The sequence below is a fragment of the Rhinatrema bivittatum genome, chromosome 9, assembly GCF_901001135.1.
Source record: "Rhinatrema bivittatum chromosome 9, aRhiBiv1.1, whole genome shotgun sequence".
In the NCBI taxonomy this organism is placed as follows: domain Eukaryota; kingdom Metazoa; phylum Chordata; class Amphibia; order Gymnophiona; family Rhinatrematidae; genus Rhinatrema; species Rhinatrema bivittatum.
This window is the reverse complement of record NC_042623.1, coordinates 130503835-130575923: the sequence shown is the minus strand read 5'-3', so window position 1 is coordinate 130575923 and position 72089 is coordinate 130503835. Positions and strand designations below refer to the sequence as shown.

General features: G+C 44.8%; 1 protein-coding gene across 1 annotated transcript; it reads left to right on the top strand.

Annotated features, from left to right (window-relative positions):
* Nucleotides 1-19175: 19175 nt before the first annotated feature.
* On the top strand, nt 19176-70090 carry LOC115099571 (alpha-1,4-N-acetylglucosaminyltransferase-like). Its single transcript, XM_029617304.1, has 2 exons — nt 19176-19606; nt 69521-70090. Exons 1-2 carry the CDS (start codon nt 19202-19204, stop codon nt 70088-70090), a joined length of 975 nt encoding a protein of 324 aa, XP_029473164.1. The 5' UTR covers nt 19176-19201.
* Nucleotides 70091-72089: the final 1999 nt, after the last annotated feature.

The window sequence follows — 72089 nt, the reverse complement described above, 5'->3', positions numbered from 1 at the left end:
ACCCACCCCCCCGGCCCTGTCTAAACCCCCCCTACCTTTGTTGGGGGATTTATGCCTCCCGGAGGGAGAAGTAAATCCCCGCGCGCCAGCGGGCCGCTGGCGCGCCTAGACGCAACCCGGGGGTGGTTCTGGAGGGCGCGGCCATGCCCCCGGACCGCCCCTGGCCGAAACCACGCCCCCGGGCCCACCCCCGAAACGCCACGTCCCGCCCCAAAAATGGCGCACCGCTCGGCCCCGCCCCGACACGCCCCCGACACGCCCCCCTCGGAAAACCCCAGGACTTACGCGAGTCCTGGGGCTCTGCGCGCGCCGGTAGGCCTATTGAACATAGGCACACTGGCGCGCAAGGCCCTGCTCGCGTAAATCCGGGCGGATTTACGCGAGCAGGGCTCTTAAAATCCGCCCCATTATGACTGCCAGCATGGAATGTATGTCGGCGCCACTTGCTTTGCAAACATCGCTGAGCCCTGGAGAACCGATAACTCCCTCCCCCCCCCCCCCCCCCCCCAATTTGGTGACCAACCCTCGGATTAGATTGACCAGTGGAATGCTTGGGAACAATTCACTTACCTCTGGAAGTCACTGGGGCGAATCCCTCAGTTCAAATCAAGACACCCGAAGTAAGTGAAAATCTTACCATTTCACCTCAGTCATTGGGTCAAGATACTTCATTGTGGGTATCAGAACTCCGTGATTTGCCTGTTACGGTGTCAATTCCCACTGGGGAAGAAGGATCTGCTAGTGGCCACGGTAGTGTGGTAAATCCTAGTGGCTTAGTTATGGTTGGCTCTATTCTCAAAGTTACCTTGGCTAAACCCTCTGTTATCACATTAGACTCAGTGTGGTCTGCAATATTGATTTTTGAAAAGTCTATTTCTACTTTATTTATATCCACTGTTAAAGAAATTAATCAAATACAAACCTCAGAACATCTGGTTGCTTCACATGCCACTAAGTTGGAGGATATGGAGCAGAAAGTGACTCAAATTCAGAAGGTTCAATCTGGATTAATACAGGAAGATATTGCTCACTCAAAGAGGCTTGAGAAAATTGAAAATGATATGAGATACTTGAACTTAAGAGTTTTGAATTTTCCTCAGGTTTTACATGTCTCCCCTCAGGATCAATTTAAAAAATACCTCCAAGAAATTTTGAAAATTTCATCTAATGCATTGCCACCTTTTACAAAAATCTATTTCATATCTTTTGATAAAGGAGATGATATATCCTCTCAATCACTGGATTCGGTACCTCCCATTGCTGATTTATCTGCTTTCTTGGAATCTTCGCAAGAAGAACAAGTTGAAAAGCATGGGACGTTATTGATCAAGTTTATTTTTCTATCTGATAGAGATTTGGTTCTCTATTTCTACGTAATAGACAAGTTCCATATTATGGACAGTAATGGTGGATTTTCCCAGATATAGTAAAATCTACTCAGCAGAGGAGGAAGGAATTTCTAGCTCTTTGTCATCAAGCTAGATAAATAGGAGCCCAGATTACAATTCAATATCCTTGTAAATGCATTATGAAAATTAATAATGTCAAATATATATATTTTGAACCCACTCAATTGAAGTCCTTTTTAGACTCTTATGCTTTATTAGGAAATATAGCCAACTAAATAGTTATCACAATGTCGAAATGCCGAGGCTATCTCTCCTTAATTTCCTAAATTTGCTTTGTTGAATAGATACGTTCTTTAGAACCTAGGCTCACCTATTGCATGGTACCTAGGATATTATACTGATTTATTTCCTAAATACTTCCTTTGTATTCTGTATCTATACTAATGTCCTTATCTATTAACATGTTTGTTTTTAATTATTATTATAATCAATAAAGAGCAAATTATTAAAAAAAAACAAAAAACCTCTTACCCCAGAATTTTCTTACTTCTCTTTTAAATCACTGGTTTAGAATATGACTGAAACATCTGCATGACTACCAAGCAAATGCCAGCAGTGGTATTTAAAAATAAACCAACCAATAATGCGCTTTTATTTCATGTTTAATGCTGATTGTTACTTGCAAAATGTCAGTCATAACGATCACCAATCAAAGAAATAATACAAGACAAACTTGTCATTCATAGAAAGATAATTCAGAAAAGTAATCAAACCCTTGTTGCGATTCGGCTCATGGCCAGAGCCATGGGCCGCCTATCTTCTTCAGCCAGCCAGCCTGACCCCCGATGTCATCTTGCTGGCACAGCAGGAGCTGTGCCAGGATCCCCTATCGGGGCAGAAGGCTGCCGGTCTTTCCTCCATGGCCCGGAGGCTGCCATCCTCCTGCAGGCCTGGAGGCCTGTTCTTCAGCGGTATGAGCCGCCTGCCGTGCTCCGTTGCGGAAGGAGGCCACTGACACCATCTTCTGTGGCATAGAGCCGCCGCCCATGCCATCCTGGACAGGCCTGAGGCCTGCTCCGCAGTGGCAGGGATGCCGCTTTGCTCTGCCTCCCACATCGGGGTCTGCACGGCCCAGCTCCAGCTCCTCCCTGCTTCAGCATCTGCATTGGCACGTGTAGGTCCAGCGGAGGGCTGATCCTGCCTTGTTCCTGTTCCGAAGTTCCTTGCCTTAGTTCTAGTCCTTCCTTGTTCCTGTTCCGCCCGTGCTTGCATGCTCTCACCTCCCACGGTGTGCCTTGGGGCTCCTCCCTGAATCATGCCGTGGTTCAGGGGCTCACGCTCTCCCATGAGCTAGCAACCATGCCTCCATGCTCTCAACACCAGCCATAGGCCATGCCCACAACAGGATACGAAGGTCCCGCGTTCACAACAGTATCCAGTAAAGTAAAAGAATATGAGGGATATGGGATTTTAGAACTGCTTATGAATACTGTGTTGCTTGTGTTTGTGCTCAATAAAACTCTAAACAGGTTACCTCCCTAATGATTCGTGTAGGCTGTTGTATAGCTAAGAGTAGGATTCTCGATTCTGAGACACAGCCCATTTGAGAACAATGTTGTATGTGTGCTTGTGTCCTGCTGTGCCTTCTTTGCACCAATTATGGCATAGCAGATCAATTGCTAATAGAGGGGACTGGACTTGCAGCCTTACACTCTTCTATATGCATGGTTCCCTAGGATCAAGTTCATATGGAGTATGGGACAGGCTTCAGAAGGAGGCTCCACCAAATTCTCTTTCCATATACCTCCAGATTTAAAGTTGACCTCCCTGGCTTCTTTGTGAAGGTCAGTGGTATATATGTTTGTGTGTGTGTGTGTGTGTGTGTGTTATAGCAGCCCCTGAGATAATATTCAATGAGGGAGTTACATGCTACTATGCATACAAAGAAAAGGCAACACAATTGAATGTTTCGAAATTTAAAAACTTGTTTTTCATTTGTTACTAAGAAATTTCTTAAATAGCCATTTAAAACTGGGGATGAGGTAGGGAAAGAAAAATTAAGGATTACAAATGGGATGGAAGAAAAGGAACCAGGAAGCAGAGGAAGAGAGATCTTTCAGGGCAGGGTGCTGCAGTGCATGCCACAGGGCTACAAGTTCAAGATTGGCTGCTAACTGCTCATTGCTGTTAGCCATATAGCCAACCTCAGCAACCAGAAACCTCACCCACAGACCCATGTGAGCTGAGTTCTGCAAGAGGAGCAGGAGCTTCTTCCAGAGCCCACTTCAGAAGTTGGGGTGGCTCTGCAGTATGTTTTCCAAATAGTAGTACAGAATCCAGGCTTCCCTCCTCCTCCAAATGGCATTGACTATCAGAATCTTTGTCCTCAGGTCCTGGGGAAAAGGGAGGGTGGCCTCTAGAGGGTAACTAATGAGGAAAGAAGGGGCTCAAATCCGGGGGGGGGGGGGGGCAGTGGATTCAGAGCCAGGTAGGGATAGCAGTAGTGGTGTAAAGGGCCTGTAGATGTATTGGAGAAATTGGCACAACTGGTGGCAGGGCAGTCTCTACCTCCTCCTCCTCTTCATCCTTTGAGGAGCTGCTGGGTCTCTGTGAACAGACAAAGATGTGGTGATTAAGTGATGCACATTAAGCCTATATTCAGAACCACAGGATGATTAAGTGATGCGCATTGAGCCTATATTCAGCACTATGAGCAGTTTTTAGCCAAAGTGTGTGGAGCAAGTAGTCTAAAATCTGTGGTAAGGGGCAGAAAAGAAAACAGTAGAATGATCCGTACTTACTCCAGGCCTTCACATGAGTAGTACAGGTGCTTGAGGCAAGAATAAGGCAGGCATTAGCAGCAATGTTGTGAGTAAAGAAGCACTTAATACCAGCCAACTCAGAGAAAAATCTTTATTAGTAAGATTTCTTAGCAGAAATGCAGGAGATCACCATAGCAAAATAAAGCAAATGCAGAACTAGGAGATCTTGAGATTTTATAATTGGTTATACATTACTTACATTTTCAACTGGTTAGTACTATGTCTTATCTAAAATATAATAAATACCAAATTCTTGAAAGCTGATCCCTGCAGCAGAGATGGAATGCAAGCACTGACCGTTGATACTTTGATATTTTATAGAATAACATGATAACTATAGTTCTGATCAGTTCCAATTTTTGTTACGCTTCACTGCCACAACAGGCCTGTCTCCACAAAGATCCCTCGAGGCAGTTTCACAGCATGGTGCCAGCACTGGGAAAGGCAAATGGTGAATGGGCATGTGGAATGGACATTTTGGGAAGCTGACTCTGAATCCTTAGTGACTAAGGCATTTCGTATTCAGAACATGTAGGAGTGGAAAAAAGTGTTTAAAAGCAGAGTATGTTTGCTGCATAAGCTGACCATGGCAGGCCTGCGGCCAGGCCCTCTTACCCCCATTCGCCTGTCCCATCACCTGGCTCCGCTTCTCTTGTGGCCATGGGCCGCCGCCTCCAACTCTGGGCTGCCCCTTGTGCTCCTGACTCTGCAACGGACGTCTCTGCTCCATGACGGGCCTCCCCGCACGGTCCGCAGGGAGACGCCGCTGTCCTGCGCCGCGCCCCTCACTCGGCGTGCACGCACGCATCTCTTCTTCCTTTAAAGGGGCCGCGGCGGGAATCCAACCCAGGGTCCCAGATGATGATGTCACTGGGTCCCGGTATATAAGGCCAGGCCCAGCCAGAGTTTCTTTGTCTTTGCAACAGGTCTTCACGCTGGACATGTGCTTAGTTGCTTCCTCTGGTGATCCCTTCATGTTCCTGGTTCCTGTTTCATCTGAGTTCCTGTTCCTGATCCTGGTATTCATTCCTGCTCCTGAGTCTTGTAAATACCCTGCTTGTTCCTACTGACTGACTCCTGGACCTGACCACCACTTTGCCTGACCACGCTACTGATTATCTCCTGGACCTGACCACTGCTTTGCCTGTCACGCTACTGATTATCTCCTGGACCCGACCATAGCTTCGTCTGACAACAAACCTGCTTGACTCCTGGTTTGACCTTTGCCTTGCCCAACTCCTGGTTTTGACCTACGCCTATCTTTCCATTCTTCCTTGCTTCCACCTGCCCCAACTTCAGCCTGATCAAAGATGCTTTTCTTGAACTCATCCTGGACTTGGCCTCTCAGGCTTCGGCCTGTTCTTACTTGGGCACCCCCTGACTGCCTCTTGTTCTCCTTGGAGCCCGAGTCCCTGGGATTCCACCTCGTCAAGATCCGACTACCAACTTCTACCACTGCTGACTCCTGTCTGACCTCTGCTTCATCCCTAAGTAGACCTCGGACGGTGGCCCACCTAACTCCAGCCAGCCCTGGTACCCAAGGGCTCAACCTCCGGGGAACGAGGGCTGGTATTAGTGAAGCTCCAGCCAGCCTCTGTCAGTCAGCCATCTCCGCTTACCGACGTTGGGGACCCATAGGGCTCGCCCTGTGGGTAGCGTCAACCCCACCTCGGCCCAAGAGTCCACCTCCTGCGCACTAGAAAAAGGAAAACTTATAACAGCTAATACAGTGCATATAGGTGCCGGAGTGCATTATTTGGACCCAAACCATTGACATCTATTTAATCTATGACTTATATTAGAATTGTGCATGGAAAAAGTTTCTGATTTGGTTCTTTAGTTCATTTTGTATGCCTCAATTGTTGTGGTTATGGACACTTATGCCGAGGGAGAGATGGTGGTACCTGCAGGGAGGAGTCACACTGGACCCCATCATTGGCAGGCAAAGCTGGCAGAAGCAGAGGCCCAACTGGATCTTCGCCAATACCAGCCTGCATTCCCCTTAGTTGAGCCCTCGGGTGCTGGGAGCGGCTGGTCTTAGGTGTGGTCCTCTGTGGAGGTGAAGATCTGCCCAGATGAAGAATTTGCAAGCCAGCAAGAAGGAAGTGGCATCAGGGCAAGCAGCAGTCAGGACAGGCAGCAGTCAACAGGGTCAGGGTCAGGCTGTGGTCAAAGATAGGCAGTGTTCTTGCAGAGTCATGGTTCAGGCAGTGGTCTAGGCAGGCACTGTTCGGTCAGAAGAGGAAGCAGGCAGTGGTCTGGGGCAGGTGGGGTCAAGCTGTGTCGAGGTCCAATCCGAGGTCAACCCAGAAGTCCAATGCAAATCAATGCCAGAAGTCCAGTCCGAGGTCAAGCCAGTAGTCCAATCTGAAGAGATGAGGAGAGAAAAGGAGAATAGGGGATCATTGGGGCAAGACGAGATGCTGAAGAAAGATGAAGGAAGACTGACCACAAGAACATGAACTCAGGAGATAATCAGACTGCCAAGGAACCAAGAAGAGGACACTGGAGCACAGGAAAAAAAAACCCAGTGGAAACCAGGAACACAGGCAAAGCACTCTTACAGGAGGAGTCGACTTGCTGCCGAGGCAAGGAAGACCTCTTAAAGGCCTCTGCCGAGACATAATTTTTGTGTGCCTTTGGTGTTTTCCCACCATGGGCCCTTTAAGAGAGAATTGGAATCGGCACGCATACACTCCTAGGAGGGGCCTGAAGCAGGAGCAGCATTGGCAGCAAAGCTAGTGAAGGGGCCTGCTGCACGATCAGTGGAACTAAGCCCGGTGGCGGGGAGAGCAGCAGAGAAGGCAGGCTCAGTGCAGTGTTGTGCCATGCACCCATGAAGAGGCCTCCCCTGGCAATGGAGGTGGGTATCTAGTGTCTAGGGCTGGAGGTAAGAGCAGTGGTTCATGGGACAGGCCCACGGACTGCTAGTCACAACATCAATAATTCATTTCATTTGTTTCAAACACAAATTTTGTCCATTTATTTGTGTCATTTATTCATTCATTTCCCTTTAAAATCAATGGGGGATAAAGTGCATCCTATTTTGGGCTCCAAAATTGGAGTTTTCTATTCAGTTTTAGTAGAACCTGCAGGCATGCTTCAGCAGCAGAGGAAAGAGCAATTCATGACTACATTAAAGTAGCACTATGAATAACCCAAGGAATACCTTGGCACCAACAGTAACAAAATACCTCAATGCACCAAAAGAAGAGCAAATCAGCACTAATAGTGAAATAAATATTCTCCAAGGATACAGGAGAGATGCAGCAGACATGTAAAGCATTGGATTGGTATGTAAAGTCAAATAGAATCCATAAGGATATCTAAAAAGAAATTTGAAGACAGCCAGAGCAGAGGCAGGAACACCCATGTCCCAAAAATACCAACAAAGGCTCAGGAATAGCAGGAGTATTGGCATTTAAAACCTCAAACCAAAACTTTATGTGCATAAAAAGGAAGAACAAGGGTCAGTTAGGGGGTCAACATAGCCCAAACAGGGACATAAATACCTCAACGCACCAAAAGAAGAGCAAATAGCACAAACAACAATGGCATGAACATCACAAATCATCATAAGAGAAGCAAAATGCACCAACAATAGTGACATAACCACAAGGGTGCTACAGAGGAGCAAAAGGTACCAACAATAATGGTATTAAGTTAACACCATAAGACACGTAAAGAGGAACAAAGCAGCAGCAACAGGGGCATAAACACCCTGAGACTTACAGTGAGAGGTATGGCAAATAACACAGTGGCATCAAAGCACTCAAGATGTAGAGTGTGGAGAATGCAAAACAGTATAGTGGTATCAAATTCCCAAAGGCTTGGCCAGTTTTGTTTGTCATCCTTTTTTATTAAGTTTTAAGCCTTGAACAAGTTAACATTAACCTCTTAACATGTGAGTAAATGCTACTGCAAGTACCCAAAGACATACATACATTTATGCTTACATGTACATTTATCAATCAAGGTACAATCTCTATGACCAAATCCCTCCCTATCCCTCCCTTCCCCACCCACAAAGGAAACCTAAGTTCGTTCAATTAGTCACAAAAGCGAAAAGTCAATACAGAGAATACCCCAAGTAATTATGCAGGCACTGAGCATTTCAAGTCACTAAGAGATAGCTGTTATGGTGGAAGGGGGCAACATTTTAAGAAATGGGTTCCATATTGCCGCAAATTGTAGCTGTGTCTTGGAGGAGGTAGATAAGGACTTTCTTTCTAAAAGATAAAGTTCCAACATAGCGTCTGTCCACTCCCGCAAAGCTGGGGATGTTGAGGATATCCAATGACGAAGAATCATACGCAGGGCCACCAATCGGCTCTTGTGTAGTAATAATAGAATCCAAGCCTTAATATGATGACTCATAGTAGATGGAATTCCCAAAATACAAAATCGAGCACTCCAGAAGCTCCCATCAATTAAGTGGTATGGATACTGTTGAAGAATTAGCTGCCAGAAGGATTGAATGGGTTCACATTCCCACAGGCAGTGAATGAAAGTTGCATTTGGATGAGAGCACTTAAGACAGTCCCCCGTGGGTATAATACCAGCAAGGAGAGCCCGTCTAGGCCAGATAATTAATCTGTGAGTAATCCTGAACTGCAATTCTCTCATAGTCATGCTCAAGGTTACTTTTGGAAGCAGCTGTGTACTTGTACGAAGAGCGCGGGCAGTTACAACCAGCGTCAAGTCCAAGGCCCATGCTGACGAGCAAGCATTGTAGAGTGTGTATCGGGAGATATCATGTAAAAACTTATAGTACATAGACAATTTCACCAGTGTAGTCGAACTGAGATGTAGGAATCGTTGAAAAGGGCCATTAGTTACTTCTCTTGTGCACTGAAGCAGCCTGGATTGAACATAACTGTGAATTTGTAAATACGTAAGATAGTCTGAGGAGAGAAGATGAAGATGTTGACAGCAATATTCAAAGGAGTGCATACAAATGTTCTGTAAGTCCATAAAAGGAAGCAAATTAGTAATTCCCTTCTCTTGAAGTCACAATAAGGTCTTGGTAGGTATGCCCGGATTGTTCAATAGCGGTAAGCAAAAGGAAGTCTTCCACTCCAAATGCAACAATTGTCTGAGATATTTCCAGCAACTGCGCATGCTTCCAGCCATGAAACTGTGAGAGATGTGCAAAGGGAGTGTACCAGTTGAGGAATGCAGGAGAAATGCTAAATGGCAAGGAGCGTAAGCTTCTCGCTCCAGCTGTAATACATTAGTACTCATACCATAACCCAGCCATTCCCGAAGCGTGGGAAGCAGACAAGCAATGTTATAGTACCGTAAATTGGCAACTCCCAGGCCACCCTCCGCTTTTGGCACCATCAATTTAGCAAAACTCAACCGAGCTTTTTTGGGACTCCAGAAAAATTTACCAAATATCCTATAAAACGCTCGTATATCAACAGATTTCAAGTAAAATGGGGCCATTTGTAAGATGTACAGTAATTTAGGGAGTAAAATCATATTAACTAAAGCTATCCTGCCCGAGATAGACAAAGGCAGAGAGCTCCAACTAGTAGTTTTGGCCTGAAACTGTTTTAATAGGGGAGATATATTATACTGATACCAAAGTTGGGGGTCTTTGTGTATTCTGATCCCTAGATATTTGATGGTGTCGGAGGCCCACAGAAGCGGGAAATCCAGCCAAGCAGGCTTCAGGTGACCCAGAACGTCCAAGGCTTCCGATTTAGTTAAATTGAGCTTCAAACCTGAAAAAGTACCAAATAATTGGATAATATCTAATAAGTTAGGTAATGTTTTACGAGCGTTGGTGATTGGCATCAACATATCGTCTGCAAATAGCATCATCTTTTGTTCTATAGAACCAGTCCAAATACCAGGAATGGAGGAGGATTGTCTAATTTTCTGTGTCAATGGCTCTAAGGACAATATATAGAGAAGGGGCGACAGGGAGCAACTCTGCCTAGTTCCCCTTCCTAACGTAAATAATGGAGAAGTAGAGCCATTTATATAGATGAAGGCTTTGGGATCCTTATATAATAATTTTATAGCGGTTAAAAATGAACCTGAGAACCCAAAACAATGTAAAGCATCAAACAGGTATGGCCAGGCCACCCTGTCAAACGCCTTCTCAGCGTCAAAACTTACCAACAGGGGGTCCTTTACTTCCGTTCGACGACAACTTTCCAAGGCCACCAATAGCCGACGTATATTAGAAACTGGTCGCCTGCCCTGTACAAACCCTGTTTGTTCCATAGAAATGAGATCCGGGAGTATAAATTGTAACCTATTGGCCAGGATTTTTGCGTAGATTTTGACATCTTGATTAAGAAGAGAAATTGGGCGATATGATCCTGGATCTGCAGGGTCCCTACCCAGTATGGGTAAAATAGTAATGGCAGCTACTTTCATTGTTTCAGGTAATGTCTCCTGGGAGATCATGTGATTGAAAAGTGCTGCCAACGAGGGGACAATGCGTGTGCTCAGAGATTTATAAAATAATGAGGTTAAGCCATCCGGCCCTGGAGATTTATGCAATTTAAGCTCAGAGATTACCTTCGCAACCTCCATGGCCCCTATATGTCTATTGAGACCTTCTCTTTGGGAGGTAGTTAGAGTAGGCAGCTGTAAATTGGCAAAAAAGGATTGTTGGTTCATGACATTCGAGGGATCAGCGGCATAAAGATGTTCATAAAAATTTTGAAAAACATGCCCAATTTCGGCTGTGGAAACAGCACGGGAGCCATCCGGTTTATTAATATGAGTGATAAATTTAGAAGGTGATTCCGCCTTTGACAAACGGGCCAAAAGCCTGCCCGGTTTGTTGCCATAAAGGAATAGCTTATGTTTAAAAGAAAACATATTTCCCGTGGCTTTGCGATGTAGGGTTTCATTCAACACAAGCTGCGTCTGGCGAAACCGAAGCTGCCAGGCCTCAGAATTATGCCTGTTCCACTGGGATTTGTAATATTTCAACTTATTTTCTAAGCGTAGAATTTGGGCATTCTGCTGTTTCTTATTCTGAATTGTATACTTGAGAATGTCGCCTCTTATGACTGCCTTGGCAGCTTCCCAATAAAGAATTGGGTTGTCTTGATGCTGGCTATTAAACTCTTCATATTGCTGCCATTTTTGTTCTAGAAACTGTCTAAAGTCTGGATCCATGGCAAGCCATTCAGGCATTCGCCATTGAAATAGAGAAGGTAATCTCAGAGTCTCCCCTAACGCACAATGTATAGGACAATGGTCGGAGATAACCAAAGCACCAATCTCTGCTGTTTCCACTATGGAGAAAAGGGATTCAGAAATTAGAAAATAGTCAATTCTAGATTTGGCTGGGTGGGCTCTCGCGTAATGAGTATATTCCTTTTCTGAAGGGTGAAGAATCCTCCACACATCTAATAATTGCAAACTGTTACAAAGGAAGGAGATGCCTTTGTCCTTTCCTAAAGATGGAGTATGTACACTAGAGCATTTATCAAGAATGGGATCCGCCAGACAGTTAAAGTCTCCAGCCAATATGACAGATGGTGAGCCCGCTGCTGAAATTTGGGCAACTAGCTTGGAAAAGAATACGTGATTGTATTTATTGGGGCCATATATGGACGCCAATAGTATAGGTTGGCCGTACAAAAGCCTTTAATAACAATACTCCTCCCCTCGTTATCAGACCACTGGGATTCCAGTTGAAATGGAACAGACTGTTGTATTAAAATAGCAACCCCGAAGCGTTTACTAGTACCAGAGGAGAAGAAAACTTGATTGTACCCTCGTTTATGTTTCAATTTAAGGTGTTCAGTATTTTTCATATGCGTCTCTTGCAAGAATACAATCTCTCCTTTGGACTTACGATAATGTGCCAGTACCTTCTCCCGTTTTACAGGTGTACCTAATCCTGCAACATTCCAGCTCATGTAATTCACTTTAGGCGGCATAATATATAGGTTTACACAGGAACCTAAACAAACAAACCCTGATATAATAGGTTAGAAAAAATACCTTCACCATCCCCCTCCTTGAAAATGTCATCCACATAATATGTAGTGACCACCAAATTATACACAGCTCAAACTCAGGTGCCATCGACCAATCCTGTGGGTCATGCCCCCCCTTCCCTCACTCCCTTCCCCCCTCCCCCTCCCCCCTGAAAATTCCCCCAACACATCCATTCATCATCTCTTGAATCCTCTCTATGAAGAGAGCTGGAGTCAATTGGTGAGGTCAGGTGTTAGTACCCAGATAAGAAAGAAAAACAAGCTGTAACAGGAATCACACAGCATCCATATACAAAATTACATGTGCATCCAAAGTACTTTGTCCAAGTAAAAGAACTCCAAAAATCACAGTCCTTATGTAGTCTGGTTGATATAACAAAGCTTTCCATTCCGCTTGCGAATGGCAGCAGTCGAAAAACAAACAAACAAGTTGGGCAGGCGTGAAGCTTACCATCCGGGGCTATAATGAACCCCTGTGCCTACTGTCCCATATTGTCGCCTGCTCGTTTCAGTCCCCTGATACTGGAATCGCGGACTGGAGATATTTTTGAGCCTCGGTTACGGTGTCAAATGCCTGGGATTGTCCATTGAGCCAGACACGCAATTTAGCGGGATATTGCAACGTGAAACGCACCTGTTTAGCGGCGAGTTGGGAGCAGACAGGCCCAAACTCCTTTCTCTTCGCTGCAACACGAGCGGAGAAATCCTGAAATATTTGCACTTGATCATTCTGGTATTTAAGGGTCGACGTTTTTCGAGAGGCAATCCAGATGCGCTGGCGGTCCGCGTAATCGAGTATGCGTGCAATAACCACACGCGCTCTCTGGTTTGGGCCTGTTCTGGCACCCAGACGGTGGGCCCGCTCGATTTTTAGAGCACTGAGTTGATCCGGTATACCCAAGGCCGTCGGGAGCCATTGCAAAAGCTGAGCTGGTAAGTCTTGATCCGGAATGGATTCGGGTAGCCCAATGAATCTCAAATTGTTCCGTCGAGATCTATTTTCCATATCTTCGATGCGATCCTCCTGGGCCTGCAATAATTTTTCCAACTTATGAAGTTTGCCTTCTGTCGCCAAGGCCTTGTCTTCCGCCGCCGAGACGCGTAATTCCAACGCATCGATTCGCGGGGGCAATTCAGCAAATGCAGTCTGCAGATTAGTAAGCTGATCAGAAATCTTATCTAATTTGGTCGACAATGCTGCAGTAACTGCTGTTGTAAGCGCCGCTATCGCCGTCTCATCAGGCAGAGTAAGAGCTGCTTTGTCCTGTGCGGCCGCCATTTTGTCATCGCTCGGTTTAGTTTTTTCTTTTTCTTTTCTTGTCAATTTAGCAGGCATAACAACCGGCGATTTACTCATATAGCGATCGATATTCATAAGCATTACTCACAAGCTCCTTTTTGATAAATGAACACAGACAGATGCCCGAGATTAAGAACAATTCTGGGACCAACACCCAGAGCTGGGTCAGACACATCTATCCCAGATCACCACATCACGTGACTCCAGGCTTTGCCAGTTTAAACCAAGATTGTGATATAACTTCCATGAACACAGGTATAGAAACATAGAATCCCCAAGAACAATAGCATATCATCCCTAAAAAGGCTAATTCTAAATTCACACCACTTAACTGAGATGTCATAGAATTTGGACAAAGCATGAAGGCTAATTTCCAATGGTTCTAAAAACAACAAAAAAAAATATTGGCAACTTATATTTGTGTCATGATGTAAACCAATGTGATATTCACTTGGAATGACGGTATATAAAATGGCCAAATAATTAAATAAATAAATAAATAAATAAATAAATAAACAAATAAATAAGGGGCAACCCTATCTAGTATCCCTATGCAGTGGGAAATACTCGTAAGGACCACTGTTAACTAATATCTGGGCACTGGGGCCATCTAGAAAGCCATCAAACCATGCAGAAAGAAATCACAGCATTCATAATTAGCTAACACCCAAAACAAATATAACCAGTCCATGCCTTCTCTACATATAGGCTCAAAGAAAGTCTCAGACTACCTGGATCCAATGCAGAAAACAATTGTCACATTATCAACCATGTATTTGTTGTGGAGAAAGCCAATTTAATCAGAGGCATCTAACAACAAAATGACATAACTCATCCCAGCTGCCAATATATTGGCAAAAATATTAATGGCTGAATTGAGAAGTGATATTGACCAGAATGACTCAGGCTGTTCTGGAGCTTTCTTCTTTTTAAGGAAGATAGTAAACAGAGTTCAGAAGAGAAACCCCTTTTTTCTGCAAAGCTCCCTCAAAAATACTACATTCAACATTGATGATAAAAGCTGCTCCAAGAGCTTGTAAAACTAATTTCCTAGTCCATCAGGTTCTGGTAATTTAGGGAGTTTCATAGCCAGGGTCAGCGGAAGCATTAGGCGAGATAGGCAATAGCCTAGGGCGCTGGAAGTGGACAGGCTAGCAGAGTATCCTTTAAAGGGGCAGTTTTGAAAGAATGGATGAGATGAGAAGTGGCACAAGTGAGGCACGGAGCTAGATGGACTTTTCCCTTTTTGACTATGTATTTGTTTGAGGAGTTGGGGTCATTTGTCATGTGCGATTTGAGAGAGAGAGATCACGTGATGACATCACCACCTAGGGTGGCTCGACACCCATCAGCACTGTTCACAGCTTTCACTTAAGCAAATATCTCCAACTCATATATCAGTTAATTCAGGTAAGATATCTTATTTGGAGATAATTATGGAAGTGTCAACATATGAAAGAAAGAGCAAAGAGACTGCTGTGAACATGTCTACGTAAAGTATAAAGACTTTAAAAAATCAATATCTTAGATATTTCTTCTAGCCTATGTATTCTCTGACCCGTAGAATTCTTAATGGTTGTTATTAAATATTTACTTTTTCCTCATGAGTCAACTGGGCCTATAAGTGGCCTGCCTTATTACCAAATCTGTAGAAATAATTAAAAAAAAAAATAGAATGATTATTTGCTCTCTGAGACAAAAGAGTATTAAAATATCACTTTGCTTCTTGCAACTTTGTATCTGAGTCTTGTAGGGAATATATATCCTGCTGTTTAACTTTCTGAAAATCCTCAGTCAAATTTAAGGTACACTCATCACATTCCCTTTGCTTACACATTACATATTATATGATCTGTCCTTGAAGAACAGCTTTTCCGACTTCCCAGAAAATTAGTTAATGACTCCTGAGTCCATATTATCCTTATAATAATTAGACCAAGCCATAGACAAAAACTCCATAAACTTCACATTATATAACAGATTTGCATTCATTCTCCAGGGACATAGTGGATCACTCTTTCCCCTAGTCAATGACAGAAAAATAACAAAGAGCTCTGAAAGAATATTGTCAAGAATATATGTTTCTTAGATCTTCCCAAAGAGGTCAGTAGAAATAAGAAAAGAGTCTAGTTAATAAACCTTATCCGGAGCCAAATAGAACATAAAGTCCCTCTTGTCAGGGTTCAGTATGTAGAATTTGTAGTGAATGTGTTCTTATGTTCGTTAACACTTAACCTTTTGAAAACCACTGTTGGGTTATCCTTTTTGTTAGTGTATACCGTATTTAATTTTAATCTGAATCTTTTAATTTTACATTATTTTTTTCATTTTTTCTTTTTTCTTTAAAAATCTTCTAAGTTATATGTCATCCAGGCTCGGACTGGACTCAAAATAAAGCAGTAAAAATGAAATGGGAAGGACCAAGGTCCATAGTAAAAATGGAGCTAAGTAATTTGCTATATAAGCAAAGTAAATTGAGTGGGTTGGGCAAACTGAAAAGGAAAGCCTGTATGACATATAGCTTAGAAGATTTTTAAAGAAAAATGAAAAAATGAAAAAAATATAAAAGATTCAGATTAAAACATGTCATGAAAACCACTGTTGGGATATCCTTTTTGTTGGTGCATACCATATTTAATTTTAATCTGAATCTTTTATATTTTTTTCATTTTTTCATTTTTCTTTAAAAGAGACTCAAAATCACCGTCCGATGCCAATACTCAAAATGGCGCCGATCGCCGTCATAGTGAGGGCAAAGGCGATCGGCACCATTTTGAGTATTGGGATCAGCCGGCCGGCGTGAAAGGAGGTCGCTCCCGGACCCCCGCTGGACTTTTGGCAAGTCTTGTGGGGGTCAGGAGGCCCCCCCAAGCTGGCCAAAAGTCCCTGTGGGTCCAACGGGGGTCCCGGAGCGACCTGCCGTCCGACGCCAGGACTCAAAATGGCGCCAATAGCCTTTGCCCATACTATGTCACAGGGGCTACCGGTGCCATTGGTCAGCCCCTGTCACATGGTAGGAGCACAAGATGGCACCGGTGACCATGTGATAGGGACTGACCAATGGCACCGGTAGCCCCTGTGACACAGGCTATCGGCGCCATGATAAAACCGGCAAACGAGTGCAGCGATGGCTTCCTGACTCCCCGCTGGATCACCAGGGAGTTTTGGTAAGTCTTGGGGGGGTCAGGAGGGTGGGGGGGGGGGTTACATTTTTATTTAGGAGGCCAATAAAACAGAAATCTGTTAAATACGTGGGGAGTCGCGATGCGTTTCGCCTCCCCACGTATTTAACAGATAGCAAAAAATAAGTTGCGGATTACAAATACATGGAAAACGGATGCACACCTCTACACCTCATAACCTGAGCTAAACAATAGCACACCAACCACTTAAACACAACTCCAAGCCCCTGGTTTTCTCAAGGCAACTCTCCATCACATCCCAGCAGCATGCTGCCTTCAGCTCACCAATACTTCAGTCATCCTTCCAGTGGTCTTCACTACTAATCCAGTCTTTTCTGTCTCACCCCAACAAGAGAGCACAAGAATTCCGATTGCTGACCTCACATACTGCTCACTGCATCATGTAGCTGGCCCCCAGCTACACATGTCCATTGTGCTATGCATGCATAATTTATTTATTTATTTCAGTGCTTTTATATACCGAGGTATAGCAGTTAGCCTTCACCCCGGTTTACAGTAGAACAACTTGTTACATCGAACCAGGACATGGAAAAATAGAGTGGCAGAGAATACATCGAACTGGTAACATAGAATCATAGAATAAAACTTAAACGTTTGAACAGGGTCGCGGCGTGTTTAACTGAAACTTTGCACGGCATCGAAAGAACTGGGAAATGGGTTCACAAAAGAAACAAAGAGAAAGAGACAAGACTCTAGCGTAGCTTATAGAGTTCATCTTGTAAGGGACGTGCTAGTGGAGGGGTTATGACATTTAGCCCACGCCATCTCTGAAAGTTTGGCTAAATAACCAGGTTTTCAGTTCTTTTTTGAAGGATTTGCAGTCGATTATCGATCTTAGGTATTGAGGTAGGATGTTCCATAAGTTTGGGCCTGCAATTGAGAAGGCTCTGTTTCTCGTACTCGTGAGCTTCGCTGTTGGAAGTGATGGTATGTTGAGAAATTGTTTGCTTGCAGTTCTGGTGTGACATTGAGGTTTGTGTTGATGGATCATGTTGCTGAGTGTGGTGTTCTCCGTTTTGTATAATGCATTGTGCACTATAGTAAGGGTCTTGAATTCGATTTTTTGTTGGATTGGGAGCCAGTGAACACTTTTTAGCACAGGGGTGATGTGTTCCGATTTGTTTTTGCCTGTTAGGACTCTGGCTGCGGCATTTTGTAGTAGCTGGAGAGGTTTTAGTGTAGATTTGGGAAGACCTAATAAAAGCGAGTTGCAGTAGTCAATGCTGTTGAAAATTAATGATTGAAGAACTGTGCGGAATTCCTGATGGTGGAGAAGTGGCTTTAGATTTTTCAGGACGTGCAGTTTATAGAATCCTTCTTTGGTTTTGGTTGCGATGATCTTTTTTAGGTTGAGATCTTTGTCAATCCATATGCCGAGGTTCTTTGTATCATTTTTTATCGGGATGTTAATGTCGATTATTAGGGAGTGTGTATTGATGGTTAGTTCTGAGAGATTTCTTCCTATGAGGATGCATTCCGTTTTAGTCATGTTCAGGCATAGTTTCAGTTTGTTTAGCATGTTGTTAATTGAGGTTAGGTGGTTTGCTGCTGTGGAGAGTGCCTCTTCTAGTGTGTTGTAGATTGGGATGATGAACTGGATGTCATCAGCATATATATAGTAAGAAATTCCGAGGCTTGAGATGAGGTGGCATAGTGGGAGAAGATATATGTTGAAGAGGGTTGCCGATAGGGCGGACCCTTGCGGTACGCTGGTTTCGAGAGGAAAGGGGTTAAATGATTTGTTGTTCATGGAGACCTTGAAGAATCTGTTCTGTAGGTAAGAGGAGAACCAGTTGAGGGTACTTCCTGTGAGGCCAATGTTAGAACCAAAGGTAACCAGATCAAAGGTTTAACATAACTTAGCCTTGGGTTTACTGCTAAACTGCGATGATAGAACAACCAATACAATTGAACTTGTATACACAAAAGGGGAGGGAGAGTGGAGGAAACTTCAAAGCTACAGGGTAAATGAATGAGAAGAACAACAGTTATACACCTGAAATCTATCACCCCTCCTCCTGCTGACATCCCTGCAGGTAAAGTCCAATCCTAACCCTGGAAGTCCATTATTAAAAACACAAATCCCATGAGTACCCGGGCCTACCCATGAAGGAAAAAAAAGGGGGTAGGGGGTCGACCAACCACATGGTCTGCTCCTGCCTCAGAATGTCTGCCCTGTTATCGTGTTAATGGCAGAAGGGTGAAACTTCACTCCCTCTGGCCTTAAACTTACTTTATTTTGTATTCTGGCATAAAATACATTCTATATGACACAAACACAGCAATTTCACTTGATATATCAGCTCTGTGCAGACATGCATGGTCAAATCATGACCAAAGTTTCTATTCCTTCCCAAGCTCACCCTTTATGAGAAATTACCTTGCAGAAGCTAATACACCTCTTTCTCATAATTGTCCATACCAATTAATAGCAGCTTCTTTTCAAAGGCAAATATGAATATAATAGGTTTTTAATTAGTATTTTATTTCTAATGCTAGGCCACTTTCTTTTTTTCTACAGGTTCTACAGTACTCAATCCCAGAAGCAGCCATGAAATTATGGATACAATTTCCACTTCTCTTTATCATATTCATCTGTTCTACTGTTTACTGGATGAACATGAAACATTCATGGACATTGTACAGATCCTTATACCATCAGTCAACAGTGGAAGTTGCTAGCATTGAACCTAATCGTGGTATCTTTTTTGCTGAGACCACAGAAAAGCTGGAAATTTCCTCATTAGTGGCATGTGCTATAGAATCAGCATCTCGGACCTATCCCAATCGCTCTATTTATTTCTTCATGAAAGGATTAACCGAAGACATGACTATCTTCAAGAGCTCTTTCTACAAGGCCATTCCACTACTATCATCTATTAGAAATGTCTACATCCTTCCCTTAAATTTTGGAAATGTTTTTAAAGACACTCCTCTCCTTCCATGGTACCAAAAGGTAACAGATTTTTTTGTCATATTTAAGTTAAAGTAGTAGAACAATGAAAATCTGAAGCATATTTTTTATTTATCATAGGGTAGGGTTTTTTTTTAATATATTTTTATTTATAATTTTTTGAATTTACAAATATCAAGAAATAAATCATCAAAACATAATCTTGATTCATACATTTATAGATTATTCAAAAATTTCCATTTGTATATTCAAAATTGAAATCAAATAATATTAGGAAAAAAGTAGGGCAAAAGGGACAGAAATATTAAATAAGGAGATACTTAAAAGAAATACACCAAAATCAAACATTAACATAGCTAACCCAACCGGTATTACATATTTATTATAGCCTACACATTATAGCCTACTCATTGAGAGGCAGTGAGGACGAAGTAATGGGTAACTGAGCCTCTAAGAACTGTTGCAACTGTTCCATCTGGAAAAACACATATGTTTGTTCACCTTTCTTAATTTCACAATGACAAGGATATCGCAGAAAAAACGAAAATTCCAGCAAAATAACCCTTTGCCTAAGGGCAAGAAATTCCCTTCTTTTTGTCTTGGTAACTGGCGCCAGATCTGGATACAGTTTAACTGGTTGACCGTAAAAAGATATTGGGAATTTTTGAAAATACCTTTTCATTAATTTGTTAATATTTTGTGATGATATAAACAATAGAATCAAAGTGTTTCTATCTAAGACATCTACATTTTAATCTTCCAAGAAATTTGTTAGATTTGCAGATATAGAAACTGCTGGAGCAGCGGCTTTTTTTTGTTAAGAAAAAATATGTTTACTGAGAAAATATCCTCATCTGAATATGCTAATGCTTCTTTGAAAAATCTCTTTAAAGAGATATAAGGAATTTCACCTGCCACCTTGGGAAAATTTAAAATTCTAAGATTTAGATGTCTTATGCAATTTTAAGTTGTTTCAAGATGTCATGAGCAAGATAACTGATCTTTATCTACTATGGCATTTAACTTTTGGAGAGACTTACTATTTTCAGTCTCCCCAACCCTTTGGGTTATATCATTACTTTGTTGTTGGATAACCTGCAACTTTCCTTGGAAATTTGAAGAAACATAGTCAATCTTTTGCTCCAATCTGTTAATGGCTTAACTCAGCCCAGACACAACGTCCCAAATTGCCTCAAGAGTTACCTTTTCTGGCCGAGTTGTAATACACAGCAGTTCTTCTATATGTCTACAGGGAGTATGATCCTGCTTTCCTCCTTCAGATGTTTCAACATTCTCTGTGGCTCCACCTGCCACCTTCAGGGAACTCTCTCCCTCTAACATAATTCCGGATACAGCACCCACCTGCCCTGTCGCACCTACCATTCCATTGGCTAGCGACTGGGCTGCATCATCGTCGGAGCTGCAGTGGGCAGGAGGCAGTTGATGGTCGGGGCTAAGGGATGCTTCTTCTAGGGAACCCCCATGTTCTCCTTCCCAGGGGCTTCCAATAGATTCACCAGCTCCCTCTCCTTCCATTTGTGTCAAGAAGCAATCAATCTCAAGCTGTGTTAAGGAAGGTAAGGGTTCTGTGGGAAAACCCCTTGTTTTTCCCTTCCTCTTCGCCGCATAATCATAAAATCCACAGTAGGAAATAAAACTCAAACAGCTCTGACACTCCTTAGACTACTATGTCGCTTTTTGTCCCATGACTTCAGAGATAAATCGAAGCAAATAAAAAAAAACAAAGTAAAAAATCTGGGCAAACACGTGCAAATTTGGCTGCAGCGTGCTGAAGGAGTGACGATCTTATAGGTCTTCCAGCCCTTCCCTTTGACATCAGGATCTCAGCGGTACAGGTCCCATAGATGAAGGTAATTCCTTATTCACTTATGAGATGAGAAAACAGTCCCTCCGGTTGCCCAAGAGATCACAGGAAAATAGTTTTCCAGTTGCCGTGAAAGAATGCCGAAGGAGTGCTGATCTTATAGGTCTTCCGGCCCCTCCCTCTGATGTCAGGATCTTGGCGGTACAGGTCCCGTAGATGAAGGTAATTCCTTACTCACTTATGAGATGAGAAAACAGTCCCTCTGGTTGCCCAAGAGATCACAGGAAAATAGTTCTCCGGTTGCCCTGATAGGGTAGGTTTTAAAATGTCTACATGCGTAGGTGGGTTTACGCGTGCCGGGCCGGGCTGGGCCTATTTTAAAAAGGCCCAGTGACTCACAGAAAGCCTTGGGACTCGTGTATGTCCTGGGGCTTTGAAAAAGGGGTGGGGAGGGGGTGGGGTGGGGCCAGAGGCCTCCGGCACAGCGGTCATTCTTCAATTCCTGACATTGAATCCCAGCAGCCAAACTTTCAAGCACTTCTCAAGCATTCTTAGATCATTTCTCACTTTATCTTCTCCAGTTGTGTCAGCTTTGTTTCAGATCTTAGTGTCATCCATGAAAAATAAATTCTACCTTGTAATCCCTTTGCAATATTGCTCATAAATATATATTGAATAGATCAGTCCTAGAATTGATCTTTGAAGGGCTCCATTTATCACACTTCTCTCTTTAGAGTAGGTTCCATTTACTACTAATCACTGACACATGTCAGTGAGCCAATTTGAAATGCATTCCACCACTTTGGAACCCACTCCCAATCTTCTCATTTTAATCATGAACCTCCTATGCAGGACTGTATCAAAATCCTTGATGAAATCCAAGTAAAACACATCAAGTGCACTTTATTGATTCAATTCTCTAGTCACCCAATGAAGAAAATCAATCAGGTTCATTTGAGAGAACATTCCTCTGGTAAAACCATGTTGCCACAGATCCCTCAATCCATTGGATTTTAGGTAGTTCATTAACTTTTCCTTCAACTGAGTCTACATTAATTTTCCCACCACCTAGATAAAGCTAACTGACTGTGTTATCCAGCCTCCTCCCTGCCATTACCTTCATGAAGTGGGACCAAAACTCTCATCTCCAGTCTTGTAGCACCCGTCCAATCTTTAAGAATCTTTTGAACAGGTCCTTCAGCCAGATCACTAGAACTTCTATTAGCTCCCTAAGAATCCTGGGATGTATCTCATCTGGAATTATGACCTTGTCAAATCCTCCTAGCTACCCATTCATAACATTTAATATATAGATCATTAACCCCACTGGGAGGAAAATCTTCACAATAACAGTCAATTAGTGATTTAGAACAGGGGTCCCCGACCACCAGTCTGCGGACCAGGACCGGGCCGTTGGGGGTTTTTTGCCGGTCCGCAGCGCCGCTCTCCCCGTCTGCCGTTCATTGGCTGCCGCTTCTACAGGGAGGCGGGGCAAGGCTGGAGACCCGCCTCCTCCAACCCCAAAAGGGAGGAGGCACAACCCGAAAAGCTAAATAGCATGTCGCGGCTGAGCACACAGCAAGAAGATCAGCAGGGCCGTGGTGGAGCTCACGTCACCACGGCCCGAAGAAAACAGTCACGTCTAAATGTGCAGGTGCTCCTCCTCCTTCCTGCCCACGTGGCCCCGGAAGAAAAATGTTGCCGGAGCCGCATGGGCAGGAAGGAGGAGGAGCATCAGCCACATGCAGAAGAGGAGCATCATGGCCCGAGAAGACCAGGGCCGCTGCAGAGCCCATCCTGCAGCTGCCCATGAAGAGGAGGCCCAGAGATGAGAGAGAGGCTGAGGGTTTGTAGAGTGTGTTTGTGTGCGTGTATGAGATGAGTTGAGAGATTGTATGTGGGAGTGAAGACCTGAATGTTTGCAGAGACAGCATGTGAGAGCCTCTGTGTGTGTGTGAGAGAGACAGCATGTGACAGTGAGAGCCTGTGCTTGAGCAAGACAGCATGTGGGAGTGAGAGAGAGCCTGTGTGTGTGAGACTCAGACAGCATGTGCCAGTGAGAGAAGAAGGCAGATGGAGAGAAAAGAAATAGAAAAAAAGGCAAAATAAAAGGAATTGGCAAAAAAATAAGAAAGGGAAGGTGGGAAAAAAAACCTGTGACCAACCGATTAGAAAGCTAAGATCAGACAGCAGATGTAAAAAAAAAAAAATACTTTTTACTGTTTGGCACATGTAATCTTTGGGAATGTGCAAGAGTAGCACTTTCTCTATGCGGATCTCACAATGTACAAGACCAGCATGGAGGAACTGGAAGCCCATGGGGCCTGCACAGAGGAGGCAGCAGAATGGGCTTCAGTACCAGTAGCAGCAATCAGCACCTCCCCAATAGCCACGTGGCAGCAGTGATAGTGGCAGCAGAGGAATGAAAGAGGCTCTGAGGTTGTGAGGGAGCCAGTGAGAGTGAGAGCATGAGTGTGTATGAGAAAATCCAGGGGAGTAAGAGTGTGTGTGGGAGGGGTGTGTGTGGAGGGGGAGAGAGTATCTTATAGCCTGAGAGTGTGTCAGTGTCTGTGAGAGTGAGAGGTTATGGTTGGGTATAAGAGCATGAATGTGTATGTATGTGACAGTGTATGTGTGAGAGAGAATGGACATGTGAGTATGTGTGAGAGAGGATAACCTCCTAATCCTCGACAATATCAGGATGACTGGAAATCAAGAGCTCCCATGTATGGACAGCAGGGGCTTTTTAAAATCCTTATTAGTTTTAATTATTGTGTGTTATTTGATATATGTGCTGTTTTGAAATATTTTATTGGTGTTTGGGAAATTGTAAAAAATGTATATGATTTTAATTAATATAAATTCTATTTATCAGTAGTTTTAAAGTATTCTTTTATTAGTATGGTTTTACTATTATAACTGATGCTTTATGTTTCTTGATTTTATTTGTTTTATGAGGAATGGTGGTTCTGTTTTTCCATTGTTAATACACAGAGCCTGGCTTCTTGGGGTTTCCATTTCAGTTTTTTCTAATTTGTGCTCCTTTATTTTGTATTCTGTATTTGGTGAGGGTCTATCTCTTCTCTGTGTGTGAGACCATGATGAGAGATTCGGCTAGCATGTATTGTCTGTATAGGGATCTATAGCAATCAGGTTTGTTTTGTTTCCTCAGTAGGTGGTGTATTGTTATCCTAGGACCCAGTGTAATATTTACCCTTGCTTATTCACAGGTAGGGTTTTTGTTGTTTGAGTCCTTGGTGTTATTACTGTTATGTTACGATGGGATTGCAGTATAGATTTTGAGTGTTTTTTTTGTGGGGTTTTGTGTTAGTTCACAATATGTCTGGCAGTGGAAGGCGTTTGTGCTGCTGTTACTGTGAGATGACACCAGAATTTGAAAATATCTTTTAGTATGATGAGCTGTAAGGGAAACATCCAAGCTCCATTGTTAGGAGGAATTTCAGTGGATGCACAGAGTTAGAGAACTGGAGGTGCAGGATTTATAAATGTCATAATTAAATAAGTATGCACTAAAATCCAACCCCATCCATAACCCCGCCCCACCCCACTCCGCCCTGCCGAGCCATGGAAAAATTGTCTTGCTTGAAGCCGGTCCCTGGAGCAAAAAAGGTTGGGGACCACTGATTTAGAATAATATTCAATAAAACCTTAATTTAAGTGATTGATTAATTTTTATCCTGTTGCTGGTCATTTACTAAATAACATTAATCACTTAGGGCTGGATTCATCATTCTTCACAGAATGATGAATCCAGCGAAAAAAGGGGCGAAAGGCTGCAGCCATTTGCACCCCAGCAGTGCGATTTCGCTGGCTGCCATGCAGCCGACTGCAGACTTTCGCACGAATAGTACTACTGTAAAAGGTGGTGCTATTTGCCACACTACTGCCGGTGATAATGTCCCTGACATTATCACGGGCAGTGGTCCCATGGCCGATTCCTCCCCCTCCCCTCCCCATCTCGTCCCCTCCAGCTAATTAACATCCTATCACACATGCTACTGATGCCAATAATAGCAGAGGCCGTATCCTAAGTCAACTTGATTAATAGCAGTTAATGGACTTCTGCTCCAAGAACTTATCCAAACCTTTTTTAAACCCAGCTACACTAACCACATCCTCGGGCAACAAATTCTAGAGCTTAATTGTACATTGAGTGAAAAAGAATTTTCACCGATTTGACTCAAATGCACTACTTGCTAGAAATGTGAATCGGAACCGGAATCTGATCGGTTCCGGTTCCGATTCAAATCTTAAAATTTTTATCGTCTGGCTCGATTTTTTTTTTGTTATCAGCTGCGCCCGATCCGGTAACAAAAAAAACCCTCACCCACCCTCCCGAACCCCCAAAAAACGTTTTAAAATTACCTGGTGGTCCAGTGGGGACACGGGGAGCGATCTCCCACTCTCGGGCCATCGGCTGCGTTAATAAAAATGGCGCCGATGGCCCTTTGCCCTTACCATGTGACAGGTAATCCGTGCTATTGGCCGGCCCCTGTCACATGGTAGGAGCACTGGATGGCCGGCGCCATCTTTAAAGATGGCGCTGGCCATGTCTGGTCATGTCCGGACAGATGTAAGGCAAGACTTCCCTTGGGTAAATCCATGCTGACTGTGTTCCATTAAACCATAGCTTTCTATATGCTCTGTAATTTTGATAATTAGAATAGTTTCCACTATTTTTCCCAGCATTGAGTCAGGCTAGCAGGTCTTTAGTTTCCTGGATCACCCCTGGAGCCCTTTTTATATATTGGGGTTACATTGGCATCCTCCAGTCTTCAGGTACAATGGATGATTTTAATGACAGGTTACAAATTTTAACTAATAGATTTGAAATCTCATTTTTTAGTTCCTTCAGAACCCTGGAGTGTATACAATTCAGGTGATTTGATACTCTTTAGTTTGTCAATCTGTCCTACTACATCTTCCAGGTTCACAATGATTTGGTTCAATTCATCTGACTCATCACCCTTGAAAACCATCTCCAGAATTGGTATCTCCCCAATATCCTCATTAGTAAACACAGAAGCAAAGAATTCATTTAGGGGCAGATTTTCCAAAGCCCTACGCACGCCGGGCCTATTTTACAAAGGCCCAGTGATGAGCATTAAGCCCCAGAACACGTCTAAGTCCCGAGGCTTTGAAAAAGAGGAGGGGGCGGGGAAGGGCCAGAGCCCTCTGGCACAGCGGCCATTTGCCACTGGGTCGGAGGATCGCGTGCCAGCAGGCTGCTGGCGTGCACAACTTGCTCTTGGCCAGAGGCAGGCGCAAGAGGTAAGATAAAGGTTGGAGGGGGTTAGTATAGAGCTAGGGGGCGGGAGGGTTAGGGGAAGGGGAAGGGAGGTTAGGTTAAGGGGTTAGGAAGTCCCCTGCCAGGGCTGCTCTGAAATCAGAATGTCCTGGGAGGGAACGGGTGAAGGCCACGAGCGTTGGGGTGTTCAGGGTGCACATTTGTGCACCCCCTTGTGCGTGCTGACCCCCAATTTTATAACATGTGTGCACTCATGCCCATTAAACTTGCTTTTGAAGAATGGTGCCAATGGCTGGAGGGGGCCCAGCATCTCATAACGGTCTACATGGACCACAAACATTTGGGACTCCTGCAACAGGCTCAATGCCTCAATCCTCGCCAGGCCCACAGGGCCCTTTTCTTTACACATTTTGATTTTGACCTGCGTTACCGCCCAACATCCAAGAATTAATGTGCAGATGTGCTTTCTAGCTCATTTTCTACCGAAGAGCAACCAGAACTGGTGAGACACATAATTGACCCAGCACAGGTTATCATTGCGACAACACAAACAGTCCCACTGGGGAAAACGGTGATATCCCGCAGACTCAGAGACCATGTTCTAACATGGGGACATGACTCCCATTCTGCTGGGCACACTGGGCGAGTGAGAACCTTGGTTCGACTACAGCAGTTCTACTGGTGGCCCAGTATACGCCAAGATGTTAACGTATATGTAGCTTTGTGTCCCACCTGTGCTCAGCAGAAGTCCCCGACCGACAAGACCTGGGGTCTGCTGCAACCCTTTCAAGCGCCCAGGGAACCCTGGACACATCTGTCAATGGATTTTCTAGTGGACCGACCTCCCTCAGGTGGGAATACTGTCATCGGGTCACTGTAGACCGCTTCTCAAAAATGGCACACTTTATAGAGATGTGCTTCGTTTTTTCCTACCGGGTCGTTTTTTGGTTCGGATACTTCGTGGTACAATTCGGGTTTCTCGTTTTGTTTTTTCGAAAAATGAAACGAGGAAACCCGAAACCGGGCCGAAAAACAAATCCGGAAACGAAGCTAAAAAAAACCCCACCCCAAGCATTTAAAATAATTTTGAAGCCTTTTCGTTCATATATACAACCCCCCCCCCCCCATCCCGATCCCTCCCCAAGACTTACCAACATCCCTGGTGGTCCAGCGGGGTCCCGGGTCCAATTTGCCCTCCGTGCCCGGTGTGCTACTGCAAGCCGTGCGCCTCAAAATGGTGCCGAATAGCCTGAACTACCATGTCACAGGGGCTTTCGGCGCCATTGGTCAGCCCCTGTCACATGGCCATTGGTGCCATCTTGTGCTCCTATCATGTGACAGGAGCTGACCAATGGCGCCGAAAGCCTCTGTGACATAGTATGGGCAAAGGCTATCGGCGCCATTTTGGTTACTGGCAGCCGACAACGAAATCGCTCCTGGACCCCTGCTGCAGCCCCAGGGATTATTGGCAAGCCTTGGGGGGGTCAGGAGCAGTGTTGAAAATCGTTCTTAGTTGGTTCGGTCACCTCCTTTATCTTATTCGGCCCATTTCCGTCTGTCTCCACACATGAGGCCGCAGATTCCGCCTGCGGCGCGCCGCCCGCCATTATTCTTGTCTCCGGGGTGATATTTGAGCACAAATCAAAATGGTTAAAAAATAAGGACCATCTGGCTTGTCTATGGTTAAGACGTTGTGCATGACGGAGATACTCTAGATTCTTATGATCCATAAACATGGTTATTTGATGTTGAGCGCCTTCGAGCCAAGGCCACCATTCCTCAAATGCCAACTTAATAGCCAAGAGCTCTTTATCTCCGATCCCATAGTTCTTCTCTGCCAGAGAGAAACATCGCGAGAAGAAAGAGCAGGGACGTAATGCTTTGGAGTCTCCGGTTTGGCTCAATACCGCCCCCACACCGATATCAGAAGTGTCTACCTCTACAATGAATGGCTTGTTGGGGTCTGGATGACGCAGGCATGGTTCGGTGGAAAAGGCAATCTTTAAATTCTTGAATGCGGAAATGGCCTTCGCAGACCATTTAGAAGTGTTGGCCCCCTTCTGGGTCATAGCAGTTAAGAGCACAGTTAAAGAAGAGTAATTCTTTATAAAGCTTCTATAATAATTGGTGAACCCTAAAAATCATCTCAGGGCCTTCAGGCTGGTAGGTTGGGATCAATTTTTAATACTCTCGAGTTTTTGGGGATCCATCTGGAAGCCATCTTTAGACACAATGTAGCCAAGAAAAGGCACAGAGTCCTTATGGAATTTGCACTTGGATAGCTTGGCGCAGAGCCGATGTTCTCATAGTCTTCGTAGTACTTGTTTGACATTCTCTAGATGGGTAGACAAGTCCTGAGAAAATATCAGGATATCATCTAGGTATACCACAACACTCTTGTTCAACAGGTCCCGCAAGATGTCATTCATCATGTTCTGGAACATGGTGGGTGCGTTGCACAGGCCGAAAGGCATTACTAAGTACTCAAAATGACCATCTTGAGTGTTGAGGGCTGTTTTCCATTCATCGCCACTGCGAATGCGAACTAAGTTGTAGGCCCCCTTTAAGTCAAGTTTCGAGAATATTTTGGCACCTTGAAGTCAGTTGAACAGCTCTGAGGTTAAAGGCATTCAGACCTCGATAGTCGATACAAGGACGCAAGGTACCGTCCTTCTTCCCCACGAAGAAGAAACCTGCGCCGGCTGGAGACTTTGATGGTCTAATGAATCCCTTCTGTAAATTCTCCTCCATGTACTCATAGCCTTATTCTCTATGGCAGAGAGAGAATAGACACGTCCTTTAGGAGGTTCAGTGTTAGGTTTCAGCCTTATGGCACAGTCGTATGATCTGTGTGGAGGAAGGATGTCAGCAGCTTCTTTAGAGAACACATCACTGAATGATGTGTATTGAGGCGGCAGTCCTGGCATCACTGGAGTCATAGGCATGCAGAGGACAGGAGAAACCTCCTTGAGGCATTTGCCATGACAACCTTGGCCCCAGCAGGAGAGTTCCAAGGTGGCCCAGTCAAATTGAGCATGGTGCGACTGCAACCAGGGTAACCCCAGAACGATAGAGTGCATAGCCTTCTCCAGCACAAAGAAGGAAATTGATTCTCTATGGAGGGCTCCTGTGCGAAGAGTTACTGGTCTGGTACGCCAGGTCACTTCACCCAGCAAAGGCTCTCCATAGATGGAGGATAAGAGCAAAGTGACGAGGGGAATCCTCAAGTGTTCCACTAGACGTCGAAGTATAAAGTTGCCTCCTGCCCCTGAATCCACCAGGGCAAGAGTTTGAACTTCAGACGGTCCGCAGATCATGAAGACTGGGAGAGAGAGCGGAGGAGAGGTCGTGGTAATGCCTAAGAAAAGTCCTCCCGCAGGACTTAAGCCCATCCATTTCCTGGACGAATTGGGCATGTTGGGACTTCGTGAACAGTCTGTCCACAGTACATACACAGGCCATGCCTCTTCCGAAGTCTTCTCTCTTTTGAAGTCAGGTGACTGCGACCAAGTTGCATTGGTTCTTCTCCACTGGTGACAGGTATTGCTGGGACTGTCTGGAGTGCAGGTTTAGCATGAACCTCCTTCTGAACCGGTCTAGTGGCAGGCTTGAGCTTCTTCACCTTATCATGGAGCCGGTGGTCAATTCTAGTAGCCAAAGCCACTAGTTCATCCACCAAATCAGGTGTCTCACAAGCGGCCAGCTCGTCTTTCAAGCAAGTATCCAGACCTCTGAAGAAGAGGGTTTTCAGGCATTTGGAATCCCAGCATAGTTCCGTAGCAAGAGTCTTAAATTCTATTGCAAAATTAGCCAGTGGTCGGTTGCCTTGCTTCAGGTCCACCAGGGTAGAACCAGCAACAGTCACTTGAGGAAGATCGTCAAAGACAGACTTAAATCCAGAAATCCATCAATATCCTGCAAAATTGGATCCTTACGTTCCCACAGCATTGAGGCCCAAGACAAAGCCCTTCCATCAAGATAATATAGACTGTATGTAGTCTTGGCGTAGGCCGTGGGGAAGTGAGAAGGCTGTAATGCAAAATGCATGCAGCATTGATTTAGGAAACCTCTAGTCCTTTGAATCTCTCCAGAGAAATGAACTGGAACAGCCACAGGTACAGTTGTCTTTATAGTTACTTCAGGTAACTGACCTTCAATACTGGAAGTAGCACCTTGATTCTTCTATGCGTGTAGCTGATGAAACGCAGAAATGAGTTTCTCCAATGCATCTTGTTGTTCAACAATGCACAAGGCTAGGCCTGGAATGGCCTGCAGAGCATTGAGCTGTGCTGGATCCATGGAGTTAGCAATCTGTTATGTTTTGTAGGGTTTGGGTGGATCCTTGGACACTGTGGCAGCTGACCACGCCCATGGGGGAAAGTCCCGTGAGGGGCCACAGGTCAGGCTCAGCTCTGGTCACACAAACACAGATTATATCTTTTATTGGATAGTTTTGTGAAGCCACCAGAGGTGGCGGTAGTGAGTAGAAGATGGAGCCTGGCTGGGCTAGTATTCCTCAAGGTGGTGGAACAGCGGCTTCTCCAGTAGCAGTACTGTAGGAAGAAGAACTGAGAAAATGAGTACACTGAGACATTGACAGAGTCTCCAGTATGGAGAAGCCTTCGAGGAGCGAGTACCAGATCCCTGGGCACAGATACTCGTTGGCAAGTACTCACGCAGCGGTTCACCATAGAAGATGGCACTGGTGCTGGAATGGAGGCAGGCCCTCGAGGAGCCAGTACCTGGTTCCAGGGAAACAGCTCTGAGGAGTAGATGGTAGTGGTATTCACAGATGGTTTCTGTAGCGAATTCTTCCAAGTAGAAGAGGAGATGGACACAGGCAGCGAGTCAGGGAACATGGGCCCTCGAGGAGCGAGTACCGGTTCCTGATAGCAACCTGAAAGAAGCAGAGAGGCCCCTGAGGAATGGGTACCCCATTAACAGCAAAGAGTCCAAATAGAAGTTGGAGGCAGAGTAGCAGGGTACAGAGAGAGAATCCCATCCGTAGGAAATCCCCCTTGCTAACTCAGTGGCTAGCAATAAACAACAGGCTTAAATATCCAGGCAGTGTGATGTCATCACAGGGGGACGCCCCTGAGGTTCGCGCCATAGAGGAAATAAGAATGAGGGCTGCATGGCGCGCGCGCGCTAAGGTTCCTGAGGAGCATGGTGGGAGGCAGCGCCCAAGCCGGTCCGGGGACGCCGGAGAGGGTTGCATGCAGATGCCGCAGCAGCCAGTCATCCACAAGGAGCAGGAGGAGTCGCAGAAAAAGAAAGGTAGGCGGAGTGAAGCCGTTGGGCAGCGACAGCTGCAACACCCGGCTGGATCAGATTCACTAAAGACCGCTCCTACTCCTTCCGATGACGGGTCCACCTCAATAATGAAAGGAAGTCTAGGGTCCAGGTGGCGAAGGCAGGGCCGATGAAGGAAGGTGTCTTTAAGAGCTTGAAAGGCGTCCAGGGCTTCAACCGGCCAGATGTTCATGGAAGCCCCCTCGCGGGTTAAGGCGGTCAGAGGAAGCAGCCAGATGAGAGTTTCCTGATGAAGCTCCAGTAGAAATTGTTGAAGCCCAACAACCGTTGGAGGCTGCGTAAAGTCATAGGTCATGGCCCCCCTGAATACTCTTGAGTTTAGCAGGGTCCGTACTGAAGTCGCGATTGGAAACAATATACCCCGAGAATGGAAGAGAGGTTTTTTCAAAGAGTCATTTCTCCAGCTTGGCATACAGGTTGTTCTCTCGCAAGCATTGCGATACTCGGCAGATGTCCTGATGATGGGTTTGCAGAATTTTAGAGTAAATCAGGATGTTGTCTAGGTATATGACCACACAGATGCACAAAAGGTCCCGTATAATTTTGTTCATAAGGTTTTGGTAGACAGCGGGTGCGTTACAGAGACCAAATGGCATGACCAAGTATTCACAATGGCCATCCCTGGAGTTGAACGCCATCTTCCTCTCATCACCCTCCTTAATCCAAATAAGATTGTATGTAGTGAAGACATGGGCTCCCTGTAGTCGATCAAATAGCTTGGTTATCAGAGGCAGAGGATACTGATCCTTCACCGTGATGGCATTGAGGCCTGGTAGTCTATACATGTGTGAATTGAATCATCCTTCTTCCCCACGAAGAAGAAGCCAGCTCCGGCCAGGGAGTTAGAGTGGCAGATGAAGCCCTTCTGTAGATTCTCTTGGATGTAGTCGGTCATGGCCTGTGTTTCGGCGTGCGGATAAGGGGTGATGCCTGTAGTTAGGTTAATTGTGCAGTCAAACTCCTGATGAGGAGGCAAGATGTTGGCTGCCTTCTTCAAGAATACATCCGTGTACTATGCGTATTGCGGCGGAAGCCCTGCAGGACCAATGGAGCCGTTGCTACTGGAGATTTCTGTGGTCACAAGGATGCAAGTCTGATGACAGGAGAGACCCCATTGGTCAAGCCGCAGGGAGGTCCAATCAAAACACGGATTGTGTTACTGCAGCCATGGGATACCCAGGACCACTGGGTGAATGGCATTCCGGATGATGTAAAAGGTGATTCGATCCCAGTGGCACGGTTTGATATGGCATTCCAGGGGAACAGCCATATGTGTGATCCACCTGGGAAGAGGGTCTCCGTGAATCGAGGCAATTGTAAGCGGTACGGAGCAAGGCCGAGTGGGAATTAACAGCTGGTCCATGAACTCTTACATAAGGAAGTTTTCTCCGGACCCAGAATCAACTAGCGCCAGGGTTGAAAAGTCATGGCCTTCTATGACGAGAGTCACTGACAAGGTAAGTGGGGGAACTGGTGGTCAGTCCTAGGGATATTCCCCCAGTGAATCCTAGGTCCTGGAGTTTGACTGCCACAACGGACATTGGAGCAGGAGGTGCCCGGAGGCCCCGCAGTATAGGCAAAGTCCGGCCCGCCGATATCACTGACATTGTTCCAGAGATAATGGCCCCTGGCCCAGCTGCATAGGTTCCTCAGCAGATGCTTCCAATGAAGCTGGTGAACGAGAACCAGGCGAGGCTGGGCGTGGTCAAGTGGGCCCGTTGGAGCATTGTTTGACTCCGTCGATTTCGAGGGATCTTTCCCGGAGTCGGCGGTTGATCCTGCACGCTAAATCAATCAGTGCATCCAGGCACCCAGGGAGATCCCGTGCCGCTAGCTCATCCTTAATTTTGGGCGAGAGGCCGTCCAGAAAGATGGCGCATAAAGCAAGGCTCCTCGCAATGGAGCTCTGTTGATAATGTTCAAAACTCCAGGGTGTAATCCATCAGAGGACATCCGCCCTGCCAGATGTGCAGGAGTTCTGTGCTGGCTTGGGTTTGCCGACCAGGTCTTTCAAACATGGCCTGGAAACATTCCAGAAACCCCAGGAGGTTCAGCAGAAGGGGGTCCAAGCACTCCCATAAGGGCAATCCCCAGGCCAGGGCCTTCCCTTCAAGCAATGACAAAATATAAGTTGTCTTAGTCAGTTCATCCGGAAAGAAGGCGGATTGCAGGCAGAAGTGCATATTACACTGGTTGAGGAACCCACGGCACTGCTGGGGGTCACCCGCATAGCGGGGTGGAGCTGGTAAAGGGATCATCGGGCGAGGTGCCAGGGCCACCACTGCAGATCCAGGCGCAGGAGACACCTGCGCGGAGGTGGAGGCCACTGAGTCCAGGCGAGCATTAAGGCACTACATAGATGCTGCCAAGGATTCCAGGACTTTCTGCTGCTCAAGGATTTTCTGTGTGAGTCCCGGAATTGCCTGTAGAACAGAAGCCTCTGCTGGATCCATGGCCTTGGCTATCTGTTAGAAGCGTGGATCCTTGGACCGGCAGGGAGTTGGTCCCACCCATGGGGAGGAGCCCCACGGGTGCCCACCATCGGCAGGTGAGGCTGGAGAAGCATGAGACCACGATGGGCTTCACCAATACCAGCCCTAGGGTACCGAGGCTGGCTGGACTTACGTGCGGTGTTAGGGGACTGGTCAAGATCAGGCAGGCAAAAGGTCTTGGCAGGCAGCGTATCTCATGGTCAGGCAGGCAAGGGTCTTGGCAGGCGGCGTATCTCATGGTCAGGCAGGCAAGGTTCTTGGCAGACAGCGTTTCTCGTGGTCAGGCAGGCGAGGGTCTTGACAGGCGGCGTATCTCGTGGTCAGGCTGGTGAGGGTCTTGGCAGGTGGCGTCAGATGACTCAGGAACTCAGGAACATGTAGCGAAGCTTCCAGGAACAAAACAGGAGCCAGGAGTAGCCAAGGCAAGGCCTGAGGAGCCCCTCCATCTTACACCCATATTCCTCCCACCATTTAGCCAGATAAGCATTTATCAAGATAAGTTTTTATCTGGTTAAGTCTGGGTAAGTCTGTACTTATTCAGTTAAGTAGCACTGAATATCAGTTTCCAAGAGAAGAACAACCAGAAGAAAGAATTTCTGCATCTTAGTGCTGTGCCAGTGAACCATATTCTCCCATGAATTGCTAGCCTAGCCAACTAGCAAAATTTCAAACAGTGAGTATCTAATGCAGAATAGGAATCTGGAAATTGTACTCTACTCTCTTTGACCCTTAATAATCCCTAGATAATTTTATGATTAATATACAAGTACTATTGTCTCATTGTATTACTTAACTTGTTAGCTTTGAAATATTAAGGGAATTGTAGCTTAGCACATTTTGTGGTAAACAGGCACCATCTAGCTTTCAAAGAAAATATAGCAAGCAAACATAACCCATTTTAATAAAGGCATAATTTCATAAATTGATTATGCATTTGTAGCAAGCTACTATAAACCAGGTTAATGTCCTTTGCAAGCTTATCATATGTTGCAAATTTACAATGTGGACCGAGCTGCATCTGGATTTGGGTTATGTATTTTGGACTTGCCAAAAAGGAGTTTTCAACCCTGCAGAGAACAAAAGCTGCTGCAGCCAAGGTGAAGAAATGTAAAAATATGTTAAAATCCCTGTGTGCTCTCCAGAAAAGCTAATTATCATGAGGGAGAGACAGAAGTGTGTGCTCTGAGGAAATAGAGAGCGGACAGCTGTTCTTGCTTCATAGCCTGGAAAATCTCTATAGGGGGCAGAGAAACCAGGAGGTGAGAGACTCAGAGACTTCTTCCAGAGATATCCAGGTCCAGAAGCTCATGGCTGGATCACCCTCCTAAGAGACTGAGTTAAGTCATCTAAACTTTATACAGTGAAAATCTTAGCAGAGGAAGGAGAACATTTATTATCTTGCTTTTTGTCACAAATTCAGCCTTTCAGCTGAAGTCAAGCAAAAACCCTTTCCACAGCCACACAAGATAGAGCAGGGAAAGAGAAGCTGATGGACTTCGGTCTTTCTGTAAGAGACTGAAATCAGGTCCGCTTTCTGTTTAGTACCAAGTAAACCATTTGGGAAGCTCCCCAGGAGAGAGAGATCTTCGACACACTGCAATGCTCATCTGTTTTGTTTGCCATCTAGCCAGTTCCACCATCAAGAGGGACTTCTTCATTTACTCAATTGCATTTTTCCCACACAATTTTGTGTTTGGAACAGGGTGCAAACCCTTTACAAACTGGTGACATTGGGGTGGACAGTGCCGGTGCAAGGGTCTGTAGTAACCCCAGGTGCAATGACTTAATGGCATTCCATGATATCTCACTCTCTCCTCCTGCACCAATCCAAACTCCGTGTATCGCACACCAAAAGTCTCCAAACATCTGTTCATATACTGTGACCTTTCCTAGCTCCATGCCTCAACACCCTCGTTCACTGCTTTAAAAAATGCCACTTCACATCCGACTACAGCATCCCGCCCACTTCCAGCACCCTAGGCGGCCACCTAATCTGCCTAATGCTCCCGCTGGCCATGAGGGTGGATCTGATTCCCCACCGCCCCCCCTTTTTGAGTACTCAGGGTTAAAGACAAGTTTTGAAAGCTGTGCACTTCACTGTTTTTCCCCCTCCAGCCTTTCTCTATTAACATTCCTTACTTTTTTTTACTATCCATATGAGTTTGTTGGTTGTCCTGGGTAATAGACCATTCCCAATGTTATTTTGCATTGCTTGATTTAAAATAAGAAAACTGCAAGTTTATATTTTACTTCACTACTGTACTTTTTTCATTTAGGGGTTGATTTTAAAAGGAGTGCGTGTGTGTCCATGTGCGCGGGGTTCCCGGCGTGTGCACATGGATGGATGTACTGATTTTATAACATGCGCACGCCTGCACGCGTATGTTATAAAATCCGATGGTCACATGCACTTGCGCACTAGATTTTGAAATCCACACACACATGTGGACGGCCTGCAATTCGCGCACACACGGGGTGGGGATTTTGTAATCTACGCGATCGGGCCTGTGCCGCTCCAATTAAAGAGTGGACTAGGAGGGACATTTCCTTTACCCCTATCTACCCTTCCACCCTTTTCTCCTCTTCTCCCCGACCCCTATACTAACTATAATTTTTATTTTTTTTTGTTTCGTAACTTACCTGCTCCTTCGGATGTAAGTTATACTCACTGGCCATATATTTTTCTGAGAAATAGGATAAAGAAAGAAAAAAAGAATGAAGAAAGAAAGAAAGAAAGAAAGAAAGAAAGAAAGAAAGAGGGCCTTATTCAAAAAAGCCATTTCCTCATTCTGTGCCTATGGAAAATGATTATTGAATTATTCCCATAGATAAAGACAAGAGGGAGAAATAGAAAATGGAAAGAGAGAGAAATAGGTTCTTATCAAATAAAGATTATTTCCATATGTAACAGGATCCCCGTGTCAGTGCTTTATCCTTGTTGCGACCATCGGTCTACGACGGCTTCGCCCCGCCTACCTCAATCTTCTTGCGGCTCCTCCCGCTCACCTCGGACTACTGGTTGCCACAGGGTCTGTCTGCCGTCCTCTCTGCGTCCCCGGAACGGCTTTGGTGCTGCTTCCCACCATGCTTCTCCAAGGTACCATAGGGCGCGTGCACGCACGCCGCCTTCATCTTTATTTCCTTGTTGGCGCGAACCTCAGGGGCGTCCCCCTGAGATGACATCACGCTGCCCAGATATTTAAGCCTACAACTTTTGCTAGCTAATCGAGTTAGCAACCCGGAACTCTACGGATGGGATTCGCTCTCAGTACCGAAGCTGCTCTGCCACTCCAGATTTATCGGGAACTCTTATTGCAAAAGGGGTACCCACTCCTTGGAGGCCTCTTCTGCTTCTTTCAGGTGCTATCAGGAAACCTGTACTCGCTCCTCGAGGGCCCATATTCCCTGAGTCTCTGCCTGCATCTACAACCCTTTCTACTTGGAAGACTTCAGTAACAGTTTCCATCTGTGAGTACAACTACCATCTATTCCACAGTACTGCTTCCCTGGAACCAGGTACTCGCTCCTCGAGGGTCTGCCAGACCTCTCATCTAGTGGAATCGCTGTGTGAGTACAATACCACTGAGTCTCCATGCTCTAAGGGATCAGTTACTCGCACCTCGAGAGCCTGCTCTCCCTGTCTCGGATCTTCTCCTATTCTACCTGGGACTCTGTATATTTCTCACTGTGTACTCATAACTCTCAGTCTCTTTCCACTACAGCACAGCCAAGCAGAAGATTCGCTGTTCCAGCGTCCTGTGGGATACTCGCCCAGCCGGGCTCAACATCTACTACTCACTACTGCCACCTCTGGTGGTTTCCAAAACTGTTTAAATAAAGATTCAAATCTGTGTTTGTGTGTCCAGAGTCTAGCCTGACACCGTGGTCCCTTCACGGGACTGCCCCATGTGGGCATGGTCAGCTGCCACAGTGTCCAAGGATCCACCCAAACATCAATAACCATAACAGATTGCTAACTCCATGGATCCGGCTCAGCTCAATGCCTTGCAGGCCATCCCAGGCCTGGCCCTGTGCATTGCTGAACAACAAGACGTATTTGAGAAACTTACTACTGCGTTTCATCAGCTGCATGCACAGAAGAATCAAGGCTCTACTTCCAGTAATGAAGATCAGTTACCTGAAGTAACTGTAAAGACTACTGTGCCTCTTGCTGCTCCAGTTCGTTTCTCTGGGGAGATTCAAAGAACTAGAGACTTCTTAAACCATTGCTGCATGCATTTTGCATTACAACCCTCTCACTTCCCTACAGCCTACACCAAGACTACTTACATTCTATCTTATCTTGATGGAAGGGTCTAGTCTTGGGCTTCCGTGGTGTGGGAACACAAAGATCCTATACTCCAGGATATTGAAGGATTTATGGACTTTTTCAAATCCGTTTTTGATGATCCTGCCCGACACACTGTCGCTAGTTCTGCTTTGGTGGACCTGAAGCAAGGCAACCGTCTCATGGTCATCAGAGGGGTCAGCTCTCATAAGCAGGAGGACAGGATGATATTTAAACCACGGATGAATTAGTTTGTGAGGAGATTGTAAATGTAGTTGGAGGAGTCCCTGTTTTAGGCTGCCATCCATTGAGGTGATGTCACTTCCTCCCTCACAGATGATTTTTTATGGGCAACATGGCTTTGGCATACTGAAGTGATGGAGGAAGTCCTAGCTGTCGCTGACAGAGTGCTGCTCCTGCTTGGGCTAGCACTACTCTCTGAAGTGCCTGCTGTTTCCTCCTCTGCTTCAATCTGTCCCTGCCTATGACACTCCTGTTCACGGACTTTTACTAACAGCAGATCCTTCACCAATCGGAGACAATTGTACTGTAGGGCGAGTTTCCCTTTCACACGGGCATCACAGACTGTGGCGAGCATGTATGTGTGGTCTTTTGTTAAAGGTCTTAATCTCTCTTTCACCTGCTTCTGCAAAATGTCCAGACAATGCAGCACCCCTGCTGTCATTCCCTCTTCCTGTTTAAAGCCCTCCAAATTTTCCTCCAGAAAATTAACTATAGGGATGTTGTCAGCCAAGGTAGCACTTCTGGAACTCAGCTCCTCCGTGGCATCCTTGAAGGGCTGCAGGATTTTTACCAGCTGACTCATGACTAACCAATCATGATGCCCTAGGGGACTATGCACACCTATGTCCATTGCCGCAGAAAGTTCATGAAGGGGTGTCTGCTGCTCCACTAACCTCTGCAGCATCATATAGGTAGAATTCCTCTGGGTGGCAATGTCTTGAATGAGATGCTTGTGAGGCATCTCCAAATCAGTCTGCTTTTGTCGGAGAACCTGGCCCGCCTTCATACTTCTGTGGAAGTATGCTGCTATGTTCCTGCACTTGTGTATTAAGTCCTGCAGGTATTCATTCTCTTGGTGCTTGGACTCCAACCCCCAGAGCTGACTTCATTACCAGGTGCAGAGTATGTGCAAAACGTCTGATGTTCTGAAAGCCCCCATCAGATATTGCCTTTACCATGTTTGCACCATTGTCTGTGACAAAGAACCCTGCCTGAAGATTCCTGTCTCGCTGGTGTAGCTGCCAGCCCATCAGCATCTGTCTGATGAATGCTAGAATATTGGCTGAGGTATGGACATTGCCCATCAGGTGGGTGTGCAGTAAAGCCCACCTCCACCCTGATACTTGTTCACTAATAGAGCTGCTTCATGCCCCTGCCTCAGCTAGCTCCCAACAGTGTGCTGTTAGGGAGAGGTAAGAGTGTGCAACATTCAGTGCGGTTCAGATATCGCAGGTGAAATGCACACTCCCCTGTGCCTTAGCTAGCAGTGCTTGGATGCGACTGCAACACTGGTTGTACAGGATGGGGATGACCTTTCTGCTAAATGTGGTTCTATAAGGGACTTTGTAATTTGGAACTAAGACCTTCAGCAAATTCTTGAAACCCACATTCTCCACTATCTGCAAGGGCTGGTCATCAACAGCAATCATTTTTCCAATGCTCCTGGTTACAACTTATGAGGCTGCCTGCTTCCTTCACCGGGACAGCATTACCGAACACCACCCCATTTCTTCCATGGTATGTTGTCACTTCTGACACATGGCAGGGGACTGCTGGCCTGCCACCTGACTGCTAGAAGGGGCTGAGGGTGTGGGGTGGCTCTGCTCCTTTTCAATAACTTTACATTGCCTGGAAAAATGGGTCCCCTGACTGGTACTGCCACAATCCCCAGATGGCAGTACTGTTGGGTGTTGCTTCTGCATATGATGCAGCATGCCAAAATTACTTAGATGTCCCATTTGCTTTCCTCTGCTAATATCCCTGGCACAGTAATTACACTGAGCAAAACGTGGGTCCTCCCTCACTTTAAAGTGGCTCCAGATCACAGATTTCTTTCGTGATCCCTTCTCTATAGCCTTCGGGGTGGATGCTGGCACTCGAGCTGAAGTAGTGAATGCACTCTGAGAAGCAATGCCAGGGGCATCAGTAACACTCTGTGCCTGCGCTGACTGCTCTTCCTCCTCCTCCTCATCAGTTTCATCTCTCCCCTGCAGCACTGAAATGGAAGCTAAGACAGAACTAACTAATCCTCCTAAACCTTCTTCAGCTATTACTTCTTCCATTTCTGATGATGAGAATCCCACACAAGATGATTCTTCATCGGAATCAGAAGTAAACAGTGCCTGCGCTACATTTTCAATGCTAAATCAAGTCTGCTGTCGCACTGCTGCTCTTGGGTCTTGCCCTTTTGTTTTGCATGACTCAGCCTCCCCTTCCCTCACCTCCAAAACTACAGGGTCAGAAACAGTTGGTGGTGATGCATCATCTTTAAATTTCATTTTTTTCCAGATGGAACTGCCTGCCCCTCCAGAGATTGTAGATTCCCCATTAACTTTAATGGGGAATGGCACTGCCAGTGCCTCCTCTGCCAGTCCCAATCACTCGACCGTGTTTAGCTTTCCCTGACATCATGGATTTAATGTCACTGCCTACTAGGGATTTCAGTTAAAAGAATTATTTCCAAAACAGGGCTACTGGGGATCTGGATTCAAAGAGCACCACTGTCCCAATATATGTGAGTCTGCAAAACTTCCCACAGGCCCAAGAGGCAGTGCCTGGATGTACACTACAACTGGGACCGCTGTATATGCACATACCAAACTTGTAACTACAAAAGAGTTCATTCAAATAATTTCACCGCGATTCGGAAGGGAGGCCTGCGCGATCGGAACCCAGACCCGTCGGGGTAAGGCCCTTTAATTTTACCTTCCCCCACGGCGGATCCGGACGCCGACCTCGAGGAGCTACTGCTGCGCTGTCCCTCCACACGGCCCTTCAGTCCCCCTGCAGCCGGAGACAGGAAAACACCCGGCAAGCCAATCAGAAGCAGGACAGGACTCTTAAAAAAAGATAACAAACATTTACTGCTCCACCGGCACCGTCATTCAAATAATTTCACCGCGATTCGGAAGGGAGGCCTGCGCGATCGGCGCCCAGACCCGTCGGGGTAAGGCCCTTTAATTTTACCTTCCCCCACGGCGGATCCGGACGCCGACCTCGAGGAGCTACTGCTGCGCCGTCCCTCCACACGGCCCTTCAGTCCCCCTGCAGCCGGAGACAGGAAAACACCCGGCAAGCCAATCAGAAGCAGGACAGGACTTTTAAAAAAAGATAACAAACATTTACTGCTCTACCAGCGCCCTCATTCAAATAATTTCACCGCGATTCAGAAGGGAGGCCTGCGCGATCGGCGCCCAGACCCGTCGGGGTAAGGCCCTTTAATTTTACCTTCTCCCACGGCGGATCCGGATGCCGACCTCGAGGAGCTACTGCTGCGCCGTCCCTCCACATGGCCCTTCAGTCCCCCTGCAGCCGGAGACAGGAAAACACCCGGCAAGCCAATCAGAAGCAGGACAGGACTTTAAAAAAAAAGATAACAAACATTTACTGCTCCACCGGCGCCCTCATTCAAATAATTTCACCGCGATTCGGAAGGGAGGCCTGCGCGATCGGCGCCCAGACCCGTCGGGGTAAGGCCCTTTAATTTTACCTTCCCCCACGGCGGATCCGGACGACGACCTCGAGGAGCTACTGCTGCGCCGTCCCTCCACATGGCCCTTCAGTCCCCCTGCAGCCGGAGACAGGAAAACACCCGGCAAGCCAATCAGAAGCAGGACAGGACTTTTAAAAAAAGATAACAAACATTTACTGCTCCACCGGCGCCCTCATTCAAATAATTTCACCGCGATTCGGAAGGGAGGCCTGCGCGATCGGCGCCCAGACCCATCGGGGTAAGGCCCTTTAATTTTACCTTCCCCCACGGCGGATCCGGACGCCGACCTCGAGGAGCTACTGCTGCGCCGTCCCTCCACATGACCCTTCAGTCCCCCGCAGCCGGAGACAGGAAAACACCCGGCAAGCCAATCAGAAGCAGGACAGGACTTTTAAAACTTTACTCAGCTCCACTGGCGTCGCGCGCCGAAGGAGCGCGACAAAGGGGCCTGCCCCTTTGTGTGCCCCTTCGTGTAGCCCCTGAGGATATACAGTATTATAAATATTTCTGCCTGTTTGGTTTTTCTCTATAGGTTCAAGACCTCTCTAGAGTTTAGGCTACCTTGGCTTTCTTACCACTAATTGTCTCTCCATTCTTAAAATGCTCTCCTTCAACATCCCCATTATTAATACTCACCTTAGAAATAATGAGAAACCAGTTCTATGTTGCACTTTCCAGCAAAAAAGGCTAATTCCTATTATTATTTCTCCTCTTACACAATTCCTTGGTCTCTCCCTCTTCACCCTATCCCTTTTCAATGCCCAATCCCTCTCGAAAAAATCTCACATTCTAAATGATTTTCTCTCAGAGGCCAATCCTGACATTTGCGCCATTACAGAGACTTGGTTAAAATCTACTGATTCAGTAATTATTAACCAATTACCTACACAACATATGATATTTTCTCGATTCCCAGACATAAAAGAAGAGGTGGTGGACTTCTTCTTGCAGCCAAGAAAGGCCTAAAGCTTTCCCTACAAAACTCAAGCATAATCTCTAATCTAGAATGTGCTTACTTCAAATCCAAAGAGTTACAAATTTGTCTGATCTATGCTCCACCTGGAAATTTGGAAAGAGATCCATCTCCCCTCATTGAATATATTACCAAACACATCAACTACGATTCATCTGCATTAATAATGGGAGACTTCAACCTTCATGTAGACCTGGCCAGACGCTCCCCGAACTGCGAATCTGTTTTATCAGCACTTCAAAACCTGGGCTTCAAACAGATCATCAACAACCCAACTCATAAAGCAGGCCACGCTTTAGACCTGATTTTCATTAATGAAGGTATCTCTATTTCTTCATCTCCAATAAGTACACCAGTACCCTGGTCGGACTACCTTATTATAAACACGTCCCTTAAGATAATTGACACCCTCCCCCCTGCCTTCCCCAAAACCACGATTCACTTTAGGAAACCATGTTCTTCGGAAATTCTTTCTAATTACCTTACCAAAGAATTGCCTCAGCTTGATCTCTCAGATGCAAATTCAGCCACCAACTCTTGGTTTTCTATCACCAACAAAGTTGCTGATCAATCCTGCCCCTTAATTACTAAGGTAATTCACAAGGCTCAAGACAATAGAAAACCTTGGTTCACCTCTGAACTGAAGAAAATCAAACTACAACTCAGAAATAAAGAACACATCTGGCGTAGAAATCCCTCTCCTAAAACTTTAGCAAGCTACAAATCCACCCTTAATATATACAGGAACACCATTTTCAAAACAAAGAAAGAATTCTTCGCAAAAAAAATCACCATTTCATCTTCGATACTAAAGCTCTTTTTTCTTACATCTCTGCCCTCACCAAACCTCTTCCACCGTCCATCCCAGATGATCATGCTCTCATCAAAGCCACAGAACTGGCCACCTTCTTCGAAAACAAAATTATCAATCTCACCAAACAGTTTACTTCACCAAACCCTCCCTTCCCCCAACTGAGTACTCCATCACTTCATCAGACCGCAAGATTAGACTCCTTTGAGACCACCTCTTCTCTAGAAGTGGAAAATATTCTGAAAAAACTCAAACCCTCATCTCATCCTCTAGATTCCATCCCTCCCAACCTCCTCATTGCAATACCAAACACAATTGCTAAACCCATTGCAAAAATCATCAATTGTTCGTTAACTCAAGGACTTGTGTCAGACTCTCTAAAACAAGCTATCCTGAAACCGCTCCTAAAAAAACCTAACTTGTCAACATCAGACCCAGCAAATTTCCGCCCTATTGCTAACCTTCCCTTCATCGCCAAGATCATGGAGAAAATAGTTAATAAACAACTCACGGAATTCCTGGAAGAACATAAGATCCTAGCACCTTCACAATATGGCTTTCGCAAATCCCTAAATACGGAAACTCTTCTGATCTCTCTTACTGACTCCATCATTGTGAATATGGACAAAAAACAATCTCACTTACTGATACTTCTGGATCTTTCAGCTGCCTTTGATACAGTCAACCATTCAATTCTACTAGACCGACTCATGGAAATAGGCATTGCAGGATCAGCCTTGGACTGGTTCTGTTCATTCCTAAGAAATAGATCATTCAAGGTAAAAATTAATAATAAACAATCACACCTTATCAGATCCAACTTGGGTGTCCCTCAAGGCTCTGCCCTTTCACCAACCCTCTTCAACATATACCTGCTTCCTCTTTGTCTCCTCCTTACCAAACTGAAAATAAAGCATTATATATACGCGGATGATATCCAAATTCTAATCCCTATCAATGAGTCTTTACAAAAATCTCTTACATTCTGGGACAGTTGCTTTCAAGAGATCAGCTCACTCCTCTTCAAGCTTAACCTTGTCATCAACAAAGAAAAGACTGAATTCCTAATCATTTCTCAAGATAAAAACCTCATTACCAAGGAAACTATAGATCCAAATAATCATTCTCAAGTAGACATCCACTGTCTACCTATCTTCCCTTCAACAACGCCAGATATCATCAAAAACACCTCTTACGTCAGAGACTTAGGCACCTTATTGGACAACCAGCTGAACTTAAAAAGGTTTGTCAATAATACGACTAAAGAGTGCTTTTTCAAGTTACAGGTACTTAAAAAGCTTAAACCCCTCTTGTTTTTCAATGATTTCCGTCTGGTTCTGCAATCAATCATACTTTCCAAAGTACTGTAAGTCGTTGTTGCTTGGGCTCCCAGCGGTCACCATTAAGCCACTTCAAATGTTACAGAACTCAGCCGCTAGGATTTTAACGAATACTAATAAGAGGGATCACATTACACCTATACTCTACAACCTCCACTGGCTTCCAATTAAATATAGAATCATCTACAAAGTGCTGACCATCATGCACAAAGCCTTCCATAAACTTGCTCCAATCGATCTCTCTTTCCAGATTCGCCCTAATTCCTCCACAAGACCTAAGAGAAGAGCTTACCAAGGTTCTCTCTTCATCCCTGAAGTTAAAACATCTCTAAGGAACAGGGCCTTTTCTTCCGCAGGTCCTATTCAATGGAACATTCTCCCACCTGATCTCAGACAGGACCCCTGCCCAATTTCATTCAAGAAAAAACTAAAAACCTGGCTATTCAACCTAGCTTTTCCAGAAACAGCATTTTAGTTAACACATTCTCTCCTCTTTTCGCTACATATCTCTGTTCTTTCCTCACCTCAAGATAGGCTTGTTGTATTTCTGCTTTCATATTTTACTTTTCTTTTTTCTCTAATTCATTTCCCTTGAAGAGCCCTCCTATTACCCTTTGGTATTATTCTGCCTTTCTCCTCCCTTTTTTCTCCTATCTTTTTCACTTCATATCTTCTGCTTCAACCTAATAATATCTAAGACCAATTTAATGGAATCAATTGCTTATTGTGACTGTATTGTTTCATAATTCAATTTGTTGTTCCAGGTTCTTTCAAGGTTAATGTTCAAGGTTCAATGTATAGCCTACAGGCAAGTTTTGCGTTCTTTGTAAACCGGTTTGATTTGTATCTAATGCAGGAAGATCGGTATATAAAAACCAAAAAACCAAAAATAAATAAATAAATAAAAGAGGCCTACTGGGGATTTGGCTTCCAAGAGCACTGCTGTCCCAAAATATGTGAGTCTGCAAAACTGCCCACAGGCCCACGAGGCAGTGCCTGGATGTACACTACTACAGGGACCACTGTATGTGCACATACCAAACTTGTAACTACAAAAGAGGACTACTGGAGATTTGGCTTCAGAGAGCACAGCTGTCCCAATATATGTGAGTCTGCAAAACTGCCCACAGGCCCACGAGGCAGTGCCTGGATGTACATTACTTCTGGGATTGTGGTATGTGCACACACCAAATTTGTAACTACTAGGGATGTGAATTGGGCTTCGGACGATTGAAAATATTTTAAAGATGGCGCTGGCCATTCAGTGCTCCCTCCATGTGACAGGGGCCGGCCAATGGCACGGATACCCTGTCACATGGTAAGGGCAAAGGCCATCGGCGCCATTTTGATTAGTGGCAGCTGACGGCCCGAGAGCGGGAGATCGCTCCTGGGACCCCACTGGACCACCAGGTACCTGTAAAATGTTTTTTGGGGGGTCGGGAGGGTGGGGGAAGCAAAGGGATTAATTTTAAAGGGTCGGGTGGGTTTTTTGTTTATCGGCTCGGGCGCAGCCGATAAACAAAACTGCGATCGGGCCGATGGAAAAAAAACTACATGTGAATCGGAACCGGAATCCGAAATGATTCCGGTTCCGATTCACATCTCTGGTAACTACAAAAGAGGCCTACTGGGGATTTGGCTTCAGAGAGCACCACTGTCCCAATATATGTGAGTCTGCAAAACTGCCCACAGGCCCACGAGGCAGTGCCTGGATGTATACTACTACTGGGAAAGCTGTATGTGCACACATCAAACCTGTAACTACAAAAGAGGCCTACTGGGGATTTGGCTTCAGAGAGCACCGCTCTCTGAAGCCAAATCCCCAGTAGGGGGATTTGGTGTGTGCAAACTGCTCATTGACGCCCAGTGCACTGCCTTCTTGGCTTAAAAGAGCACTGCTGTCCCAATATATGTGAGTCTGCAAAACTGCCCACTGAAGCCCAGTGCACTGCCATCTTGGCTAAAAAGAGCACTGCTGTCCCAATATATGTGAGTCTGCAAAACTGCCCTCTGACGCCCAGTGCACAGCCTTCTTGGCTAAAAAGAGCACTGCTGTCCCAATATATGTGAGTCTGCAAAACTGCCCACTGATGCCCAGTGCACTCCCTTCTTGGCTTAAAAGAGCACAGAGAGATAGCCTGAGTTCAATAAAAAATAACTGCAGTTGAAAAAAAAGCCTGGCTTGGCACAACAGGAAAATCGAAGAAATATCTTTTTCAATGGAAAATTATATCAAAGTAGCTAGCAATTGAATACAGATTTGAGACATTCATACTAGTTCTGAGTAAAGCCACCTTCCCCAGACAACCCCCGCAAAGAAAGAGCATGGCACGCCACATGCTTAACGTATAAATAGTTCAGCATTGTCAGGAACAGCGTCACAGAGCACTGAGTGAGAGCGGCAAGTGGCTGCATTAGATAGGTTGCATTCTCGTCTCCTTGGCAACCTATCTGAACCTCTCTATGACAGGGCTTGAGGTCACTTATGACTCACAGGAAATGGCTGGGTTTTGCTATGGATTCTCCCACATGGCCTTCTCCTATTTCAATTGGCCACTAAGAAATCACTGTGAACCAGAAGAATGAAACTAATATGATATGTTTTATTCATGGTGGATCGCAATACATTTCATGAACCCACAAATACAATGAATAGGGACTTATGCATTGCAGATTGCACATTTGTTGAAAATGAATGCACATCCCTAGTGAATGATGACATAGACTTAATTGGCATCTCAGAGACATGGTGGAAGGAGGATAACCAATGGGACAGTGTTATACCGGGGAACAAATTAAATCGCAATAACAGAGAGGAGCACCCTGGAGGCGGTGTAGTGCTTATGGCCAGAATGGCATAGAGTCCAACAGGATAAACATCCTGCATGAGACTAAATATACAACTGAATCTTTATGGGTAGAAATCCCTTGTGTGTCGGGGAAGACTATAGTGATAGGAGTATACTACCATCCACCTGGTCAAGATGGTGAGACGGACAGTGAAATGCTAAGAGAAATTAGGGAAGCTAACCAAATTGGTAGGGCAGTAATATTGGGAGATTTCAATTACCCCAATATTGACTGGGTAAATGTATCATCGGTACATGCTAGAGATATGAAGTTCCTGGATGGAATAAATGACATTTTTAGGGAACAATTGGTTCAGGAACCGACAAGAGAGGGAGCAATTTTATATCTAATTCTCAATGGAGCACAGGATTTGGTGAGAGAGGTAATGGTGGTGGGGCTGCTTGGCAATAGTGATCATAATATGATCAAATTTGAATTAATGACTGGAAGGGGGACAGTAAGCAAATCCACAACTCTCGTGCTAAACTTTCAAAAGGGAAACTTTGATAAAATGAGAAAAATTGTTAGCAAAAAAGTGAAAGGAGCAGCTACAAAGGTAAAAAGTGTGCAAGAGGCATGGTCATTGTTAAAAACTACCATCCTAGAAGCACAGTCCAGATGTATTCCACTTATTAAAAAAGGTGGAAATAAGGCAAAATGATTACCAGCATGGTTAAAAGGGGAGGTGAAAGAAGCTCTTTTAGCCAAAAGATCTTCATTCAAAAATTGGAAGAAGGATCCAACAGAAGAAAATAGGATAATGCATAAGCGTTGACAAGTTAAATGTAAGACAGGCTAAGAGAGAATTTGAAAAGAAGTTGGCTGTAGAGGCAAAAACTCACAGTAAAAACTTTTTAAAATATATCCGAAGCAGAAAGCCTGTGAGGGAGTCAGTTGGACCGTTAGATGATCGAGGGCCACCAGCAAGGTGATCCTCTCCTCTCAGTGTTCCCACTGAGCTGGTGGCTGAAAGGAATCAGTAAGTTTTTACTTGGGACATTGTCTTTTTTAAAAGTATTGGGTCAAAGTTAACTATTTGGGAATATTATTTAGTGTGTTTGTGTGCTTGTGCCTTTAATAGTCAGAAAGGCAGTGAATAAACAAGTTAGACTGTTTGTATTTTTAGTCAGTCAATAAGGTAGCAGTAGGTAGTGTGTTTATTTTTAAAAGTCTGCAGAACTGAGTGTTCTCCAGACTTTTAAAGAACTGAGTGTTTGTATTTAATGCTAACTGAGTGCTTGTATTGCAAGAAAACAAAAAACCAACCCAAAAAGTAGCCAGAAGCTAGAAATAAGCTAGGAGCAGTGTATACCTAAGTGAAAAAGTTGAATAGTTCAGCTCAGTTACTCACCTTGGAAAGGTGTTGAGGTAGTGTGATTGAGTTTGAATAGGGACCAACATTTGTTAATCAAGGGAGCAGTGAGTCACTCAGGCTGACTAACTGAAGTTAGACTGTTTGTATTTCCCAACCCTCCCACTCCTCGTCCACCCACCCCTAGCTCATCCCTTAATTTATAGGCAGGTGCCACTTTCACAAAAAAAAAAAAAATCAACAAAAACTTTATTGAGAATTTGTTCAGACCCCGGTAGGCCACTACCAGACACATAGTGAATTCACTAATACATTTAAAGGATGTTAGACACATTCCTACTCCCATAGCAACCTAAAACTTAACTACGAACTGATCAAAATTGAGATGAAGGCAGCAGTCCAGCAGCAAGAGGGGGGCTTCCCAGTCTTTTGCATCGAGTGTCACAAGGCACTCAGCTATACTTCGGTATAAAAAAGTCTCTAAATAAATAAATAAATGTATGATTTTTTACCCACCGGTGAGAAGTTGTACATGTGCATGTGATGCAAAGAGCTCCTAGCTCTCAGAGAACGAGTCCGATCTCTGGAGGCAAGAGTGGCAGACCTGGAGGAGCTGAGGCTGACAGAGAGGTATATAGATGAGACCTTCAGGGACATAGTGGTCAAGTCCCAACTTCAGACTGGCAGCCCTGGTGCTGCCTTGGAGGAAGAAGGTCTCATGATGGGAGAGCACCAACCAGGTGCAGCAGGAAAGGATCCTGTAGCAAGGACCTGATCTCCAGGTGATGCATTGTCCTTTCGCACTGAGGATATCTCCCCAAGGCCTACTGCCCAGGAGGGAAGGGTTAGGTCAGCCGTCATAGTTGGTGATTCGATTATTAGGAATGTAGATAGCTGGGTGGCTGGTGGGTGTGAGGATTGCCTGGTAACATGCCTACCTGGTGCAAAGGTGGCGGAACTCACGCGTCACCTAGATAGGATTTTAGACAGTGCTGGGGAGGAGCCGGCTGTCGTGGTACATGTGGGCACCAACGACATAAGAAAATGTGCGAGGGAGGTTCTGGAAGCCAAATTTAGGCTCTTAGGTAGAAAGCTTAAATCCAGAACCTCCAGGGTAGCATTCTCTGAAATGCTCCCTGGAGACTCCCTGGAGTCTCCAGAGGCAGGCAGAGCTCTGGAGTCTCAATGCGTGGATGAAACGATGGTGCAAGGAAGAGGGATTCAGTTTTGTTAGGAACTGGGGAACCTTTTGGGGAAGGGGGAGTCTCTTCTGAAGGGAAGGGCTCCACCTTAGCCAGGGTGGAACCAGACTGCTGGCGCTAACCTTTAAAAAGGAGATAGAGCAGCTTTTAAACTAGAACAAAGGGGAAAGCCGACAGTCGCTCAGCAGCGCATGGTTCGGAGAGAGGTATCTTTAAAGGATACTAATGATGCATTAGAATTAGGGCATCCCGAGAGTGAGGTTCCAATAATTAGAAAAGCAGTCCAAGTGCCTGTAACTAAAAACTCACCTGAGCTAAAAAATTCAAACTTATCCCTATCAATTAAAAAGCAGAATGAAAATACAAACAAAAGACAAACTTTGAAATGTTTGTATGCTAATGCCAGAAGTCTAAGAAGTAAGATGGGAGAATTAGAATGTATAGCAGTGAATGATGACATAGACTTAATTGGCATCTCAGAGACATGGTGGAAAGAGGATAACCAATGGGACAGTGCTATACCGGGGTAAAAATTATATCGCAATGACAGAGAGGAGCACTCGAGAGGAGGTGTGGCGCTTTATGTCCGGGATGGCATAGAATCCAACAGGATAAACATCCTGCATGAGACTAAATACAAAATTGAATCTTTATGGTAGAAATCTCTAGTGTGTCCGGGAAGACTATAGTGATAGGGGTATACTACCGTCCACCTGGTCAAGATGGTGAGACGGACAGTGAAATGCTAAGAGAAATTAGGGAAGCTAACCAAATTGGTAGTGCAGTAATAATGGGAGCCTTCAATTACCCCAATATTGACTGGGTAAATGTATCATCAGGTCACGCTAGAGAGATAACTTTCTGGATGGAATAAATGATAGCTTTATGGAGCAATTGGTTCAGGAACCGACGAGAGAGGGAGCAATTTTAGATCTAATTCTCAGTGGAGCACAGGACTTGGTGAGAGAGGTAACGGTGTTGGGGCCGCTTGGTAATAGTGATCATAATATGATCAAATTTGATTTAATGACTGGAAGAGGAACAGTGTGCAAATCCACAGCTCTCGTGCTAAACTTTCAAAAGGGAAACTTTGATAAAATGAGAATAATTGTTAGAAAAAAACTGAAAGGAGCAGCTACAAAAGTAAAAAATGTCCAAGAGGCGTGGTCATTGTTAAAAAATACCATTCTAGAAGCACAGTCCAGATGTATTCCACACATTAAGAAAGGTGGAAAGAAGGCAAAACGATTACCGGCATGGTTAAAAGGGGAGGTGAAAGAAGCTATTTTAGCCAAAAGATCTTCATTCAAAAATTGGAAGAAGGATCCAACAGAAGAAAATAGGATAAAGCATAAACATTGGCAAGTTAAATGTAAAACATTGATAAGTAGGGATGTGAATCGTTTTTCAACGATTAAAATTATCGTCCGATAATGTTTATATCGTCTTAAATCGTTATAGAACACGATACAATAGAAATTCTAACGATTTATTGTTAAAAATCGTTAAATCGTGTTAGTGCGCACTAACTCGAGTTAGTGCGCACTAACTCCCCGTTAGTGCGCACTAACTCGATTTAGTGCGCACTAACTGAAAATGATACAAATAAACACTTTCCAGGTCACTGAAGGTCAGTTAGAAATGAATATGTGTTCCTATTGGCTGGCTGCCCTCTTATCTATTGATGTTACCAAGGTTACCACTGAGGTGATGGTTGGGGGGATGGGAAATGGAACTGGAAACTAACGAACACCAACAGAAAATGAAACAAAGTGTTCACACTTCCCAGGTCAGTAAAGGTCACTTAGGAATGAATATGTATGTATGTATTCCTATTGGCTGGCTGTGCTCTTATCTATTGATGTTACCAAGGCTAATACTGAGGTAATGGTTGGGGGGATGTGAAATGGAAACAGTTGGAAGCTTGACAAAAAAAGTAATGTAATGATCAGCACTCACGTGACTAGAACTTGTTTGTTTATTATTTTTGTTAGCAGGCACCTGAAATGCTAGTGCATGTTGAATTTGCCAATCACTGTGCATTTTAGAAAGGTGGTCCTGGCTGGAACTGTACACAGTTCAAATATATGTAATTGATTGTTGGTAAGTGTATTTTTTAAGTAGCCACACTGGCACAAGTATGTTTACTTTTCCTCCTACTTAACTCACTAGCTCAGCTTTGTAAGAAGGGCTTCTCTGCTTGTGTGTTGTTTTTGTTTGGTGTGAGGAGAGCAGAAACATCAGATCTTTATTCAATCTACTACAGTCATCTCTTACAGTGCCCTATCCCTATTAATACCAGGAGTGTTGTGATCTTCCTGCACACAGTGCCCTAACCCTGATACCAGTCTGAGACAGCTCCCTCCCTGCATTACTAGGGAGAGGCTGGCTTCACAGACAGGGGGGAGCTGCCTGACCCTCACTCCTGACTTCCCCCATGTCCCAGCTAGTGAATGGTGTGTGGTTGAGGGGGGGGGGGAGGATGGTGAAGTCTGAGACAGCTCCCTCCCTGCATTACTAGTGAGAGGCTGGCTTCACAGACAGGGGGGAGCTGCCTGACCCTCACTCCTGACTTCCCCCATGTCCCAGCTAGTGAATGGTGTGTGGGTGAGGGGGGGGGGGAGGATGGTGAAGTCTGAGACAGCTCCCTCCCTGCATTACTAGTGAGAGGCTGGCTTCACAGACAGGGGGGAGCTGCCTGACCCTCACTCCTGACTTCCCCCATGTCCCAGCTAGTGAATGGTGTGTGGGTGAGGGGGGGGGGAGGATGGTGAAGTCTGAGACAGCTCCCTCCCTGCATTACTAGTGAGAGGCTGGCTTCACAGACAGGGGGGAGCTGCCTGACCCTCACTCCTGACTTCCCCCATGTCCCAGCTAGTGAATGGTGTGTGGGTGAGGGGGGGGGGGGAGGATGGTGAAGTCTGAGACAGCTCCCTCCCTGCATTACTAGTGAGAGGCTGGCTTCACAGACAGGGGGGAGCTGCCTGACCCTCACTCCTGACTTCCCCCATGTCCCAGCTAGTGAATGGTGTGTGGGTGAGGGGGGGGGGGGGGAGGATGGTGAAGTCTGAGACAGCTCCCTCCCTGCATTACTAGTGAGAGGCTGGCTTCACAGACAGGGGGGAGCTGCCTGACCCTCACTCCTGACTTCCCCCATGTCCCAGCTAGTGAATGGTGTGTGGGTGAGGGGGGGGGGGAGGATGGTGAAGTCTGAGACAGCTCCCTCCCTGCATTACTAGTGAGAGGCTGGCTTCACAGACAGGGAGGAGCTGCCTGACCCTCACTCCTCCGGGGTATTGTGATCTTCCTGCACACAGTGCCCTATCCCTGATACCAGGGGTGTTGTGATCTTCCTGCATGCAGTGCCCTATCCCTATTAATACCAGGAGTGTTGTGATCTTCCTGCATGCAGTGCCCTATCCCTATTAATACCAGGAGTGTTGTGATCTTCCTGCATGCAGTGCCCTATCCCTGATACCGGGATGTGTGCAAGAAGATCACAACACCCCCGGTGTCAGGAATAGGGCACTGTGTGCAGGAAGATCACAACACCCCCAGTATCAGGAATAGGGCACTGTGTGCAGGAAGATCACAACACCCCTGGTATTAGGGATCGGGCACTGTGTGCAGGAAGATCACAACACTCCTGGTATTAATAGGGATAGGGCACTGTGTGCAGGAAGATCACAATACCCCTGGTATCAGGGTTAGGGCACAAGTTCTAGTCACATTGACTGATCACATTACTTGTTTTGTCAAGCTACCAACTGTTTCCATTTCCCATCCCCCATATACTGTCAGTAGGAAACTTGGTAACATGAATAAATAAGAGGGCAGCCAATAGGAATACATATTCATTCCTAAACTGACCTTAACTGACCTGAAAAGTGTCAAATTGTATCATTTTCAGTTAGTGCGCACTAACTCCCAGTTAGTGCGCACTAACTCGAGTTAGTGCGCACTAATCGGAAAAAACGATTTTTAACGATTTTTTAACTAAAAAATCGTGCCTAAGACGATTTTCTTGCCCTGCCACACGATTTCTATCGTTAAGACGATATGGAAAACGATTCACATCCCTATTGATAAGACAGGCTAAGAGAGAATTTGAAAAGAAGTTGGCTGTAGAGGCAAAAACTCACAATAAAAACTTTTTAAAATATATCCGAAGCAGAAAGCCTGTGAGGGAGTCAGTTGGACAGTTAGATGATCGAGGGGTTAAAGGGGCACATAGAGAAGATAAGGACATCGCGGAAAGATTAAATGATTTCTTTGCTTCGGTGTTTACTGAAGAGGATGTTGGGTAGGTACCCGTAATGGAGAAGGTTTTCATGGGTAATGATTCAGATGGACTGAATCAAATCACGGTGAACCTAGAAGATGTGGTAGGCCTGATTGACAAACTGAAGAGTAGTAAATCACCCGGACCGGATGGTATACAACCCAGAGTTCTGAAGGAACTAAAAAATGAAATGTCAGACCTATTAGTAAAATTTTGCAACTTATCATTAAAATCATCCATTGTACCTGAAGACTGGAGGATAGCAAATGTAACCCCAATATTTAAAAATGGCTCCAGGGGTGATCCGGGAACCTACAGACCGGTTAGCCTGACTTCAGTGCCAGGAAAAATAGCGGAAAGTGTTCTAAACATCAAAACCACAGAACATATAGAAAGACATGGTTTAATGAAACAAAGTCAGCATGGCTTTACCCAAGGCAAGTCTTACCTCACAAATCTGCTTCACTTTTTTGAAGGAGTTAATAAACATGTGGATAAAGGTGTACCGGTAGATATAGTATACTTGGATTTTCAGAAGGCTTTTGACAAAGTTCCTCATGAGAGGCTTCTAGGAAAAGTAAAAAGTCATGGGATAGGTGGAGATGTCCTTTCGTGGATTGCAAACTGGCTAAAAGACAGGAAACAGAGAGTAGGATTAAATGGACAATTTTCTCAGTGGAAAGGAGTAGGCAGTGGAGTGCCTCAGGGATCTATATTGGGACCCTTACTTTTCAATATATTTATAAATGATCTGGAAAGAAATACGACAAGTGAGGTAATCAAATTTGCGGATGATACAAAACTGATCAGAGTAGTTAAATCAAGAGCAGATTGTGATAAATTGCAGGAAGACCTTGTGAAGCTGGAAAATTGGGCATCCAAATGGCAGATGAAATTTAATGTAGATAAGTGCAAGGTGATGCATATAGGAAAAGATAACCCATGCTATATTTACATAATGTTAGCTTCCATCTTAGGAGCTACCACCCAAGAAAGAGATCTAGGCGTCATAGTGGATAACACATTGAAATCATCGGTCAGTGTGCTGCGGCAGTCAAAAAAGCAAACAGAATGCTGGGAATTATTAGAAAGGGAATGGTGAATAAGACGGATAATGTCATAATGCCTCTGTATCGCTCCATGGTGAGACCGCACCTTGAATACTGAGTGTAATTCTGGTCGCCGCATCTCAAAAAAGATATAGTTGCGATGGAGAAGGTAGGTACAGAGAAGGGCAATCAAAATGATAAGGGGAATGGAACAGCTCCCCTATGAGGAAAGACTTAAGACTAAAGAGGTTAGGACTTTTCAGCTTGGAGAAGAGATGGCTGAGGGGGGATATGATAGAGGTGTTTAAAATCATGAGAGGTCTAGAATGGGTAGATGTGAATCGGTTATTTACTCTTTCAGATAATAGAAAGACTAGGGGGCACTCCATGAAGTTAGCATGTGGCACATTTAAAACTAATCGGAGAAAGTTCTTTTTTACTCAACGCACAATTAAACTCTGGAATTTGTTGCCAGAGGATGTGGTTAGTGCAGTTAGTATAGCTGTGTTTAAAAAAGTATTGGACAAGTTCTTGGAGGAGAAGTCCATTACCTGCTATTAATTAAGTTGACAACCACTGCTATTACTAGCAATAGTAACATGGAATAGACTTAGTTTTGGGGTACTTGTCAGGTTCTTATGGCCTGGATTGGCCACTGTTGGAAACAGGATGCTGGGTTTAATGGACCCTTGGTCTGACCAGTATGGTATGTTCTAGGGATGAGAATTGTGTGCCCGATCGTTTTAACGATCGGGTTCGGCTAGAGGGAGAACAAATTCTGATCGGTAGAGATGTGAATTTGAATCGGTTCCGATTCCAATTCACATCGCTAATTTTTTTTTTAGTGAGGCTCGAGCAGATAAAAAACCCCCACTCTGACCCTTTAAAAGTGACCCCTTAGCTTCCCCCACCCTCCCGAACACCCCCAAAACCTTTTACATGTACCTGATGGTCTAGCGGGGGGGGGGGGGGGGGGCCGGGAGCCATCCCCTGCACTCATACCCTCCGTGCCGGTATCAAATGGCGCCGATAGCCTCTGACCTACCTTGTCACAGGGGCTACCGGTGCCATTGGTCAGCTCCTGTCACATGGCCATCGGCGCCATCTTGTGCTCCTACCATGTGACAGGGGCTGACCAATGGCACCGGTAGCCCCTGTGACATAGTAAGGGCAAAGGCTATCGGCGTCATTTTGCTTACTGGCAGCCGACGGCCCGAGTGAGGGAGATCGCTCCTGGACCCCCACTGGACCCCCCAGGGACTTTTGGCAAGTCTTGGGGGACCCTCCTGACCCCCACAAGACTTGCCAAAAGTCCAGCGAGGGTCCGGGAGCGACCTCCTGCACTCCGGCTGTCGGATGCCAGTTCTCAAAATGGCGCCGATCGCCTTTGCCCTCACTATGTCACAGGGGCCAACCGTCAGTCCCTGTGACATAGTGAGGGCAAAGGCGATCGGAGCCATTTTGAAACCAGTCCAGCACCGAGGGTATGAGTGCAGGGGATGGATCCCGGACCCCCCGCTAGACCACCAGTTACATGTAAAAGGTTTTGGGGGGCGGGGGAAGCAAAGGGGTCATTTGTAAAGGGTCGGGGTGGATTTTTTTTATCGGGCTATCGGCGCCATTTTTATTGATGGCAGCCGATGGCCCAAGAGCGGGAGATCACTCCCGGGACTCCCAGTAGATCACCAGGTATTTCTAAAAGGTTTGGGGGGGGGGGTTCGGGAGGGTGGGGGAAGGTGAGGGATTATTTTTAAAGGGTCAGGGTGGGTTTAGGAGGAGTTTTGGTGTGCCAGTTTTCCCGCCCTCCCCCCAAATAACTCCTGTTAGTGGACACTAACCCCATTAACGATTTTTCACGATAAATCGGGGGAATTTCTATTGTATCACGACTCTTAACAATTTTTGACGATTTAAAAAATATCTGACGATTTTGTCAGTCTGGCCTACTACATCTTCCAGGTTCACAGTGATTTCGTTCAGCTCGTTTGACTCATCACTCCTGAAAACCATCTCCGGAACTGGTATCTCCCCAACATTCTCATTAGTAAACAAGGAAGGAAAGAATTAATTTTGTCTTTCTGCAATGGCCTTATCTTCCCTAAGAGTCCCTTTAACCCCTCAGTCATCTAATGGTCCAACCAACTCCCTCCCAGGTTTCTTGCTTTGGATATATTTTAAAAAGTTTTTATTATGAGTTTTTGCCTCTAGGGCCAACTTCATTTCAAATTCTCTCTTCGCCTGCCTTATCAATGTTTTACACTTAACTTGACAATACTTATGTTTTATCCTATTTTCTTCAGATGGATCCTTCTTCCTATTTTTGAAGAATTTTTTTTTGGCTAAAATAGCTTCTTTCACCTCACCTTTTAACCATGACGGTAATCGTTTTGCCTTCCTTCCACCTTTCTTAATGTGTGGAATACATATGGACTGCACCTCTAGGATTGTATTTTTAAACAATGTCCAAGCCTGTTGAACACTTTTAACCTTTGCAGCTGTACCTTTCAGTTTTTTTCTAACTATTTTCCTCATTTTATCAAAGTTTCCCTTTTTAAAATTTAGTGTTAGAGCTGCAGATTTACTTATTGTCCCCCTTCCAGTTATTAGTTTAAATTTGATCATGTTATGATCACTGTTGCCAAGTGGCCCCACCACCGTTACCCTCTCTCACCCAATTCTGCGTTCCACTAAGAATTAAATATAAAATAGCTCCCTCTCTTGTTGGTTCCTGAACCAATTGCTCCATGAAGCAATCATTTATTACATCCAGGAACTTTATGTCTCTAGCAAGTCCTGATGTTACATTTATCCAGTCAATATTGGGGTAATTGAAATCTAATGACAATAATTTGTGGAAATCGAAATATTTATAATTATTAGCCTAAGAAGGTGTCAGCAAGCCTGACGTTATATGTCTTTATGATAGACACTAACCGGTCTACTCAATCATTCACCTTCATCATTTTTTAATTCTGCAAAAATTATTTTTATAGAACTTTTTTTCTTTTTAATTTAAAAATCCTCCATCCATGAATTTCAAGATGAAGTAGACTCTTATCAAGCAAAACATTCTTATCGCCCTACACATGCCGGTGTTTCGCTAACAGCTTCATCAGGGGCATTTTCAAAGACTGTTTTAGCAAGAGTCAGTTACCATTCAAACAGGGACGAACGTCTCGACCATCTTGTCAACAGGAGATGGTCGAGATGTTCGTCCCTGTTTGAATGGTAACTGACTCTTGCTAAAACAGTCTTTGAAAATGCCCCTGATGAAGCTGAGTTAGCGAAACACCGGCCTGTGTAGGGCAATAAGAATGTTTTGCTTGATAAGAGTCTACTTCATCTTGAAATTCATGGATGGAGGATTTTTAAATTAAAAAGAAAAAAGTTCTATAAAAATAATTTTTGCAGAATTAAAAAATGATGAAGGTGAATGATTGAGTAGACCGGTTAGTGTCTATCATAAAGACATATAACATCAGGCTTGCTGACACCTTCTTAGGCTAATAATTATAAATATTTCGATTTCCACAAATTATTGTCATTAGATTATTATTGTGGTTTTCCACCGACTCCTTTACCTTGTGGTAATTGAAATCTCCCATTATTATTGCACTGCCAAATTGGTTTTCTTCCCTGATTTTTCTTAGCATTTCATCAACTGTCTGACCATTCTGTCCAGGTGGATGGCAGTATATTTCTTTCACTATACTCTTACCCAACACACATGGGATTTCTACCCATATAGATTCTACTGAGCATTTAGTCTCTTGTATGATCTTTATCCTGTTGGACTCTATACCCTCCCTGACCACACCCCTGCCAAGTTGATCCTCCTATCATTGCGATATAATTTGTACCCTGATATAGCACTGTCCCATTGGTTATCCTCTTTCCATCAAGTTTCTGTGATACCAATTATGTCAATCTCATCATTTGCTGCTTTATACTCTAACACTCCCATCTTACTTCTTAGACTTCTGGCATTGGCATACAGACATTTCAAAGAGTGTTTTTTGTTTGTTTTAACAACCTGCTTTTCGATTTTTTGGGATAATTTGGAAATCATTAGCTTTGGTGCTAATGGAGCACAGATTTGTGCTGGTAGGTCCGCTGAAGGATCTGTTCAGTAAATCTTTTAGAGATGAGCATGGTCCCACAAGACTAGAGATGTGTGGATGTAGTTCTTGTTAATAAAATTGGTAACAAAGAGGAAGTTGGAAACTACAGGATGTTTAGCCATACTTGAATCGTGGGAAATTGATGGAGACTCTTCCGTAGGATAGTGTACTACAATCTACAGTCCGGTGGATTGCAGGATCTGAGGCAGTATGGTTTTACTACAGGCATATTATGACAAATGAATCTCATTTTTCTTTGATTGGTAACTAGAGAATTAGATCAAGGACATGCCCTGGATGTGGTTTACTTAATTTCAGCAAAGCTTTGCTACTGTCCCGCATGGAAAGCTTATTTATTTTTTATATACCTACATTTGAACTGAGATATCACATCAATTTACATTCAGGTACTGTAGGTATTTCTCTATCCCCAGAGGGCTTACTAAACAAAGTTTTGTACCAGAGGCAATGGAGGGTAAAGTGACTTGCCCAAGGTCACAAGGAGTGATAGTGGGATTTGAACACTGCTCTCTTGCAGGTCAATCCAGTAACGAGCGGTAGGAAGAGCTGCGTTAGTGCCCGGTGCACCCGCGGTTGCCGCACGCACAGTGCAGCTCACCTACCGCTCGATCCTGTATGTAAAGCTTGCTAATGCAAGCTGCGTCTAAGAAGCGTCCGTGAAGCGTTAGGCCCGCGCAACCCGTTTTACTGTATAGAGCGCTATACAGCGCCTATACAGTAACCTGGGTGCGCGGGCCTAACGCTTTAGCCACACGCTGGTATCTGTCATTTCAAATGACATTTGAAATGACAGGTACCAGGAAGTGGACAGTTCTCCAACGCTCGGGATTGTCAGCCCTCTCTCCCCTCCTCCCAAAGCAACAAAAGCGAAAAAAAAAGTTGCAAGGGAGAGAGGACGGGCAATCCTATGCTCGGGATGGCCAGTCCCTCTCCCCTCCTCTCGAGGCAAGCCGCGAAAAGCAGCCTTGCTCCGGGAGGAGGGGAGAGAGGACTGGCAGTGTGAAGCGACCAAGCAACTTACTTTTTTTTGCAGCCCTCCGGAGGAGACGGCCATCAGCAGAAACGGATCGCTGCTCCCGGCAAAGATGGACGCCTGCACGGGGGAAAGCGGCCCCTGTGCGTGCAATTGGCCGCTCAAGACGTGACGTCACGACGTTTGGCATCACGGCATGTGACGTCACGTCTTGAGCGGCCAATTGCACGCACAGGGGCCGCTTTACTCCGTGCAGGCGTCCATCTTCACCGGGAGGCAGGGGAGGGGAGCCGCAATCCGTTTCTGCTGATGGCCGCTCAAGACATGACGTCCATCTTCCTGAGCAGCTGGAGGCAGGAGAGGGGAGCCACGGTCGTCTTTGCTGATGTCCGGATGGGGGGCTGCAAAAAGTAAGTCGCTTTATACTGCCAGTCACCTCCCCCCTCCTCCCGGAGCAAGGCTGCTTTTCGTGCCCTGCTTCGGGAGGAGGGGAGGGGGGACTGGCAATCCCGTCCTTGCCGATGTCCGGAGGGGGGGCTGCAAAACGTAAGTCGCTTCATACTGCCAGTCCTCTCTCCCCTCCTCCCGGAGCAAGGCTGCTTTTCGCGCCTGCCTCGGGAGGAGGGGAGGGAGGACTGGCAATCCCGAGAGTAGGATTGCCCGTCCTCTCCTCTCTCTCTCTTGCAATTTTTTTTTCGCTTTTTTTTTTTTCTTCGGGAGGAGGGGAGAGGACTGGGGCTGCCCTGGAGACCGGCACCCATGGACGCGGCCAGGGCAGGAGAGCGGGGGCTGGGGGAAAGTTTGCCACCTACCCTTACTCCTGCCTCTAACGCAGGGGTAGGGGTAGGCGGTAAGTTAGCAGGTTAAACGCGCGGCAAAACGGCAGGGTAAAAAAGGGATAGTCGGGGCGCGCGTTACTGGATGGTAGGGAATAGCTAATTCGCTCGTTTACATGCAATATACATGCCGCGTGCGGAAGGGGTTGCCCGGGGATTTTAGGACGCGGTAGGAGTAGGTTAAAGGGGATTGGGGATCACAGGAAGTGCTAATGCGGCCAGAAAGTGAGTAGAACGCGGGTTAGGAGCGGGGTAAACGCAGCCGCACTTTACTGGATAGACCTGTTGGTTTGTAGCCCTCTGCTTTAACCACTAGGCTATTCCTCCTCCCTAATATTCTGAGTAGCCTGGGAATGGGATGTAAGATAGTGACCTGGATTAAAAACTGGCTGAGTTATAGACAACAGATGGTAAATGGAATTCATTCTGAGGGGAGAAAAGTGATTAGTGGAGTACTTCAGGGATTGGTCCTATGCTAGTTCTGTTTAATATCTTTGCAGTAATATTGCAGAGGAGTTAGAGGGAACATTTTGGTTTTTGCAGATGACACTAAGATGTGCAACAGAGTGGATACCCCTGAAGTAGTGGACAGAATGAAAAGTGACCTAAGAAAGCTTGAGGAGTTGTCTAATACTTGGCAGTTAAGATTCAGTACTAAAAAGTGCAGAGTTAGGCACTTAGGCTGCACAAATCAATGGGAATACTATGCAGTATGTGGTTAAAACCTGATATGCATTGACCAGGAGATGGCCTGATCTGCACCATCTTTCAAATTGGCACCGAATGGACTTTGAGCATATCACATGATAGGAATAAATGCTGATCGACACCATTTTGAAAGATAGCACTGACTGGACCCAGAGCTAGTGTGCTTCATTAACCCACCAGGGTTTATTTTTAAAGTATGGGGGTGGCTAGCCCACTAATGTCTATTTTGGAAGAGGGATGGGAAGGGAGACTCTAGACCCCAGGGTTTATTGTTTTCATTGGGTGGGTGGGGGGATCTGTGGAGGATGGGGGTTTACATATGGTAATATCTTTGCTTGGGTCAGGGGAGGTTCTGATATAAAAGGAAGGGATTTGGGAAGAGGGCACAGGACACCTCTGTTATATTTTGTCCCGCCCCCCCCCCCCCCCCCCCCCCCCACCCCACAATAAAATATCGTGGCTTCACAAATCTCACCCTCAATTAGTTACTATTAAAAAAAATTATTTAATATATAGGTCATAAACAATTCTTTGAATAGACCATTTGAACTGTTCTCAATAGTTAAACAAGCTTTGAAACAGCCCATAAGTATTATTAAGTAAAGACCAAAAAGTGAAGAGCTGGTTACATTTTTTCAGGAGAAAATTTGTATTTACTGAAGCCCCTGCTATAAGGAGCCATTGCTGACTGTTTCTCTAGCCTGCAGGTGGCGCTGTAATCCACTTGAGATATCTATTTCTCTCAGTTTTGTGCTTCCACTCCCCCACTCCCCCATCCGGCAGCCATATTGTTTTCTGTATAGACCTGTATTTATACTGAGGCAGTCTCAGCAGTCAGTTGCCAGAGCTTGGTCCTAGCCACCGGACCTCATATTCTGGTTCCACTTCTATTTCCAGAAGAATTCACTTTTGTCAACATCTACATTTGGCTTCTTTATCCAGAGCTCTTGTTATTTTCCTTCCTTGTTTCCAGAGTTCCTGGTTAGGCCCTGCTCCTTATCCTGTGTCCAGCCTCATAATTCTTGTCGTCAGGAACTGCCCCATCCCTCATGCTTCACTGGCCACCAGCAATGGAGGGCTCAACCCAAAGGAAGGTGGCTGGCCTAGGCACAAGACCATGTACTGTTGGTGCCTGGGATTCAGCTCTCCTGGAACTAAGCTGCTCATTTCTAGGGCAACTCACATACTACAAACATTACAACTGCTGTCAGAGTCTTTATGGATAACTCGGATATAATGTCATCCAACTCTGTTGTGTGGGAAAACATTGATTTGCCTACTCCTACTGGATTTCAGAAAACCATTGCCAGAATTAGGGTGACTCCATTTACATTAGATTCCTATTCATTTTGGTTGATTAAAAATAAGCTCTCCGTATTTGATAATTATCTTGTACAATTACTTAATTTATTTTTGATTAATGGAGTTCTGTCATTTGCATTAAAGCAGGCTATTATGTGACTGGTATAAAAGTATCTGACTGCTTCTTCATCATTGCTGAACAACTGCTGCCTTATATAGTATTTATGTGCTCTGTAACATTTGGCCGGCCACAGGATGGCCCCACGACTGGCCACACTCACTCTCACAGCCGAAACTTACAAACCACTGAGACACCATCCTGCTGAGTCAGCTCAGTGTCCCTTAGGTGTGCTATGCCCAACGCCTCAGCAACAGGTCCTCCTGCCACAGTTGCATTCCATGTTGTTTTCTAGGGATGTGAATCGGGCTTCGGACGATTGAAAATATCGTCGATATTTTCAAAATCGTCAGAAATCAGGGGAGGGAGGGAAAAACGACACACAAAAATAACCCCTAAACCCACCCCGACCCTTTAAAAGTAACCCCTTAGCTTCCACCACCCTCCCGACCCCCCCCAAAAAAAACTTTTTACAGGTACCTGGTGGTCCAGTGGGGGTCCCGGAGTGATCTCCCACTCCGGGCCGTCCTCCGGCTCCCGGGCCGTCGGCTACCACTAATCAAAATGGCGCCGATGGCCCTTTGCCCTTACCATGTGACAGGGTATCTGTGCCATTGGCCGGATCCTGTCACATGGTAGGAGCACTGGATGGCCGGCGCCATCTTGTGCTCCTACCTTGTGACAGGGGCTGACCAATGGCACTGGTAGCCCCTGTGACATAGTAAGGGCAAAGGCTATTGGCGCCATTTTGATTACTGGCAGCTGATGGCCCGAGTGCAGGAGATCGCTCCCGGACCCCTGCTGGACCACCAGGGGCTTTTGGCAAGTCTTGGGGGACCCTCCTGACCCCTCAAGACTTGCCAAAAGTCCAGCGGGGGTCCGGGAGCGACCTTCTGCACTCTGACCGTCGGCTGCCAGTATTCAAAATGGCGCCGATAGCTTTTGCCCTTATTATGACACAGGGGCTACCGGTGCCATTGCTCAGCCCCTGTCACATGGTAGGAGCACAAGATGGCGCCGGCCATCCAGTGCTCCTACCATGTGACAGGATCCGGCCAATGGCATGGATACCCTGTGACATGGTAAGGGCAAAGGGCCATCGGCACCATTTTAATTATTGGCAGCCGACGGCCCGGGAGTGGGAGGATGGCCAGGAGCAGGAGATCATGGGAGATCACTCCCGGGACCCCCACTGGACCACCAGGTACCTGTAAAAAGTTTTTTGGGGGGTCGGGAGGGTGGGGGAAGCTAAGGGGTTACTTTTAAAGGGTCGGGTGGGTTTTTTGTTTATCGGCTGGGGCGCAGCCGATAAACAAAACGTGATCGGGCCCAATGTAAAAAACCCACATCTCTATTGTTTTCCTTGTATTTACCTTGCTGTTCATGCTCCTTGTTCCTTATCTATCTTGTTCCTTGCCTATTATGGCCCTTGCTCTCTTGTCTGTATCTGCCCTGGTCCTCTGCTTACCTTGTCTGTCCTGTCGCCTTGTCCTGCCTGTCTATCCAGTTCAGACTTGCTCTTGTCTCCCTGTCTGGTCTGTCACAGCCTGACTTCCTGGTTCTGGCCTCTGTCTTTAACACTGTGGTTTGCTGCCTGCCCTGACCCTTGGCCTGGATCCGGACATTGGATTCTTGCTGTCTGCCTCAACCCTTGAACTGAACCCAACCAATCTCTGCTCACTGCCAGCCCTAGACTCACTCTGACCTCTCCTTGAGATATCCAAAGGGTCAACCTGAGGGGACCAGGGCTTGTACAAGTGAAGCTCCTGCCTCTGTCCCAGCAAAGGCATGGGCCTAGTGGGTTCACCTACTAGGCTGCATCAACCACATCACAGCCTAACATGCTCTTAGAAAAGTTTTAGAAAAGTGTGGTTTGAAACAGTTGGATGATTATATTGAAGAATATAATGTGTTAGTTTGGATTTCGATGAACTCATGGCACTGAAACTTTGTTATTGACTTTATTGGATGAAATACATTGTGTTTTGGAGCAGAAAAATGTAGGTATTTGGATATTACATCAGCCTTTTACACTGTAAGTCTTGTAAAGTAGTTAGATAGATTAAGTAGTATAGGGCTTTGGCGGACAGTATTGAAGTGGTTTGCATCTTTCTTGGAAGAAAGAACACAGAAAAATTGTCAGAATGTTTGCAATTCAAATTGGTTTTCTTTGGGTAAATGGTTAAATGAGCTTGATTTAATTTACAAATTGTATGCATGTGATATGCAGTTTTTTATTCCAAATATTGTACCAGCAGAGGTCCCTGTAGAGCGATTTCAGTTTTGGTTTAAAAGAATAGAATATTGGATGATAACAAATGGGTTTTGTTCTTAATGGCTGTAAGACATTTATCTTCTAGACTGGACAATTTCTGTTAGGATTCCCGGCTGCAGGTGGCTGCGGCCGGGCTCCCTTACCTGCTCTGGCAGGCGGCCACTACCAGCTCTCTCCTCCACTGCACGAGGTGGCCAGACACCAAACCCCGCTGGGGCGGCCTGCCCACACGGTGCGACACACCACTGGCTCAGCCTCGGTGCCTGCCCCTCTAGGCACGCACATGCTCCATCCTTGCTCATTTAAAGGGCCAGTGGCGGGAAACTTCGCCATGGCCCCGGGAGATGACATCACCCAGGTTGGATACTTAAACCTGGCCCTGACTTCAACACTTTGCCTCAGCAATGGGTCCTGCTCTGATCAAGAGTACGTAGTCTGCATTGTTCCTGATCCTGAGTTTCAGCCTTGCCTTCTGATCCTGCATTCCAGCCCTGATCTTGTGTTCCAGTCCTGACTCCTGTTCCTGTTTTCCTGCCTCGGCCCCTGTTATCGCTCCTGCCCTTGGACTGACTCTCTGGTTTTGGACCTCTGCCTGGTATTTCATCTTAACCTGTTCTATGCCTGCCTGACCCTTGCCTGGTACTCTGACTTCGCTTGACCTCCACCTGCTCTGACCTCCAGCCTGTTGCCTCCTCTTTGCCTGTCTGCTGCTCACCCTGACTTTTGGCCTGCTCCTGGTTACGTCTGTCCGCTGCCAACTTCTGCCTGCCAGACACCACTTAGCCTTCTCCTTTAGACTTCTTGATGTGAGAGATCCACACCTAAGTCCTGGCACCCAAGGGCTCAACCTGTGGGGAACGTGGACTGGAAAAGGTGAAGCTCCAGTTGGCTATTTCAGCCTGCCCTACCTCCTGATGACGAGGACCACTAGGGGCCTTCTCCTGGTGGCAGCATCAATTTCATCTCAGCTTAAGGGTCCACAAATACTACAATTTCATGTGCCTTTTCCACCCATAGGTCTTGGTCATTGTAAACTGCAGGTTATAGATTTGTTACTTGACTCAAAGTTGTCAAGTGGCTAAAACAGCCTTCATATACCCAGCTTGTTAAATAAAGTGTTACTTGTTTGTGATGGGGAGAGAGACAGAGAGAGACTTCCTATAATGTGCATGCCCTAGACAGGTATTTGTATCCCTATGGGAGGGCCACCTAGTAGCTCGGGGTGGGGATTAGGTATGAGCGTAGGGGGTTGGGGGCCACTTTCACATTCAACATGAGACCTACGGAAAGAACAGTGGTCTCTAGTGAAGATTTGCTGGCCGTCGGAGTGAGGACACTCACTCCAAGAAAAGATTTGGGCAACGTTCTCTCAACCTAGCTTGATGGACACTCTACCTGGGCAACAACAAGCTAGGTTGAGAGAACGTTGCCCAAATCCCTTCTTGGAGTGAGTTTCCTCACTCCGACGGCCAGCAAATCTTCACTAGAGACCACTGTTCTTTCCGTTGGTCTCATGTTGAATGTGAAAGTGGCCCCAACCCCCTACGCTCATACCTAATCCCCACCCCGAGCTACTAGGTGGCCCTCCCATAGGGATACAAATACCTGTCTAGGGAGTTGACATTATAGCAAGTCTCTCTCTCTCTCTCTCTCTCTCTCTCTCTCTCTCTCTCTCTCTCTCTCTCTCTCTCTCTCTCTCTCTCTCTCTCTCTCTCTCTCTCTCTCTCTCTCTCTCTCTCTCTCTCTCTCTCTCTCTCTCTCAGGATACTGAAACAGGCTGTCTGGAAATATCGTGGTCCACAATGATTCCTTGGTTGTTTTATCATGATGTTTCCGCAAATGGCGAAAACATCGTGTGCGGCGATGTTTCCCCACTGCACGTAAAATGCCTTATTTGCATAGGACACCCCCCCTCATGCGTTACCATTGCGATATTGGAAAATGAGGCCCATATTCTATTAACTTTAAACTGCCTGCTTTTTTACTTCAAGTTTTACAACTTGTGCAAAATGTGACAATAAGAACAATTCTACAATTGGACTACAATGAAGAAAAATAATTTTACGTATGAAAGAGTTTCATTGACTACCAATTGTGCAACATTAAATCAAATGATTTTGATTTATAAAACTATGTATGGCGATTCCTAATGTTTAAGCTATAAACTCCATTAGTAGGTGCATTAAGCATGCTTCACTCTTCACAAATGCTGTTACTCATTCCATCACTATGACCACCATTTGCAAATTACGAGAATGCAAACTTTCTCCATAGCTATTCCAGCCCTATGGAATAATTACCATTAAATTTAAGACAGGAGCAAAATGATTTAAGGTTCCGTAAATAGGTGAAGGCATTTTTATTTGGTCAGGTAGTTATGCAGGTAGTGAAGATCAATAAGATGTAGAAAATAAAGGACAAATATGGGTTAGTGATCTTTTCTATGTTGATTTTATGCTCTGATTTTTTTTGGCCTGACATTGTTCCTTAATGTAATAATATGCATGTACGGCATCTATGCACATCGCTTTACCCACAGTAAGAGAAGGTATTCCAGGGGACAGGGCTGGGGTGTGGTTTGTAACTATGCACATACTTTTGGATTTTTTAAAGTATTCACATAGTTTTTGCCATGAAAATTACCCCCATTAATTAGAATGTGCAAATATGTACAGGTATTTTTTTCTGGGATAATTTTCAAAGTGAAAATATATCCATAGTTTTGCTTTCAAATTAAGTGGAAAGTTTGCAGGTAAGAAGTTCCCCCCTAGACTTTGCAACTATGCAAATAGTCTTAAACTTACCCTTATGACAAAAAGGACAATTAATCAGGCGGTGACTCTATATCTTCAATTTTCAGGTGATTACCCATAAGGAACGCTTTTGGGCCCATGTGAGTGCAGAAGCTTGTAGATTGGCACTGATCTGGAAGTATGGTGGCATCTACATGGACACAAATATTATCTCCATGAAGCTCATTCCAGAAGAAGACTTCATAGCAACTGAGACTGCTCAGGACTGCAGCAGTGGGGTGTTTGGTTTTCAGCAGTCTCATCAATTCTTATGGGGGTGCATGGAAGACTATGTCAAGAATTATGAGGGAGCCATATGGGGGCAGCAATGCCCCCATCTGCTGATATATATGATGAAAAGACTATGCCATTTAGACAAGTTTCAGAACTGGGAAGATTCTAATTGCAAAAATATATCCATCCTTTACCCACAGAATTTATATCGAATTCCTTACCCTGACTGGGGAAGATATTTTGAAATATGGGATCCCAAGGGCACTTTTGCAGATTTCCATGCCATACCCTTACTGAATATTTTTAAAAAAAATAATGCAAAGCTGACTACAATCAATCATTGTCCCCTGACCTATAAAACATTTGTGAAAAATGAACACATTAATGAGACGAAGAAGGGATGAGCTGAGTCAATTTAAGGACATGAACGGCACAACAAAACAAACCGGAAAACAGTCAAGCATAGCCAAGGCAAACAGAACAAAAACAAGACCATATGTCATGGAAAGAAGTCCTTTATTAGTATTATTAAATACATTGTCCGACTCTGGCCGAGTTTCATCTAAACGGCTGCATCAAGGGCTGTAAAGATAGTAAAACCATTACAATTTACATTGAATTAGTCATTCAACAAAGAATAATTTATGTTAAACATAGATTATTAATTATAGGATTTTTAAAAGATTTAAAAAAAAATTTTGAAAAAAAACTAGACATTGAAAAACACATAAAGGAACAGATAAAAAGAATGAGAGATTAAACTTACACACAAACAAATCATAAAAATTCTTAATTGTTAATTTAAAATATTACCTTAATTGTCTTTGTATTGTATTTAATACTACTCGGATGTTCTTATGTGTACCAGTATGTCAAAATAAACTGAAAAAGAACCAAATATATAAACAGAACCATTTTGCTTTCTGTTACAGAATTTTGAAAGTTGTATAAATAGTTTATCTACATAACTTATTGTTTAAAAGGTTAAGCAAATAAAATCAAATATGATATACAATAATGAGACAGAATTATATTGTAATTCAACATAAGAATTAATATTTGCCAATTAAGTAACACAGTTTTATATTTAAGATTCTAAAACATTCTTTATTATATTTAAAATTACTTATTTAAAAGCCATTTGTAAAAATAGAAGAAAGCAATTAGAAAAAAAAGGAAAGAAACTTATTTGAAAATAAAAGACGTTATATTTAATGCCATGATTAGTAAGTAAATCAAACCAGAATGTGTACTTACAAGTAGTACAGAGTATTTGATCATATAAACACCTTTAGTCCTTTACGTAAGGTTCTTTTATCTAAATAGGTAGTACAAAAATATTGTTTCTAATTAACTGTCTTTTTTAACTAAAAAATTATTATTAGTAATTATTGGTAATATCATCTGTTTAATTATTTAAATAAAGCTCTCTTATCTAAGTCATAAAGTATCTAAGCAATAACTACAACTAATGCTGACACAACAATACCAATCAAATAAGAGATCATATAGAAACTATCCCTTAGTGATATACAGTTCAATAAATTAGCTACATAGTTACCCAAACCATGCAAAGAAATAATAATACGAGGTATTTGTCACTCTATATATATTGGTTTAGTTCATATCTTTCAACAGATTAAGCAATCTTTTTTTATAAGGATAAAATACAGTAATATAAGGTTTAACTTTCAGTATAAATAGAGTGACCTTTTGTTTAAGAAGTTATAGAATATTGCAGAGTGTCAACTGTATTTGATTCTCCAAAGGGTCAGATTAATTATAATACATATAAAAGGTACTGATATAATTAACTATTATCAATAAGCTTGGTCTTATATTAAAACATATTTAGTACATATAAACCAGTGTAAAGGGAATTTTTCTTCAAAAAAAAGGGAAATTTGTTATCTTTTTGAAAAAAAAACCAGGAAGCCCTATACATTTTACTACATGCATCATACTCAGGAAAACGACATAAGAAAATTGGGTGTGTGTCAAACAATGCTTCAATGTGGGTTTCTTTAATATGATATAAGGAGGAGGACAATGAAAAATAATGAATAATTTAGGTCAAATTGTTTTTTTCGTGTGACAATATATTTCAGAAAAATTTACCATAACATTTATTTTTAGAGTTTTTCAACCTATATAAATTATTTGATTCAATAGATGAATGAACTTATGTTACTAGAGTCTTCTAATCCATATGCCAATGCATTGATTATCATGAAAATCGTTCTTAACTGTTTTTATTCACAGTGTTGAATCTTAATTCCTACAGATAATCTTCAGAAAAATAAACTATTATATACAGCCTCTCAGGAGTTATCTAGAATTGGTGAATGATGTGTCTATCTGTCTTTATATATGGCATTTAAATCAGTGCAGAGAGGTTGATTC

Excerpts from the sequence above, each read along its gene's own strand:
- LOC115099571 (XM_029617304.1), top strand. The coding sequence starts at position 19,202 with ATGAAATTATGGATACAATTTCCACTTCTCTTTATCATATTCATCTGT. Across the intron at positions 19,607-69,520 it reads TCCTTCCATGGTACCAAAAG|GTGATTACCCATAAGGAACG; the intron begins GTAACAGATTTT and ends TTCAATTTTCAG.